General features: G+C 40.7%; 2 protein-coding genes across 2 annotated transcripts; both read right to left on the bottom strand.

Annotated features, from left to right (window-relative positions):
* Positions 1-11,611: 11,611 nt before the first annotated feature.
* Positions 11,612-39,253, bottom strand: LOC101156309 (sodium/potassium-transporting ATPase subunit alpha-1). Its single transcript, XM_004066525.5, has 23 exons — positions 38,981-39,253; positions 24,623-24,736; positions 24,250-24,309; positions 22,708-22,809; positions 22,501-22,602; positions 22,307-22,420; positions 22,030-22,164; positions 20,385-20,502; positions 20,038-20,306; positions 19,657-19,965; positions 18,422-18,556; positions 17,543-17,738; positions 17,284-17,459; positions 16,627-16,763; positions 16,338-16,488; positions 15,604-15,772; positions 15,358-15,512; positions 14,006-14,129; positions 13,525-13,670; positions 12,420-12,550; positions 12,239-12,340; positions 12,060-12,151; positions 11,612-11,979 (listed from the first exon to the last, which is right to left on the bottom strand). Exons 1-23 carry the CDS (start codon positions 38,990-38,992, stop codon positions 11,951-11,953), a joined length of 3,078 nt encoding a protein of 1,025 aa, XP_004066573.1. The 5' UTR covers positions 38,993-39,253; the 3' UTR covers positions 11,612-11,950.
* A 3,731-nt stretch (positions 39,254-42,984) lies between these two features.
* Positions 42,985-56,910, bottom strand: LOC100049445 (sodium/potassium-transporting ATPase subunit alpha-1). Its single transcript, XM_004066527.4, has 23 exons — positions 56,281-56,910; positions 55,835-55,942; positions 52,512-52,571; positions 51,806-51,907; positions 51,625-51,726; positions 51,433-51,546; positions 51,200-51,334; positions 50,997-51,114; positions 50,015-50,283; positions 49,603-49,911; positions 49,160-49,294; positions 48,833-49,025; positions 48,576-48,751; positions 48,362-48,498; positions 47,475-47,625; positions 47,230-47,398; positions 46,991-47,145; positions 46,789-46,912; positions 46,559-46,704; positions 46,317-46,447; positions 44,879-44,980; positions 43,957-44,048; positions 42,985-43,160 (listed from the first exon to the last, which is right to left on the bottom strand). The coding sequence occupies exons 1-23, from the start codon at positions 56,290-56,292 to the stop codon at positions 43,132-43,134; spliced, it is 3,069 nt and encodes a 1,022-aa protein (XP_004066575.1). The 5' UTR covers positions 56,293-56,910; the 3' UTR covers positions 42,985-43,131.
* Between the last annotated feature and the right edge of the window lie 10,236 nt (positions 56,911-67,146).

Raw genomic sequence — 67,146 nt, 5'->3', positions numbered from 1 at the left:
CACTACCACCTGTTGCTCACAGCATACCCGTAGTAAAAAATGCTGCATGAACATTTTTGGCTCTACGGGCCAATCGAGTAGCCTACAAGCTTGATATTTCAAGCAGGCCACCAGGTTGCCTGGTTCAGGCTTTTCCAGCTCATATCCACTGTGGTTTAAAAAGATCACTTGAAAATTTAGACGCACCAATATTTAGCATTCCAAAACTGGGAACAAATTACTGTTACAAAATGGTGTTATTTCCACTTCAGAAATTAATGTCTGTCCTGCAACAGACAAGCGACCTGTCCAGGATGTCCCCTGCCTTCGCCCACGAGTGGGCGGGATAGGCTCCAGCAGCCCTGTGACCCCAGAAGGGATGAAACACGTTTAGAAGATGAATGAATGATTGAATAAAATTAAAATCTTTCAAGATAGCAGGTTAAAAATCTATCACTTAACTATTTTTTGTTTATTAGCTCCTATTTCTTAACCTTCGAACAGTAAGCAAATATGTTTCTAAGCTAAAATTACTGATACACCACTGGGTAATAATTAAGTCAATTTTAATTTGTTCCCTCCTACCTGACCAACCTTTATATAGCTTTCAGTTCCTACAAACACTGGTTAACCAAAAGGTAGTTTTAAATTTATTCCTTGTTAGCCAAAACAACGTTTTTACAGTTTAACCATCAACAAAGTAGCTTCTCTTAAAAAGAAAATAGATTATTGTTCACCAGTCTTCTTTCTTTCTCTTTCAGCTTTTCCCATCAGGGGTCACCAAAGCCAAACAACCTCTCATTCGAGGATGAGTTGCATGGTTAACTTGGCAATGTTTTATGCCGGATGCCCTTCTTCTCAATTCCTTCTCGATTCCCTCTTAAGTCATCCGGGCTTGGGACCGGCACAGAAGCAGAGCAGGGAATAGGGAGCAGCCCGGATTCGAACCCTGGTTTCACGGAGGGAAGGAGCCGCAAACCAGCACGAGCTAAACCGGCTCTAGATTATTGTTCACCACTAAGTTGTTAAAAGCTGCAAGAGCTCAAACTTTGGCAAAATGCAAAACGTTAGCTTTAACGCTGCATTATAATGCGATGAAAAGCGACACCTAGTGGTAACGTTGTTAATAGCAACAAACTTTAAAACCTAAAAGGAGAAAAAGAAAAGAGCCACTGATTGTCTGTTGTTTTAAGAGACTAAAATTATTGCTCGAATGCTTACTTGAATAGTTTTTTAGGACACATACTTTAAAAAAGGGATGATAAAAACGCCTCTCCCTTTAGAAACAAGTGAATCTGAATTCTTGCCTGTGGTATAACCAAAACATTGTCATTCACCGTTTCTAATGCATGTTTGTGTTCTTTGATCTGTTCTGTATTTTGGGGCCTTTGCTTAATATCAGCAGGACTCACAAATGTCATTCCGGCCAGGCTCACCCTGTCTTAAATGGCCCACAAATCTCATTTTCGCCAATCCCTGGTTGCTGCTAACAACGTTAATGATCATACTACCAGGAATCAAAAGGGATTTCCAAAACCTTTTGCCACTAAAGTCAGCTGTAGCAAGCAGAGCATTTAGACAATTCTTGATCTTGTTAACTCCTTGCACAATACAAAACATACAGAATACATTAGGTCACTAATAATCACATTGAACGGTTTTACCATAATAGAAAGTTAACTTTGTCTGTTAACAAGCTCAAAAAGCAGTTCCCTGCCTTGACTCGCAGCCCCAGTTAGCTGCTGTTCTTGTCACCATTCTGCTAAGTAATTACTGTGGGAAACCCTAAAGCACAAAGAGAACGGAGCGCAGAGAAAACCAGAGGATAATACCAGCATGACACACAATTTTTCCCCGATACTAAACCCAGTCACCTTTGTAGAAATGCACAACCTAGAATAGACTCTCAGCATAGTTTGATCCAAACTGAAGATACTATATCATTGTTTACATTTAGCGTATTTTTGGACTCTATGGCTACTTTCACACAGCAGGCTGAAACGACCCAATTCCGATTTTTTTGCCCCTATGCGACCTGTATCTGCTCTTTTCATGACAGTCTGAACAACATAGATCCAATCTTTTCAAATGCAACCTAGGCCACTTGGGTATGTGGTCCTGAATCCGATACGTATCCGATCTTTTGAAATGTGACTTCCGTCTGAATGGCCAGGCCACATGAATCCGACCCGTACGTCATAGATATGCTACAAACTTCATAATTCTGCGTTGAAGTAGGCGGGAACTAGAACATAAACATCAACCATGGCGGACGATGCTGCTGAGACCAGTCAGTGGAAGGAAAGCCCGGTCACCGATTTGATTCATATTTGGGGGCACAGCTCTATTCAGGCCAAACTCGAGGGCTCTTATCGCAACCGGAAGGTTTTTGAAAAAAATTCCAGCGAAATGGCCGAGCGTGGGTACAGACGATCCCGGCTCCAAGCCAAATACAAATAGGTTAAAGACTGGAACAAACGAAGTGGCCGTCAACGTATCACCTGTCGATTTTATGAAGAGCTGGACCGCGTTTGGCGGACAAGCCCAGCGTTCAGCCATTAGAACTGTTGGACAGCTACTCCCCACCACTATTGGCTGCGACTCCGCACCCACACGTTTCTCTGTACTGACGTTGCTAACACTGCTCCACAAAACGTCATGGACAAAAAAACCTTGCTATCCTCCTTTTCAATTTTCTTCCTAAAACGAGAGGATTGTAATTGTGCTGGCTCCTTTGTGAAAATAAATTTAATAACGCAAGAAGAGCTTCACTTGTTGACATCCATTGTTAACGTTAGCCACTTCCGCAAACAATGAGTGACGTTGTTCACCGTTGAGTACTCTTCTGCGCATGCGGGTCACTTCTGGGTCATTTCACGGTCACACAGGAGATCATAAAAGTTCGCATTTAATTGGAAATGTGAACGGCATTGCAAATAAAATCGGATTTTTTCAAAAAAATCAAAATTCAGCATTAAGCCCTGCAGTGTGAACGTAGCATAAGTCAGAGCATCAGAGCACCCAAAAGCTGCACAATAAAGAAGAAAAGAAAATTCTATAAAATTTTGCTCAACAAAATAAGTTGCACTTTCGGAAGCAGTGCATTTACCAAAATATGAGAACAAGATGAAACATTTTATCTTGAGAAGCAAATTAAAGTAACGGAAAAACAATTACAGTGTTAGACTTAATATATATGGAAACTTTTCTACTGTAGCATACTGATGCTTTTTTAGCTTCACGAAAAGTAGGCGGAATCTAGTATATTAGCGCAAAATATGAACACTTCGGAGAACTATAGCATAAAGAATATGCTACAACTATTCTTTACACATCTTCATTGTATTCACAGTCTTGGGAAGTAATGTGATTATGCTTTTAAAACTGTTTGTAAAACAACATATTTCATGGCATGAAAAGTTTCTCATTTTTTTGTCGCCCCCTTGAGGCCTGTTTGTTTTACTGCCATTTGAGGTTCTAAACATGCAAACATAGGATAGTTCTAAGGGGTTTAAAAAAATTAAATCAAAAGTTTAAACTTGAAAGACTGACATTTTTGGTAAGCATGTTATTTTTGTTAATATTTAAGTCCAAAAACACTCAGCTTGTGAAAAGGTTCTATTTTGATGATAAAAGGAAATGCTAGGGCGAACAGAATTTGATTAATGGCTAGTTCTGAGTAGCTACTGTGCTGATCTACGTGTTGTGTTTCTATGTCTAGCCTTTGTTCAGAGTCCAATAACAACCACATTGTTTTGTTGCTGCCAGCATTAGCAGTGGCTGAACGCTTGCCCTACTCAGACGACACACTGAACAAAAACAGAGCTTCTTCTAACTGTGGCCACAGTGTGCCCTAAAATGTGTGCACAAAAGTGTGTGTGCATAGCAGTGTGTGTGCAGAAAGAGGGCACCAGGAGTCTTTCATTTTTGGCAGAGGGGGCTAATAAGGCCTTGTGTGCTCCTGTGGACTCTGTTCACTGTGTTTGTGTGTTTCCTTACAGGAGAAGAAGACAGAGAAAGGAACTTGGCTGGGGCAGTGGAAAATGTGCGAGCCAGAGAAGCTGACGTTGGCCGAGCAGAGAAGAACAAACTACTTCCTGAAAACCTATTAAATGTTTTCTCTGACAGAGCTTTCCAGTCCCTTCTTCTCATCTCTGTGACTTTGAGAGGCTACAGCTGGAAATTCATCTATGAAACAAGAACTTTTTTGTTATTATTTTATTTTTTCCTCAGCAGCCTTTTTGTCAAAGTTGTTCTTTTAAAAGTTGATAAATGGACATGTCTTGCCTTTTTCAATAATATAAACTAAAACCAAGATAAAACATCTATTATTATGATTTTCAGTTCACTTCATTTGTGTCGGTGTCCTACAGGACACTTGTGCATCCCCTGCATACACCGTGCATGGGGCATTTGTATTTCACAATTGATTTTATGTGTTGTACAATTAGTGATGCCCGTTGAGACAACTTGGGCTATATAAATAAAACTGAATTGTGTTGAATTTGTGCGCAGTCAGGGGGAAACAAGTGCAAAAAACAGAAGAAAACAGCTCTAAAAGAAAAATTAAACTTTGTTTATCCATCAAAACTGTGAATAGAAAAGGAAATCACAGTTCGTAAAGGGTTTTATTTTATCAATATAATTTACTGTATTAAAAAATAAAGTATTACTAAAAATAAATGTCAAAAAACACTAATAATTTGATCCTTTTGTTTGGCTCCATTTTGGCATTTGGCCCATTAGATGATCGTTATAAAACTTTTGCTGTGAAACTTTATGTATTTATTTATTTATTTATTTGAAAAATGTAAATAAATGCAGAAATTAAATATTTTGGTCGAAATTAAAACAACTTTGTTGGAATGTTTGTGAAATGTTTTGGTTTCATTGATAATTTAGTTCAACTAAATGATTTTCTTTTAAATCAAACATTCTTTTTTCAATTCTTGACAAGCAAATGTTTACTTTTGACCTCTTATTTTATTGGGTTATAAATAGAGCTATATTTTGTTTATTATTCTGGATGGTTTTGAGGTTCAGGGTCCAAATTCAAACCCTCTTTCTGTTCTATATATAAAGAATACTTTCTCAAAATAAATGGATGGGTTCTTCTTTAGGTTTGGGAGAATAACCAGTATACATGTAAAAAAAAAAACACCAACAAAACTTCCAATAACGAGGAACTAACAAGTAAATAAATAAATACCACTTCCTGTCCCTTAATGCTGGGCACAGAGTCCACACTTGTGATGTCCCTTAAGCGAGGCAGAACAAACAGAAATGGAAGTCCAGGATGAAACAAAGAGTTATTTTTAAACACATGAAGTCAAACTGTGAAATAGGTCAGAAGTGTTGCCGTATGTGTGTGTGAGACCGAGCCCTCTGAGCACCATCCGAGCCGGCGACAGAAGCCATGATGGTAACGTCAATCACAGATATGAAAGCTGGCGACTCAGCTGCAAAAGGCTCGCCGTTTACTGGATTGTGTTTATGGCGGCAGCAGGCCAATGCAGCAGCTGTTAGCTGCTCAGCACCTACTGTATGTCAACGGTTTTACATGAATAATGTAAGCAAAGAAAAGGTGCTTTGGATTGAGATGCAACAATTTTTATTGGTAATGACTTGCATTTTGGTTCAATGGATGTGTCAGAATCAGCCGATTTATGTTGATTGCGTAAGCGGTTGAAGAGTCACGATGTGTCAAAGAGTGAGTGTTGTTCTACTACTTTTCCGTCAATGGCTTAATGTCCGCCATTGATGTAATTTAACTGTGATGGAGAATGCAACAGAAGAATCCACAAAATCACATTGTGGGATTTATTTTTTAAGTTTAAGTTTATTTTGTTTTAGCTATTTAGTTATTAATATAGAAAGCAATGGTCTATTACAGTGGTTCCTTGTTTACTGGGGGGGGGGGGGGGTTGCATCTAAAGAAATAGATCGCAATAGGGTAAGATTGGACATCTAGTTGTCGCCTACAATTAGATGAAATAATCTACAGCCAATCAGGACACGATCTACTGTAATAGGAAAAAAAAATCAAGGAAACAGCAGGAGATGCACAAGGTGAACCCAGTTATAGCACTGGACCACTATATTCCCTTCTGCAACATGCCTCAAGTGGTCTTTGAAGGAACTGCAACATTCAGTTCTTCCAGGTTGAGATTTGGGAGCAAAAGCTGAGGAAGAATAAAGTAAAGAGTCAAAGTTCTGGGACATCCAAGCCTTTAAAATTCTTTTTAAAATAAATAAATAAATACTTATACCGTTTTAATTGATATATGATTTCAAGTATGAGATGGATAAACACTTGCTTTGTGATGGAGCCAAAATCCAGCAACAAATATATTTCTAGATCCCTTACAGACTTTTGAAACTTTACTTTTTAGAGATATTTTCTTGAAGGTTAAACGACGATTAAATCAAACACCATCAAACTGCTTCAAGGTTTGAGCGGAAAACAAGACTCCCTAAGACTATAGCAGGCTTTGAAGTTCCTTCTAACGGTATCACAATGCAGTCGATCACTTCTGTCATCAATAAACAGATATTTACATAAAGCATCTGTCATCTGGAACCTCCTCTGTGGAGCATCCGACCACAGAGACGGAGTAGGACTGGAGGCAAATTTGAACTTTGTCCAGCTAGCACGCAAACTTCACACAGCAGAGGAGCCAACACACACACACACACACACATACCCAACACAGATAACTGTCAGCACTGAGAACAGGGTCAGGCAGGAGACGTGCCATATCTTGACAGAGCTGAAGTGTTAGCTGACACAGAGACTCACAGTCTGTCCTTTTGGGTGTTCAGCAGAGGATGAGTGTGGTCAGGCATTTTTACCTTCTCTGCATTTATCTGCAACTTTTGAAAACTACTTTAACACTTTAAAATTCCTACATATTTGTTTTCTTTTTTTTAGGTTTATCTGTTGCTGGAAGCCAATAAAAAAGAAATGTACCCTCTGTCTCCTTGTTAGACTCTTCTCCCAGCAGTTGAGATGCTGCTCCCTCTGACCTGTTCTGCAACGTTAGTAGACTGTTAGCAACTTACAAATATAGAATGGAATACATTCAAATGCAAATACAGCGACCCATTCTGAATCAATGGCTGTGTCCAAATTGGAGGGCTGCGTTCTTCCTGGGTTTGCATTTGTAGGCTGCTTACATCACAAGCGCTCTCCCAAATTCAACCATTCCTTCAAATGCCACGAATACGGCCTTCTTTTTCCCCCCGATTTCAAGGATTGGTCTGGCGTGTCCCCTTCTGTGCTATACATATCCCAAGATGCATTGCAGCCGAACCCAGAGATTTTCTGACAACAACGGCGGACTGTGAGGCGGGACCTGGTGTAGGTACCAAAAACTGTTCGACCTGCAATAAGCATTCAGGAGCCTGACACTAATGACCACATCACACTACGGTAGCCTCACTTGGACAAACTATGTAGTGTCGAGATCTGCTCAAATCTAAAGATTTTCGTTTCACATTTCCTTTTCCCTCGTAAGGTGTGTCTGACATCATTGTTTTTAATGTTTATAGAGAGATTTTGTTAAAAGATCTGTGGCTGTTTGTTACGTCCACACACATACAGGTCTAGCCCTTGTGCTATCCAAGGCACTTTACCATTGGGAGTTGGGTCATCTAGACCCACTAGACAGTGCGCTGAACCCTTTTTCTTCAATGATTTGTGATCTTCACTGGTGTCCATGGATTACTTGAAATCTTTCCACCTTTATCCACCTTTGTCATGGTAGGAAGAACACGTCAATGGAAGGGTGGGGTCATTCTAAGATAGCACAAGGGCTAGGGCTGGAGGGTACGCAACATAAAACACACAATGGATAACTTACAAGGTTTTTAATTGAATAAAAAGGAGAAGGGGAGGAAGGGACTAAGGTTGGGCCAAAGGAAGGAAATATGTAGAACAAAACACGGCCTAGCTATCACAGCTTTAAAACAGAAACAAGTTTCACTGACTTATCTTCAAAAAAGGTATCAAAACATACTAGAAGTGGCACCAACCAACTTACCTAGTGTGCATAACAGAAAGCAAGCTACATGAGCTGTACAGGGTACCCCGTCTTACTTGTCCACAAACCTCCCACACTCTTCAGTATAAAGAGACGTACACATCATCTGCATTATGATCCAGAAAGATCCCTCCTCCCAAGAGATCCACAGGAGCTTATGTGCAGGCCTGGTGGATGGCTCTGGGGCCTGATCGCACAGCCCGTCAGGTCTCCACCAAGTGTCTTCACTCAGGACATGAAGCACATGCAGAGGAAGGAAAAAAGATGATGAAAAACCCCTTCATGTGACACTGTTAGAATGAACCGGCTGCTCTGCTCGGAGACAGGCTTTGCTCGCGTTGGGCAGCTGGTCTCGTAGTTTCTTGTTTGAGTGCAGGGACGGGTGTTTTGTTACGGTGTGCCGTATGGAGGAGGCTTTGGACCGTGATCGAGCTGCCGGACTCAGGAGAACCATGACTCCCAGGAAAAACTGTGTCTCCAAGCAGAGGAGCGGCTGTAGGACGATGTGTGAGCTGGCGGCGGCAGCTTTTGAATGCAGAGGTGCAGTCCTGAGAAACCGCGTAAACAATCTTATGAATTTGTGTTACCAGCCGTGTCCAGACAAAATAAAGGCCGATTGCAGGTCATCCATGTTTCTCACGAAGAACCGTATTAGCGCGTAAACAAAGCTGTTTAATCACTATCTCACACGTCATCGGACCAACGTACAGCCAATCACTTAGTGTGGCATCACTCTGTCAGTCTGCCCCAGGGCAGCTGTGGCTACAACCATAGCTTACCATCACCAAGTATGAATGAGGAGTGAATGAATAATGGACACAATTTAAGCGCTTTGGGTGTCTTGAAAAGCGCAGATAAATCCAATCCATTATTATTATTATTATTATTATTACTCGCAGGCCCCCGAACACTTATTGCAGGCCGAACAGGTTTGGTACCAGCACCGGAGTTGGAGATAATTACACCTTTTCATATTTATACCTCCCCTGATTAAAAGTTGGATCAAATAAGCCAGGAAAATTTTGAGCTTTATGCCATGTTCACTACACCTCACTGTTCGGGACTCTTGGTTGCTAGGCAACAGGACATTCACCGATGTAACAGCTGGAATGAATCTAAAGGCTAGACATCTGGCCTACCTGCTCAACGAACGTCGACCAGGAGGGCCATGAAAGGACGTAGCCCTCGAATTTGGACACACCCAGAAACTTACAATGACCCACTTTAAGAACACTTTGGAAACATGCCCAACTTCTGCATTAAAATATTTTGTTTAATCCATTAAACATTTAGAAAAAAATGATTGGGCAACTTTTTGGTTCATCGCTTGGGAAACTGTGTGTTCCTAACAATAATAATTGTTTTTAATGTTTTCGTGTTGAATTTATGTAGTAAAATTCCGCAATAAATGAATAATATAATCTTTATTGTACGGTGGACCTCAAGCAAATCACATCTGAAAAATCACTAATTGCAAAAACATAGTAAAGGTCATGACAACAATTAAAAAAGTAAAAGCATTTCATTTTAGAAACAACATTCCAGAAACCAAAACTCAATTCCAAAAATATAAAAGGAAAAAAAAAAAAAACAATGCTAGTTTCCATTAAAAAAAAGGAAAAACATAGAAAACCAAAGAAGAAACCATGAGAGATAGGTGTCAGACATCATCCAATCAGCAATGTCTCATACTACCTTCCTTTCTCGGTTCTTATTGTTTTTTAACATTTGATTTTGATTTCTAGACATTCCTTTCATTTTAATTTTTTTTTCATTATTATTTAATTTAATTTTTCGGAATTGTGTTTTGGTTTCTGGAATTCTGTTTTGATTTGATAAATGTTTTTATTATTATTTTCTTTACATTTTTAACTGAAGCAAATTTTAAATAACATCGTTCAATATCCAATTAAACAGAAAATAGGAAGGTAAATACCAGTTTTTGACTCCACAAACTAGCTTGACCGTTTTCTAGAACTTTCCTTACGTTGTTGTTTTACGCCTGATGACGGCCTCCATGGGAAATTGGCGCATTTTGTGACGTCATCGGCATATCAAAGAAGCCGCAAGAGATTTTTTCTCTCTGTATTTTTAAAACTTTATTTGCACATTTTACTGTTAAAATCGAATATTCTTCATTCTTTCACATACACATAGGCCCATACGATCTTATGTTATCAAAGGTCTTAGATAGTTTAAATCTGTCGAATATTTGCAATGGAAAATTCTAAACTTTATACATACATTTTAGAAATAAAAATATAAATATCGTGGAGTTTCATCTCGGGGTGGGAATTAAAATTGTGAATTATTTTATAATTTTCTCTTTGCTTTATTTTAAATTTAATTTAAATGTAAAATTTAAACCAAAACTCTTTTTTTTGTTTTAAAATTATATATTCTATTCAGAAAATATCTTACATTTTTTATTTTATTTTATCACTAAATTGGTATTAAATTCAAGGTATTATTTTTAAAAATATAAAAGTGCACTTTACATAGTGGGTATGTATAGTAAAATTGTTGCCTTCAGATATTCAGGAAAACCCTTCTAAACTCAAAAATGAACCTATTTGACTTTTTTTTTTTAGAGGTTTATTAATATTAATGTTGCAGATGTTTGTAAGAACCAATTCCAGCCACTTAAACAATAATTCATCCTGACAAAATCAAATAGATTTCATGCATCAGAACCGGAAAACACCTACAGGAAGCACCTGAAGCGGTGCTTTTTAACATAAAGATAATTCAAGCTGACATCTCAGTCCAGGTTACAGCGGGGAAACATCCATAGTCATAAAAGGCTCCCAGGCAGGAGATTTGGACTACATTTCATAAACAAGCATAAAGGAAAATAAGGCTTTTCTCATCACATTATTCTTTTTTTTATTTTTACCAATTTTTGAGCAAACAAGATGTTACCCTAAAATCAAGAATAAAATTATATGTTACAAAATAAAAGCAGTGAAGCACATCTTAGATATGTCAAATTCTAAATTTTTCTCTTGCTGTAACCCTTGTGCTATCCTAGGCACTTTACCATTGGGAGTTGGGTCATCTAGACCCACTAGACAGTAGGGTGAACCTTTTTTCTTCAATGATTTGTGATCTTCACTGGTTTCTATGGATTACATGAAATCTTTCCACCTTTATCATGGTAGGGAGAACACGGCAATGGTTATCTTGACCCCATAGCATAGCACAAGGGTTAATATAAATCACCAAAAAAATGATTTAATAAAAATGAGAGAGAAGCTGCTGTTGTGTTACCAAAGAAGAAAATAAAAATAACGGGTATATGCATTTTTTAAATATGGCTGCTCTTCTTAGGTTCTTTTAAACTTTTTTTATTATCCGAAAGAAAATATTTTTATCCCCCATAGTTCTTTGCGGTTAGGATTTTTTTACCTTTAATTTTTTTTTACTGTGTCATTCATGCCGAGAGGAAACAAAAGCAACAACAAACATCTCCTCTCTGGGTTTCCAAGATCTAGCCAAAAATGTAAAAAGGAAAAAACAAAAAATGTAGATGTTTTTATTTGAATAAATACTCACGGAAACACTGGAGAAAGAAAGAGGACAAGAGTCACTTGTGGGACCTGACTCGAGCGCATTTTTATTGAACGTTCATAATTGTTAAAAACATGTATAAAATTGGTCCTGTTTCAGAAACAAGGCACGCATAGTCATGTCAATGTTCAGTGTTCATGTCATTATTAGCATTACCATCTATCATCATCATCATCAGCACGTTCCATCTCAGTATTTGTCTAATAGTAGTATCAAGCATTCCCTAATATAAAAAACACGTTCCAATTTATTTTCACAGAGGTTAACATTTTTTACTCCGAGCTGCAAGACAATTTTCATGCAAATGTGGGAGTGGAGGAGAAGATGCGAGCTGATTGGACTGGCAGGCTGACGGGTCGTTAATAGTAGGTCTCGCGTTCCACCCAGCCTAGAACGAAAGGCAAAGGGGTCAGAATTCTCACACAGACTCGGACAGTTGAATGAGGAAAAAAAAAGTGCTGGGCTCACCTCCTGGGCTGCGTCTGAGGATCAGTTTACGGATTTCATCATAGATGAAGATGAGCAGGGAGTATGGGAAGGCGCAGAACCACCAGTTGGGCCTGGAAAAAGAAACAAAAACGCGGGGAGATGAGATCTGGGTAAACGTTGCGGTGCTGGGATGCAGGGCTGGTTTGGTTTGGGCTCACTTCAGAGGGTACATCCTGAGAGCCACGTCCATGCCTGGACAATAGGAGAGGAAGGCGGCCAGGGCGGTCTCCTCAAACAGCCCAAAGATCAGGATCTTGTTCCTAAGGAAGAAAAAAAAGAAGTGATTTAGCCGTCCCCCGCTAAAACCAGATTTCATCCCAACGAGACGGAAAAACTCACTTCATGCCCTGCTGGAAGACGGAGTTCCTCCTGGTTTTGCAGATGATCAGATCGGCCCACTGGACAATGACGATGCTGGCGAAGAAGGCCGTGTGACAGGTGAACTCTACGATCTTTCTCTGCTCGTACGTCTGCAAAAAACAAACAAAACAAAACAATTCAGACTTTTATAAGCCAACCCTGATTTAACTAAAAGTGAGTACTGAGTGTTTACTTGCAAGTGAACTTTGGTTGAATTCAAACCAAGATAAAAAAGAACAGTTTGAGTTTGTTTCGGGAAATACTGCCCCCAAATGAGCAACTGTTGTAACTACGTCACACTTTTACGCCAACGACTTTAATCTAACAGTACATTTGAATTGTCCCATATAACCGCATCATTCGATGCATAAATAAAAATGTATGAAATGCTTTCAGTTACAAATGTATCAAAATGAACATGTTATCATGAAGCGGACATTCCGTTTTTGAGAAGGAATGATCAGAAACCGAAGAAGCGAACATCACAGCCGCGCAAGCACAATGCTAGCCGAGCGACCCTGCATTTTACGACTGCTCGGTTGCAGGCGCTCGCTCAGTTTGTGTGCAGTGTTCAGGGGTGTGTTTGTCACATGGGGGCGGGAACCTTTCTGGTTGAATCCGATTGGCCGAAATGCACGTCAATTGCGAGGCAGCGGGGCGGTGCTTTCCTTTTTTTTTTTTTTAGAGACTTTAATAGAAAAACAAAAAGAAAAAAACTGCAGATGTAACGCAGATTTAAACGTAACGAACGGCAGAGAACAAGGTAAGAAAGTGCAGCGGGTTTGTTTGCGCTGTAAGTTTTTCTCATGTGAAAATCACTTTATTAGGTAAATGTACATGTAAACTAAGCTAACACAGGCAAAGTACAGGAAGCGTGTGTGTTAGCATGTGGCTAACAAATGGATTGCAGTTGTAAAATGCGGGGGTCGCTCGGTTAGGACTGCGCTTGTGCAGTTTTAAGGTTCCCTCGCTCAGTTTCTGAATACACTCGCTTCGTTATTTTGGCGCTCGTTCAGTTAATGGCAGCAATGAAACCCAACAACAACAACAAAAAAGGGACTTTTCTTCATTCTAGAGGACTGACCCACTGCTGTCCATAGCTGTCCTCCAGGTCGTTGATGTATTTGTTATCCCAAAAAACTCGAATGCCAACCAGGGTGGAGGGCAGGAAGCCGTTTTCAGCCAAAATGACAAAATAGGTGAAGAATCCAGCCAGAGCTTGGATCATTCCTGGGGAAAAAAACCCCCCAAAAAAACAAGGTTAGGTTATTTGTTAGCAAAAAAATAAAAAATAAATAAAATTCTGAACTAAAACTACAACCTGAACTATGATGTTCTAGCTTACACAATACTGTAAGTGTTGCGCTGAACAAAACGTATGAAAGAAATCTCTTATGTAGAGGTTAAAAGGGTCCAATTTGTTCTGGCTACTCTAAAAAAGCAAATAAAAAGATCCAACCATCCAGGAAGCGCATAACACACCAAACTTTCCAGTTCTTCATCATTCATTTTCTAGATCATGTCACCCTCCTTGTTTTATCTCTCATCCCTTTCCTTCCGCTCACCGATTTGTCCGTAAGCGATGCTGATGAGCCTCTCGTTCACCAGTTTGTCCGTTTTGGGGTTTCGGGGCTGCCTCTTCATGATGTCGCTCTCGGCTGCTTCATAGGCCAGGGAGATGGCTGGAACCTGGAGGAATCACATTTAAACTGTGCTCTGACCAACAGAAAGGATGCAGCATTTTGGAACATTCCAAGATTTCTGCCATTCAAAACCATCTTCTGCTTCCGTATATGTTGCCAAACACACTTAAAAAAAAAAAAAAAGATTCTCAGTAATATAAAGGAAATTTTCAAATAAAAATGTTCAGATTTTTAAGCAATCTTTGTTTTTTATCAAGTTTTTTAAAAATCCAAGTTTCTGTGACACAACTTTGCTCACATCAAAGTAACAATACTGGGAAAATCTATTGATGTAGAATTAAATTAAGCTGCTGAATGTCAGAATTGAAGCCATTCAGAAGATCCAAAGGGATCCTCTGCATAGTCAAAGCCACTTTTTAGTGAGGGGGTGAAGTAAAACAACTCAGAAAGTCTTAATCAGTTCTACTACAGGAGAGAGTGATTCAAACCGGATCGGCTCTACAGCCTTGATAAAAATGTTATAATATACCAGAAAGAAACAAGCAGTCACAGGAGAATGACTCAGCAAAACAAAATACATAGATAAGAATTTTTTTTTTTAAAGACCCAATTCCAATAAAAATGGGTGTTTTTGGTGTTTCTAACATGTTCTTGTGGTATTTTCTTCATTTATAAATTAAATTAGGCTCAACCATTGTGAATCCGGAGCAGATGAAAGAATAAAATGTAGATGTCATGGAGGACCTACAACGGCGAGCCACAAGCTCTCCGCTCCATCCCGATGACTTGCATTACGTCTTCGTTCTCTTCTTCCGAGCTGGCATCTGGCTCTAAAACTGTACAGCCCTGATATTGTGCACCGGTAATGTTAGATTGAGGGTGTGAGGGGGCTGTAAGCTACCAGGAGAGCGCGTAAACAGAGAGCTCTCAGTAACGGGAAGGGGAAAGGCGATCGGAGGGGAACAGGGTTTCTCTGCGACAACGGTCCCGCCCACAACACAAATGTGAATTTCTAACGATCTACTGCTGCTCTGCAGAAACGACATCTTTATTTTGGCTTACAAAAACCAGAATCGTGATGAAAAGACCACTGGGAACGCTTTGAAAATAGATCAACTGATGATCAAAGTGGGTCTATTTCAAAAATGCATTTCTTTTGCTGTAAACATTGAGGATGGTTTCTAATATTGTACAAAAGCCTTTTTTAAACCTCTCATTTTGACTGTGATCGTCTATGAATGTCATGCTTTAGCCTAATTGCTTTCTTTGCTTACCATGTCAGTTCCCAGATCGATGCAGAGGATGGTGACGGTTCCCAGAGGCAGAGGGATGTTGGCGATGATGAAGAGGAGGAAGGGGGTGATCTCCGGGATGTTACTGGTCAGAGTGTAAGCGATGGATTTCTTCAAGTTGTCAAAGATCAGACGACCTGATGACGACATCAAGACATTTAGCTTTCCAGGTTCAAAACATTTTTCATAAACAAGACCTGGGGGTCAGCCAGGTATTCGATCAACTACCTTCTTCCACTCCGGTGACGATAGAAGCAAAGTTGTCGTCCAGCAGGATCATGTCGGCGGCTTGCTTGGAGACGTCAGATCCGGCGATCCCCATGGCAACGCCGATGTCGGCTTTCTTTAGGGCGGGAGAGTCGTTTACACCGTCACCTGTCACCGCCACAATGGCTCCCTGCAGAGAGAAAAAAATAGAAATAAAAACTGTGTAAGGCAGTTTTCTGTTTAGAAAAACAGCCAAAAATTGAACATCAGCAAAATAAAGGACTCATATTGCTGGCTAAGGATCTACAGAAACAGCAGTCCAAGAAAAAGGAGCGACGTATGAAATCTAAGACTCCGCTCAAGTTGTCCTGGAGCTCACACCAGTCCATGTAGGCAGAAACTCTATTGGATTTAACTTACTGGGCTCATAAAATGAATTGAGGCCAGTCATCAATGCCAACTCCTCCTCCAGGAAATAAGCGAGGACTACAGAATATATAATGTCAATTAGATGGCCGACCTTCTCCAGAGCTTTAGCTGGATGATGGATTGCCCAGCGTCTTGCGCTGCTCCAGAACTTAAGTGGATTTGGTTTGTTTAAACTATCCTTTCAATTGAGTTTATTGTTATTTCCAAGAGTAAAAAAAAGTTCTCCAGCTATTTTGAATGTAGGAGTGGTTGAACCCTTTTTAAACAGATAAAGACGAAATATGGAATGAAGAAAGTGTCATATAGCTAGAGGTGTGGGAGTCTACCTGTCTCTGACAGCCTTCCACGATGATCAGTTTTTGTTGGGGGGAGGTCCGGGCGAAAACAATCTCGGTGTGGTATTTCAAAATGTCGTCCAGCTGCTCGGGGGCCAGGTCCTTCAAGTCCCCCCCGTGCACTACACAGGCCTTTGCATCTCTAGTTGAGAAAAAACAAACAAAAAAAACATTTAACAATTAAATGGGGCCTAGCATACTACCCTGAAGAGCTCCAAACATGATTTTAGAACTATTGAACTAGCAGTTTTCCTTGCTTTGGTGCTAAAAACAAGCCTACCTTGGATTTACTTCATTGATTGGGATGTTCAGGCGTGCAGCAATGTCTTCAACGGTTTCGTTGCCCTCAGAGATGATGCCCACGCCCTTAGCAATGGCCTTTGCTGTGATTGGATGATCACCTGTAACCATGATTACCTAGAAGAAGAGGAATTAGTCAAAAAACAATTATTTTTTTTTTAATTCTAACATTCGCATTGAGGAGCCTCCATTGATTCTATATGAGAACTGGACCGAGTGACCCCTCCCCCCATGCGTTCCAGACAGGAACAGACAGAAGAACCATTGTGCCCCTCTACCTTTTTGACATGTATGTTCTCGCCAATCCCAATTTTTTATTTCATTCCCATATTATTCAAGTTATAAACTGACCAATCGGATGGCTCAATCAAAACGTCAAACGTTCAAGGTAGGGGTGTGGCCTCCCAACAAGCTCACTTTGACTGGTGAGAGGGGTTGCCATAGAAACGCTGACCCAGACTGACTCAACACCAATGGCTGCCTGTTGATATTGTCCGGTTCCAACATGGCGACCTCCATCTTTTCGTGAAGAAAAGGCAGCTGAGTTGACTTGGTTTCCTCTGGGCGACACCACAGTCACTCAGTCCACTTCTCCTATACCGTCAATGGGAGCCTCGAAGCCACATTTTAAGCCCACCTTGATTCCAGCGCTCCTGCATTTGCCCACGGCGTCTGGTACAGCGGCACGAGGAGGGTCAATCATGGACATGAGGCCAATGAAGCACAGGTTCTCCGTGGGGAAGTTCACCTCCTCAGTGTCAAAAGCAAAGCCCTCTGGGAACTGCTCATCGGGCAGGTTGAAGTGGCAGAAACCTAAAAGGACGCCAGAAGAAAGCGCTCATGGAATCGGTGGTTAATCTCAGGTCATTGAATTCCCGGTCGCCATCCATCCTTACCCAGCACTCTTTCCCCCAGACCTCCCAGCTCCAAGTAGGCGTTTTGGAACGCGTCCTTCATCTCGTCGTCCAGAGGCTGCTCTTTGCCCTGCATCATGATGGTGGAGCAGCGGTCCAAAATCCTCTCTGGGGCTCCCTTCATCACCAAAAGATGCTTGGACTCGGAATCAGACGCCGAGTTCTTATGAATGGAAAGCTGCAAACACAAAGTCATCCGTTTATCTCACGATTGCCATTTTAAAGCTTAGATAGATCCTCTAAGATATGTTTGCTTTACTTAACACGAGTAGTCTGCCATCACTCAAGTATTCCTTAAAATGAAGGTGTTTTTTGATGTTTTGCACTGTGAGTTTGGGATACAGTCTGTGGTTAACAGCCCACAGGCTGATCTTGAAGTATTCAAATCTGATTTAACATTCAGAGTTTAAACATCGTTTCCATTAGTCATCAGCAGCAACTCACAATCTACTTGACAATTTAATTTGGCTCCAACGGCCATCACTCCAATCAATTCTCGTCTTTTTTCGGTTCCCTCTCATGTCCGTTAAGCCGGTAATTATAGAACTGCTGGCATGGGGGTTTGCAATTAGATTTTTCTTATTTTCAAACTCCTACGTGAGTTCTCTTTTCTGCTAAAAAAGCTCCAAACTACATTTTCTAATGCAATAACTGGAAAATGTTTTTGTAAAACTAGAAGAAACCAGTTAATTCAAGTTTATTTTTAACAGTTCCCTAAAGTTTAATATCATAAAAAGGTCACGAAAAGATTGATTCCACTTATCAGGTTATTCTTCCATAACCTTTTCTAAAAGAGTAGTGGATTTTTCTTGAGATAACATGACATTTAAACCCTTTTTGGGCGCCGTGTGGAGATCCTACCTGGTATTTGTTGGTGGAGTTGAACGGGATCTCTGCGATTTTGGGGCTTCTGTCTCTCATTTCCTGGACCGAGCCGCAGCAAAGCTCGATGCACTTCAGCAGAGCGGACTCCGACGCGTCGCCGGCCACATCTCTCTGACAAAAAGCGAGTAGAAAAGCACTTTCATCAACAGACAAAAGGAAGAACGCACTTTGTGCAGTGAAAGGACCGTCCTTCACCATCACCACCTGGATTTAATGAAATAACTCGTATTCACCAGCAAAAAGAGACTGACATTTTTCCATAAATGCCATGTGTTCTATCCGCACAGTCACAATGGTGACCAAAGAGAAGAAGAACGGCTAATTATAATGGCTGCTACAGGCTTATAGGTGATTAACACACTAAGTGTGCATGTGTGCATGCATGTGTTTGTGAGTACAACAGGGTGGAAGCCAGAGGCTGGACCTTGGGGGAGGCTTGACTAATGCAAATGCAAGTATTTAGCTACAGGGGGAATAATAGAACCAAATCACCCATTTTGAGGTAGAAATCCGGTGTTATATTGAACTTTTTTGACATCTGGTTTTGGGCTGCACGGTGGCGCAGTGGTTAGCAACCCCTGCCTCACAGCTGGGACCTTTCTCTGTGGATTTTGCCTGTTATCTCCATGCAGGCGTGGGTTTCTACAGGCACTCCGGCTCCCTCCCACAGAATTATTCATTCAATTTGGGCGTCATGATCGTTACTTTTACAAATTGCATGTGACAAATACGTTAAAAAAAAACTACACTTTTTTTTTCTTCTGTTGGGTTTTATCTCCATAGCAACCATTTTATGTTTTGGTCGTCTGGGGGTGACGAACAGATCGATGTCATTTTTAGAAGAATCAGCAATAGTACATTTTTGGATTTCCTTGGTAACGGAGGTTTTGAGTTGACCACGCCCCCCTCTATGTGTTCAAATTGAAATATCGTTTTGTTCAGCGGATTAAAACTTTCAGGAGTTTAAATTTAACGATGATTCTGAAGAAGAGGGAAAAAAAACTCAATATGGCGGCCTCTTCCCAAGGTCAAAGGTCAACAAAATTTCCGCTTTGGGTGCAGGTGGCATGTGTGTGAAATTTTGTTAAGATCACTTAAATGAGCTTTCTGTCCTATATTCTACGTAAATGTAAAAATTGCCAAATTTCACATTTTGCCAAAATAAACGGCCATCCTATAAGAAGACGCTTTTAGAAAAATAGGACATCTACCTTCAATATGGGAATGTTGCTCTGTTCTGCCAGGAAGACGGCTCGGTTACAGAGTCCGGCGATTCTAGCCAGAGCGGTCCAGGTGGCTGAGCTCCGGTCGAAGGTGGTGCCGCTCTGGTTCTCGGTGGTGTCGGCCTCGTGGATCTGGTTGTCGAACCACATGTGCGCCACGGTCATCCTGTTCTGGGTCAGGGTGCCGGTCTTGTCAGAGCAGATGGTGGAGGTGGAGCCGAGGGTCTCCACCGCTTCCAGGTTCTTCACCAAGCAATTCTTCTTGGCCATTCGCTTGGCGGTCAGGGTCAGACACACCTGAGGAGTGGAGTTTCATTAGTCACATCTCTGCTGAGGAGGTTTTGGAAGCTGACAGAAGCGCGGACTTACGGTCACTGTAGCTAGAAGACCTTCCGGCACGTTGGCGACGATGATACCAATGAGGAAGATGACGGCTTCCAGCCAGGTGTATCCAAGGATGAGGGAGAGGATGAAGAAGGACACACCGAGGAATACGGCCACGCCGGTGATGATGTGGATGAAGTGCTCGATCTCAATGGAGATGGGGGTTCGACCCACTTCCAGTCCGGAGGCCAGCGTGGCGATGCGACCCATGACGGTACGGTCTCCGGTGCTGATCACAATCCCGCGGGCGGTTCCTGCATTGAGGAACGCCTTTAGATATCCTGCCCTACTTCCCTACCTCCCTACCGGCTTTATGCTTCTAGGATTAGTACCTTCAACACAGTTGGTGGAGAAGAAAGCGATGTTCCTGGTCTCCAGCGGGTTTTCGTTAGAGAAGTCCGGAGTGCGAGTCTGAGGCTCAGATTCACCAGTCAGAGAGGAGTTGTCCACCTGGGATAAAACACACCGACTTCAATAAATGGAAAGCGTGAAAGAAGATATACGGCTGCATGTGCTAACAAAGAGCACTAAAAATAGTTAAATAGATGGCAAAGTTCCCTAAAAAAGGATAGAGGTGATGTAAATGTCCATCTTGGTGTGTTCTATCATCAGAACTAGTCATTCTATTCAGTAAAGGAAACAAGTGAAAGGAAAAACTGGAATTTAGGCAAGGGGGAGGGGGGCAAAAACATGGAAGGCCTACATCAGCGGATGTCTGAGGCGGCCCACAGGGCAGCCTATCAGCCCCCCAGAAATTTACAGTAAAAATGGTTCAGTAGGGTCTTACAACAGCATCACAGCAAATAAAATATGGAAGAAGACGGTAGTAGTCGTATGTTCAGCAATATCAACGGTAAATTATAACGTCACACCAACAGGCGCTAAAACAAATTGAGAGAAAATACGGGTCTAATGCTTTGTTCACGTCTAACGAGACTCCAACGTTAAATTCACTGTTTGATGCTTTTCCAAAATTGGCCTCATAAACTCCAGACAAGTGTGGGAGGAGCTACCGTCAAAAGTATTTGGCCTCATCGCTAAATGGAAGCATCGAGTGTGTACATCTCATCACCCAATAATGTCTGCATATCTGGGTTCATGAAATCATTCAGAGACTCTCCCAGTACGGTGAGGTTCACCATCTGCTGCAGGAGCTGCGTATGAATGACGGCGCTACACCCGTCTCTCTGTGACCCACTTTGATGACTTGCTGTCCCAAAAAAAAAAATTCAAATTGGAAGACCTATTTAATAATGTCTAATAATAAGAAAAAAATAAAGTTCAGGAGGAGTACGATCAGATTGGACTCCACCCACTGATCACATCAGAAGTTTAGTTCAGCTAAGTTTCTGATTGGTTGATGCAACATGAATTGTTCAGCAAAGATCAGGTATTTAAAACCCTGACAACATGGTGCTGTAACACCCAGAAGGCGTTGCTGCCACACTGGCGAGCCGTGCCTGACGCTAGACTAAGGAATCGATTTCACACACAAGATGGACATCAACCCATTTCACATTGGAGATTTAGCTCCAGTGTTTCCATTCTTTCCACTACCATAACTCTTCAATATAATTCTGAAGCAGAGAAAAGCAGCCGTGTGCTGATATGCAACCCTCTACAATGGTGAGGGGGGATTACACGATCAACGCAAATCCGCTGATTTTGTGGTGGCAAAAAGCGGCTTTGTGCATCACGCAACACTTTGTTTTTTAATGGATTGCACATCGCCGCGAGGGCGACATGAAAAGCCGAATCATTGAATAAAGAGATGAGTTATTTAGGCATTAGCCTCAACAGCAACTCTTTTACCGTTTTTGCTCATTTCTGTCTTTTTGTGTGTGAAAAATGCTTTATGATAAAATGACTTTTCCAATGTCTGTTTTTTCAGGAAAATGACTTAAGTGACTTAGCGTTTGAGCCACTGAGTGTCACATCAACGTTTCAGGAAAAGTCGTCCCTTTTCAGGCGCTTTACCTTGCAGCCGTTGGCGGAAATGATTCGCAGATCTGCGGGGATTCTGTCTCCGCCCTTCACCTCCACCAGATCGCCGACCACCACTTCCTCAGCGTTGATGCTCTTCTTCTCGCCATCGCGGACGACCAGAGCTTGCTACGAGATGAGAGACACTTTCATGAGACAAAAGGGGAAAAGGTTTGACATGGCGTCTGCTCTTTTAGCTCCTTAGTGCTGCAGAAGCAAACTACATTCAGAGGTGGAGGGAGTGAAGGAAAACAAAACAGCTGAAGGGCACCTGTGGGACCAGGTTTTTGAAGGAGTCCATGATTTTGGAGCTCTTGGCCTCTTGGTAGTAGGAGAAGCATCCAGTGATAATGACAACAGCAGACAGAACGACGCCGAGATACAACTGAAAAGCAGAGAAGAGCAATTAGACTGAAGCGTGGGGTCTTGAGCTCCTCATGGAGGCAAAGACTCCCTTGTGTTTACATTATCGTTTGCTGGCTCCTCCTCCATTGCAGCCTGAATGCCGTAAGCCAGAAAACAGAGGACGGCGCCGGTCCAAAGCAACATGGAGAAACCGCCAAACATCTAGCAGGAAGACAAGTTCTTTTTAGTGTTTCTTATTATTTAAAAAAAAAATTTTTTTAGGGATGAATGCTGCTTATCGAGCGCCACATTGACGGTTGGCGTTACCTGCTTGCAGAATTTAACCCATTCCGGTGTGGTGGGAGGAGGCGTGAGGGCGTTGGGCCCATCGCGAGCCAGAATCTCAGCAGATCTGGCGCCGGTCAAACCCTAAAGGAGAAAGCAGCGATCGTCAGATAGTTAAGGTGTTGACAGTTGCTCCGCTCCCGAGTTTCATCATCACTGTTTGTACATATGGAAGTCCGGAGGGGAACCGCGATGGCTGCCGGTCGCCAAGCAACGCAGCATCAACAGACAAAGCAGGGCTGCTTCCTTCATCAGTACGTGGTCAAAAAGAAAAGAGAAGAAACAATAAAAATAATTTTCAGAAAAAAACAGAGCAGATTGGCTTCTGCAGCTTATAAATGATTCAGGAGGCGTGCGCGTGCAGAGCTTAGAGACCCCAATTAGAGGTGCTGATTAACCATTCTTCTTGATCTTTCCTGCATGACCAGGAACATTTGCATGAGGAGAGAGGACGCCGTGGAGCTTGAGATAGAATTTGCAGCGACTGTTTTTAAAAGGACGACGAACATCCACTGCTGTGAAAACCTTTATTTAAAAAAAAAAAAAAAAGCTACCGACTGAATTTATGATGGTCTGTTTAAGTCAGGTTAGATTTCAGAAGTTGACATTTAAAAACCATTATATTATTCATACTATCTAAAAAAAATTATTGCTTTAACTTTGAATGTTTTAATCAATGTGTCTCAAATCCAAGCACCTGAAAATTGAGAGTTGTAGCATATAATAGAGTATCTAGAGTACAAATATCTAGACATTTGAGGCAGAAATTAGATAATAAAGTTTGTTTACTTATTGAAATTTTGGGAAAGGTTTTTCGAGGTCAATAAAATTACAGCAGCAAATGAATTGCAATTGTTTCACTTCGGGATTGAAGCGCAGTCAAAAACAAAAGCAAAAAAAGCCAGTTGGAGTTTACCAAGTTACCACTTGACAGTCAGTCAGTACCAATTCACTTCAATGTAAAATAACCTAAATTTACAACTGAAAGATGAAAAATTTCTTTCAACCAACCCGACTTACACACTCAAGTGGACTTCATAGTTTTGAGAAATGGACTGAGTGACCCCCCCCCCCCGCACAGCCCAAACAGGAAGTACCTGCTGGCTTCAAGAAGCCACAATCCCATAGACTTCTATGGAGAAATAAACAGCTGTTAGTCACTCTTTTGGTCAAAATAACCAGTCTTTTTTTTTTTACATTCAGGTCTTTGTGGTAAACTGGTAAACTAACCTGCTTTCATTGTTATTTGAATATGAAAAGTACAGTTTATCCGTACTTTTCTCTTTTTTGAAAACAAATAGCTATTTTTGTGAAGCCCCACTCCTCTGGTCACCTGACAGAAGAGGAAAGACCAAGGTTAATAGCAAACATCAGTCAGAGTGCAGCTGATATTTGATCTTGATAAATGGTGACGCTATGTCACAAACACTCTTTTTATAGATCACAGGCTAAACTACAGGTGCAGGGGGGGAAAAACAAAACAAAACAAAAAAAAACCACAAGGACGAGAGTCTCTTCACTCACATTGCTGAGGTCTGTTTCGTATTTGCGACTGAGCTCATCCAGGGTCAGCTTGTGATCTTCCTGCAAGGACACAGAACAGGTGGCATCAGTCCAGAGCTCAGGGGTGGGACACGTGTGCGTGCGTACGGCCAACACACCAAAAGCCAGTGACATTTACAGCCCACTGTCCGCTGACCTTTCATTTCCCCCAATAACCGGCTCTCATAAGGAAGGAGCCGCAACAATAACAGAAATGTTCCGAGTCTGATAAAAGGTAAAAGGGGCGGGAACAAGCATTTCTGTACCATAAAATCTGTCATTTTTGGTGTTTCTCTACAACAGCCTGAAACAGACCGAAAGACAAAAACCCAAAGGGTTCTTTCAGGAAACTCACCATATCCACTTCCTTTTTGAGTTCATCCATATCCTTCTTTTTCTTCTCCCCCTTTGTCTTCTTCTTGCTGCCCTGCTCCGTGGTAGCAGCCAGCTCATACTGCTCTCGTCCATCCTGGAGGAAAAACAGAACCTCATTTATTCTTTTGATTACAGGAGAAATGAAGTTCCTCTATGTCAACCACCATAAGGCATCAGTAAAGCTTTAGGAAGGGATTTTTTTTTTTATGTCTAGTGGAGCATCGGGCAGTACTTTTCCAGTAGGAGCAGGATGACATAACAATACTTATGGTATGATTATAGATATTAGGACAAATAACTCAGCTGCCGTCAAACATTCTGCACTATTGTCCGATAATCCAAGGAACGTCAATCTGAACATGCCGCTCTGATCTCCTGCTGCTTTGCTTCAGATGTGCAACAGCTGGCAGATCTGGTGATAAACAATAATCTGTACAACTCAAAGTTGGGACTTTCATCTTTAGCTTATAGAAAAGGCACAGGAACTGACCTAAATATGAACGATTTGACCTCTTCTTTTATTGCCGTTTGTTCATTGGGAAGGGATTTTATTTTATTAACACATCACACTTGTTTTTGTACAAAAGACCCACTTTGATCACCACTTTTAAAGAGTTTCCAGTGGGCCTTTAAAAGCGATTCTCATTATTAGCCTAAATTTAAAAGCCTGTGTTGTTCTACCCTCCCCATTACTGAGAGCTCTCCGTTTACATGTCATCTTACAGTCCTTAACAGCTACCACACAACATTATCGGTGCAACTAAAGACACAAATTTCCATTTAAAAATTAAATAATATATTAAAAATAATAATACTAAAAATCGGAAAAATAGCGAGCAATATTAAAGTTATCCAAGCGTACAGTTAGGAGCCAGATGAAACCAAAGATGCACGTGGATCTAGTAGTCTACAAGTGAATCCATCAGAATGGGTCGGAGCATTTCTACATCACAAATGAGCTCTTCTTTTTAAACGGCATCTTTTCATCTGCTCTTAATTCACAACTCTTTGAATAAAAAAAATATATATCGCAATTAGTGATCAGTATTGGCTGATACAATTTTATGCTTAATAAATGTCCTCCATCATCCGAAAAATGCCACAAAAACATGTTAAAAAAACACCAAAAAACTATTTTTATTAGAGTGGGTCATAAAAATGAGGCTCCTGTATTTGCTGCTGCTCCAAATTTATATTTGGACAATTAAAAAAATGTAAAATCAGACACACAAAGAAAATATATTAGAGGTGCTTAAATTGAATATTTTTAGAACCCCTTAAAGTGATTTTGTTAATTGTTTTATTTCTATCTTTCCCTCAAAGTTACTACGAAGAAGTTCAAAAGATCTTTAAAATAACATACTTTAAAAAAACAAAACAATTAGTCCTAGGAACATTTGAGTGATAAAAAACAAAAAAAATCAATAACCCAGTAGAATTGAAATCTGCTCATGTTTGTGGCATTAATATTGATCCAACGCGTCATTTCTGTTCTCTGCAATAATCTCACGAGTGTCACCGCTCACAAAATCCGATATATCAGAGTCTAAAAGTGTAAACAAGGTGATTCCCTGTCACGTAGATAAACTTAAGTTAACTTAAACAAACATCCAGAGAAAAACAACCGCTTCCCTGCTCATCAAATTCACTTAAACTCTTATCAAGAGGCCTGTGGGACAAGCCAAGTCCCGGATTGTAGTTTTATGAACACTGCTACCATCTGTTACGGCATTATGTCTCCGTGGAAAATAAGGAAACATAAACAGCTCTGTGGGGGGGTCAAGCACCTTTTTATACATCATTTTTCCATCTGTTTCAGTCCAACTTTCCACTAAAGTTACACTCTGTGCTTAACAGGGAAACTTTTTCCTGCAGGATTTTTTTTCTGCAAACTAAAACACAAACATTTAGCTTTCCAAGTGTCAGAAAGTTTCCTTTTTTCTATTCACAGGAAAGCGACACTTTGTTCCAGCTGCAGCACAAAAATCCTCTTAGAGTCCAGTTGTTTGGCAGATCACGCTTTAGTTTGTTTGCGTGTCGCCTCATACTTGACACCCTCCTATCACGCCATCAGACGGGCCTCTCTTCTGTCCCCATCGCCCCTCTGTCATCTACAGATGCCTCCCATCGCGTTATCAGTGGTCGCTGAGGCACAGAGCGACAAAGCTCGTGCTTTCAAGACTTGTGAAAGCCAGAACAGATAAAAAATGTAAAAAAAAAAAAAAAAAACTCTCGATTGTTCCAGAGATAAATGGAAGAATTGGCATCAAGGCAGGAGTTGAAACAGATTGTTGAACCATTAAGTATGTAGCATCTGTCTTCTATCAGATGATATAATGAGTGGAATGAAAATACAGCAGCAGATGGCCAGCATTGCCCCTCCTGATAAGAGGATATGAACATCCTTCAGGTGGACTTTGCAACTTTATACTGGTAGCGCAAACATTAAATGTCATAAACCTCATTATTTCTGAGGCACTGGGCAGACCTCTCTATGATCTGCATACACATCATGGACCTTAAGGGACAGGATGGGGTTGCTCCCCTTGAGTAGTTCTACTTACAACTCAAAGATGAATTTCTTATGAATGCCTGCCATTCTGCAGAAACTATGTATAGAAAACAACAGAGGTTTTTGGATTTTTGCCTAAAAGGGGCATCATCATGATTAAAAGACCACTGTATAGATGACTGATTAGAAATTAAGAACCAGATGATGACAATTATGTTAGAAAAATGTCAAGTAAAGCATAATGGGGTGGTTTATATAGCTTCGCTCAAGCATAATGGGGTGGTTTATATAGCTTCGCTCAAGCAGTTTGGTTGCTTGAAATAAACCAAATCCAAACTGCCTGGTGGGGAGGTACAAGAACTCTGTTGGAACCAGAAGGTTAGCATAACTCTCCTCATTTCTTCTTCGCTTTTTCTCCATCTTGAGCGAGCAATTTCATTTTCCAAAGAAGTGCTACTTGATTATTTCAGGCAGTTGAGTTTGCTTTAGTCTTTGGTTCGCTTACAAGAACAAAGGGGGTGAAAGCAAACCAGACACCCTGCCAATTTGAACCAACCTGTCTGAATGAAGGCAATCTTAGTGAAGTGGAGTGCCTTTATCGATCGTTTCGATTCCACTAGATCGTTTTTGGTGCCAACTATATCTGGTGACCATGGTGACAAGGAAAGTACCTTGATGTTCTGATGCACAAAAGGCTGTAAACTCTTTGTCAAGCATCTTCGCTTTCTGACCCGAAAAGTCACATATTCAGCGAAATCTTAGTACAGAAATTGGAAAGTCCCATGCATAGTTCATCTGAATCTGGAAATAGATGGTCACTGCGCACTTATTTTTTTGGACATACTTGAGGAAGGGGAGGGAGGGGACACAAACTAAGCACAATATGTATGGCGTTTCATCTCTGCCGTAAAAACTACTGGGCGGGCGTATTCAGGAACTGAGTGGGTGAACCTTACAACCTCGCAGGCGTAGTTCTAACCGAGCGTGGATCCCGCACGGTCAGTTCCTCTTTGCGCCCTCACCAGGAACTACGCTCAGTGTTAAGGCGGCGTTTTTGTCACTTGGGGAGCGGTATTCAGGGGTGTGTTTGTCACTTGGGGGCAGTAACTTCTCTGGTTGATCTGATTGGCCGAAATTTGCATGTCTTATCGGCGAGGCAGCGGGGTGGGTGGGGGGGGATGTGGCTCTTGAGCTGCATGCAGCTCTCTGCCTTTTATCATATTTTCTATATACAGTACTTTCACAACCATAAGGTGAAAGTCTTACATTTTCGCCGAAATGTACAGAGCTGCTCTAATGTTGTTGTGCGACTTCGGTAAAGAGGACCTAGGAGAGAACAACATGAGAACGGTACGGAGAGGGGTGAGGACGTGAAAGAAGATACCCCCCATAGTACAAAGGTGCAGATATGTGCATAATGCAGAATAAAATCGTTTTGGAAACCCTCGAAATGCAAAGAGACACGATTATGAAGCACAGTTTAAACTGCAAGCTATCAGCTACGTGGAGGAACACGGGAATAGAGCAGAAACGCCATAAATATATCATAATGTTCAGAATGAAACGACTGAGGGTAAAAGGTAAAAATTAAAGCAGAAACTTTCGGCTTTTTATTTTCAGGTCTAGATTTACAATGGGAATTCTCTGACAGAATCTGTCAGAGATTTTGTGAAATCCTCAGTACAGAAATGTGTTGCAATTCCTTTTTCTGTAGCAGTTTGTAGACTTTATACCCCTACTAATCTACGACTTCTAGAAGTGGCCCTTGATGGAATGCCCTTGGTTTCCAAAGCAAACTTGTTTAAAAAGCGAATCGACCTGAAACCAGTCCAGTCCATTAAGCAACCATTCAAGCTCCAAAGCCAAGACCTTTGTGATTATTTGATTATTTTACTATAAGTTTTAAAATTGTTATACTGGGCAAAATTCCTACCAAATACAATAACCCTGTACAATAACTCACAATGCAAAAGATAACCTTTGCACTTTTTATCTTTTTTTTCTCTTTTGCACATTTTTTTACCTGAACCGTCTTTAAATAGCTTTTTAAATTCTAACACCTTATTGTTTACTTTTATGTTAAATTTTTTTGTTCTTTTATTTTTATATTATCCTTATTTTTTCTCTCTCTTATGTTTACAATGCTGTCATTGGCTATGGTAACGAACACATTTCCCACGTGTGGGATCAATAAAGTAATTCTGATTCCGATTCAGAAAATTATCGTAATTTCCGGATTACAAGACGCTACTTTTGTCACACGCGTTCAACCCTGCGGCTTATTCAATGATGCGGTTAATATATGCTTGTTTTTCTCGTTTTTAATGCATTTTTCCAATGACCACTAGGGGCGCTCGAGCAGAAAGGGTAAGAGTGAGACAGGGGGAATACGTAGAGGAATATGTCGAGGAAGACGCAAGTTTAATGTAAACTCCCGCTTTGTGAATGAATAGCATGAACAGAGCCTCATCATGGAAAATGCAAGAAGAAATGCATATTACGCAGCTTTCAAGTTAAAAGCAGTCGTTAAAAGCAGTGTGAAAAAATCCACCATCACCAACGGGTTTGGAAAAGCCGGTCTGCTGCGTGACGGAGAGGACAGCGCAAGCTCAGGATGAGAGTGACCCTGACAACTACAATGAAGGAGACACCGAGAGTGTGTAGCAAAGACTATCTGACGCTAATTCAATCAGACACTGAGGAGGAAGACTTCCATGGTTTCAGTGCACAGGAGGAAGATGAAGAAAGCTCTCAGTGACTTTTACCGGTATGTTTTTTTAACCAGCCCTGTTAGTGCTCTTCCTACCATATCGCTGCCGTGCCACAGGCACTGTTTGGAAAGAAAAGCTCAGGTATATTATTAAAGCTTTGAAAACTCTTTCTGTGTACCATCTTTCTTTGTAAATATATCATGTGTTCAACCTTTCCTGCAATGACTTTTTTTCTTTCTGACGGTGGTCGGAAAATGCAGGGGAGATCCTCTCTTCGGGGTTCACTTCCCCGTTTGGACCCTCAGAGCCTCCAGAGTGGGTTAATAAAGAATCATTCACAGCTCTTCTGGGGGAAACCTTCTTTTATTACAGTTCTCCTTCACTCTGTCTATCAAACATGAACGCGCACCCCCAATACACTTACGCTGAGGGCTTTCACTCCCTCTTGCGCTGCATGCGCTCTCCCTCCTCTTTCTTACACACACGCGCGGTTTCAGCACATACACATCCTTATTCTACAACACATGTTTCAATGTGGGCACATGCAGCTTATAGACAGGTGTGGCTTATGTATGTACAAAATGGTTTATCCTTTAAAAATGTAATGGGTGTGGCTTATAATCAGGTGCGCCCTATAGTCCGGAATTTACGGTAAACAACTATTGAAATTTTGTCAATTTTTTATTTTAATTCATTTTAGATACGTCATACCCTTTTAGGAAGGTAAATCATCATTACCAGTCAATGGAACCTAAACACCCAAATGATAAAAACTTAACCAGAATGAAACACGGCATGCTGAAATAAAAGTTGGCCTTGATAGTAGAAGAACAAGAGATGGAAGTAAAAAATAAAGTCACCATCCTATAACAAAATCTATATGAATGGCACTGGTGTTTAGCATAACTGGTAGATCATGACATCAGTTGTATCAGAACAGAAAATACTCATTCTATAGCCAGAAAAATGTCTTTTTTTTTTCTTTTTCGTTTTAATTCAGGAGCGACAACGAGGGACCATCACTGTAAACCAAACTCCAAACAATTCAGCGTTTGGAGCTTGGATGTGAGCTATTGAATCAAAGAATCCCTGTGTTTAATCATCATGACTATTGTTAGGAAAATGTTATCAATCCTCCCTGCTGTTGGCATGTGTTCTTAGCCATCATCTTGGAAGACTTGGAGGGTCCACTGGTAAAAAAAAAAAAACCAAGATTGCAAAGGCACATAGAACCTGAAAACCTATGCGAGTTTCTGGTAGGTAACACAAGACTGTAACACAAGAAGAAAACATCGACTAGTAGTTAAGATTCATCAATAATTTAACAGTCTACAAGGATCAGAGGTGTTAGCCAGTTAGGGGGGAGGAAGGGACACCGAGAGACTACTAATGAGACTGAATGCAACCTGTGCGCTGCAAAAGTCTGTTTACTCAGAAGGCAATATCCTGCACGCAGTCATGGAAATATGTTAAATAAAAATGTTTCTCAATCGCCTTGCAACTTGTAACGTTTCCCACAGCAGAGTGCGATTCCTAGCACATGTTGTTATTGCTCAGCTCCCTGGTCGGCTAAGCTGGGAAAACACTCAGCTTGTTTTGGGTCTACGTGGCCTGATCTTTGCCTGTGGACCCCCCCCAGGGGCCATCTGGCTTCGAGATAATAACACACAAATAGTGTTGGTGACAAAAAAAGGGAACTTTCTACAGTTTTACAAAGGCTACAAAGATTTATCTTGATTTGATTCCAAGTGTTTCTTTTGTGTTTTTGGACGTGAAAAATATTAAAAGTCAACAATAACTTAATTATCTTGAAGTCCAAAAATCCAGTTTGCAACTGAATATGAATCCCAAATTGTTTTATTTACAATAAGAATAAATCAAAATGGAAAGCTTAGACTTAGTAAGCAGAGAAAATGTGAAATTACAGAGCAGATCCAACTTAAACTTACTAAACAGTGGCTCCCACATTAACATCTGCAGATACCAGTCTAATTGGAGCTGCTGCAAAAATTGCCCAGTATTAGTTTTGATATTTTCAGCAGAAGAAACAGAATAGTGGAGATACCAGTTATTTCGATGGGGACCTGGTTGTAGACATCCTGGGGCCCAGATATCATTATCCGGAAACGGAAATTCCACAAGATTTCAGAATTGTAGCACCTTGATGTGAATAAACGTTTTACTGATCTTAAATATCTTTACATGATCTTAAAACGGGGCAAAAAGAGTAATCGTTTTATCCCTTTCAAAAAGGATGTTAATAAAAGTGTTCAGATTAGTTAAACTGTTACACAGTAACTTTAGGTCCAATGTTTACATTCCTTCAACAAAACAAAAAAACAAGTATTTTTCAACCGAAATGGGGAGGGGGAGATGGGACATGAATTTCCAGTTACCGACCTCTGGTTCTGGTGAATAATGTCTGGGCGCCATGGTGTTATCTACAGCCAGGACCCTCTTGGTTGTTTGGAGGTGTCAACGACAACAATTCCTCTGTTTAGCACAATGCTAACAGCTGGTTTCATGTATTATTTTGCATTATTTTTGGAAAGTCGATTAGGAACAATTTGTATACATTTCTTAGGAGGCCAAGAGTTACATTTTCCAACCCTTTTTTTGGTCTGGCTTGGCAGAAATTCAAATATTTTTTTTAAGTATTTGCTTATCTGACCTAAAACAAATCGAAAGTGAACAGAAAAAGCAAAGGAACAGAAACCAAAGAACTCTACTGTAAAACTAACAATGGTTCTTTGTACTACCTTCATAAATTTTCATAAATTAAAGACTGAAGTCTTTTCATGTGACTGCTAAGACCACAGGCATGTGGGTTAGTTCATGAAGCAGAAACTCTCCGTTCTTGTTTTGGTCTTTATGGAGATTTGTGGGATTGTTACATCAAACCATAAGCTGAAATATCTCTTGTTTACAGGCGTTTGTTGGCCAAAAGAGCCAATCAGTCTGAAAGGCAACTGAATGGGTAGGTTTACGAGTCTTGTGATGTTCTTATAGAGATTACGCCCTAAAATCTGCAATTTAGTGACGTCAATGATTGTTGTTTTTAATCAGGATGAAGGGGAGCACCCCTTAAAAGAACAATCAGTGAGCTCAACCAAGATTTTCGTGAAATCCTTTCAGGGGGAGATCAAAAATATTGTGAATGAACAAGAACATCTGACGTGAAAGGATCTCTGTGGCCTCTTTCCTTTCTGTCCTGCCTGGGAAAAAAAACCTAAACAGTAAAAACACTCTAAAGGAAGTGACCAGTCAAGCACTTGCATTTTTTAAAGCGAACGCACTTTTTTTCGTGTGACGGGTCCTTCCCGGTGCCAAGGATCTTTAGCCAGAAACACAAGCTGCTCATTCAACTGTGCCCACACACACACAGCCAGCCCCTGGGACTCACTTTGGTTGCCATCAGCAACTCCTGCCACACCTCTTTAGCTATGTGAATTGGCACAGTCACATGTCCAAACCCCTCCTCCTCTTCCCCCCCATGTCCCCTAGCCTACTCTCCATCCATTCTTTTGATTCCCTTCAGCCACCTCTTTCCATCTGAAGTTAAGTGTGCCATTTGCAGCGTTTGTTACTCCTTTCACGTCCTTCCCAACTTCCACTTTTTCCAAGCAGAACAAAAGCGAACAATTCAATGGCTTTTTTGTTGGAACACTAGTTGGGTGTTGGACGGGAAAAACCCTGATAAAACATCTTCTGATCTTTGCCTGTCTCAAAGGTGGTGAGATGTCTTATTTTAAAAGCAAGTTATTGTTTTTTCATCCAAATGGTGGATTAATAACTTAAGTAGTGTGGGTTAGTTTATTTTGTACCACTAAAATCTTAAAAAAAAAATAAGACTTATGTCTTTTAGCTTTGAACACCTAAAAGACGGACACAATTGTAAACTTGTATTCAAAATTCTACTCTTTTTAAAATATATTAAAATAAAACCATTTTAGTAAATAGTTCAAATAAGGAAAAGATAGAGACTTTGTGATAGGACAAAAACTGATCTGCATTATTCTTCCCCTAGCCCTCCAAACGCAGAGTTATGGAAAAACTGTCTTCTAATTTGGATGTCAATCTCACTCAATGACGTCATCGAAAGTCGCTGGTCATCCATATTAGTGCGTAGCAGCCAGCGCTCAGAAAATGCATTACAAAATTGGTTTTATAACTTTAAAAACTCATTACCTACATGTAAACTTCTGTGCTTCAGAGCATACCTCGCGTGAAGAAATGCGCTTATCCTCTGCGGCACAGCACAATGCACTTTAAAAAAACTATTTCAGACACCCCTATCCCTACCAAATAGCCCTACAATCGGACAATCGGAGGGATAGGGAGAAACTGCAGGGGTATGGGAAGAAATCGGATTCGGCCAAAATCCCACTCCAATCTCTTTCAATCTAATGATAAAAGCGTTCCGAGTGGTCTTAATTATAACTATGCCGTTTTTAGCCAAAATTTTAAAGAATTTGTTGTTTTCTTGTACATAATTTCTACAGAACAGCAGAAGTTATAATTTCGCCTCTGAATTGACTGTTGGCACAGAGCAACCCCGCCCCCACTTCCCCTCCCCATTGCTGAGATCTCCCAAAGAAGGAAATCTCAGAGCTATCCAGCCGTACAGTTCTCGGTCGGATGCCAGCTCAGATGAGGAAAGCAAAGACGTACATGGATCCGGTTGTCTAAAAGTGGAAGCATCAGAATGGAGGGGAGCAAGGAACCTCTGGCCAGCCCAACATATTGTCGACATCACAAATACGCTCTTCTTCAAGCGGATTTTTTTTCGGCTGCTCCTGATTCACAAAGATTTTAATAAAGAAATATTCAGACATGCAATTTTGAGGTATATTTGCCACAAATGCCACAAGAATGCGTTAAAAAACATAATTTTCATGGGAGTAGGCTTTAAAATCTATGTTTTACAGGCTAATTGCACCTATTCCTTTGGGTTTAACTCTATTACTTTCAAATTATTTTGCACAATTCAATAAACATGATGGCTTTCGTTGATGTTATTTGGTCAATAGCGCATCCTTGAGAGTTATAAGCCAGGTTTATGTTTCATTTAATACCACGACATGATTTCCAATTAGCTGTTTATGCTTTTTTGGTCTTTTCTTCAAACTCATGACTAAAGTTGATTCTTGCATCATTTCCTTTTTGTGAAAAGAAAAAAAAAAAAGGAGGAGGAGGGGGGGGGCAAGCAGTTGCTCCCGTGTGTATTCAAACATCCTCAACTTTCATTCTGCGGTTCTTCATGTTCAAAATGACTGATTCAGAGTTCCGGGCTTCAAACATGGAAACTTTTCGAGCTCCTCGTGGTACAGATGAAGCCACAGGAAGTGCTGTTGTTTGAAAATTGCCGACTTTGCTGAGCGACACCGAGGTGGTGGTGGTGGGTTAAACAAAAACTGTTCAAGTTGCTTTGCCAGTGTCAGAGAGACCTGGCAAGTGAAAAGCAGAGAAAGGAGGGGAAAGGAAAACCGAGAAATCAAGGAAGGAAGAAGAAAAAAAAGAGAAGATAGCTAGAGATATAACAGATAGAAGCAAGACAGCAGTTGAGCGTTAGGCGGCAGGACTGCAGATGGAAAAAAAATAGAAAGGAGGGAGTACACTGTGTTCTGAAAGAGACAAGGGGCAGAGTGTGACAAAAGTCCCCGTTAACACGCAATGACTGCCGAGCGGAAAGAATGTTAAATCCTTAGAAAGGGAAACAGGTACTGGGAGCACAAAGGGGGGAGACAGACTGTAATGAATGGATGTGAAGGTGCGGCTTGGTGCCCCTTCGGCTGAGATTAAAACTAACTGAAAGGGATGCCAGCATTTGGTCACCATACACTAGGTTTAGGTTTTATGTTCTATATTTTATGAGACAACTAAATGTCTCGATAAGAAAGAATTTGCATAAACTCACCAAAAATTGAAGTTGTTTTTTTCAAATGAACCTGAGATTCTTTTTTACTTGGTTTGGTTTACTTTAACCGGAACTTCAACTCTAATGTTTACATTTTTTTGACTACCCTAAGTCTTCAACTGTTTACTCAACGCAATTCAAGCAGATTCTAGAGTATAAAATAGCAGTCTTGCGCTGATGTGCACCACTTTACAGTAGTGAAATGCTCACGGAACCAATGTAAAGCAGCTATTTTTGTCCCGTTGATCATATAAATGGCCAAAAAGTTAGAGCACGTCAAGGAGGGTGTGTTATTTCTATTTCACCGGCAAGCTTTACGATGTTAAAGGGTTAATGGAACAAGCCATCTGGAAATACTACACAGTGACAACCCCCCCCCCCCCCCCCCCCAATTAAAGGTGGTACAGCCCAAGATAAGTTCTGACTAACAAGGAAATAAAGTTTGAATAAGATCCGCTCTTCAGTCACACCAAAAACATAGGAGGATCATCACTTTCAATGGACAAACAGAACGTTTGCATTCACACTGTACTGAATCACACTAGGATTTGCTTGCAAGCAAAGATAAAAACGCTGGTTTTCAAGAAAGTTAGAGTTTGCTTGTTTGGTCTGCACCAATGATCAAGAGATTTTTAACAACTGCTGTAAGACTGTGAATGGAAAGTTTGAGATCAAACTGTTCTAGACAAAGGGATCAATATTGAGAGAGGGGGAAAACAAACTTAAATATTGTAAACAAAGTGAAAGGCAATCATTGGATAGCTTAAATCTTCCGACTTTGATTATTTTAATGCAGTAAAACCTAAAAGACTTCCTTGAAAATTGACAGCTGCAATGTTTGGAGGGAATCACCGTCCAAAAACATGTTTCATAGGTGAATTGGTTACTCTAAATTGCGACAGACTGGCGACATGGCCAGAATGTCCCCTGCCTTCGCCCACAAGTGGCCAGGATAGGCTCCGGCAGTCCCGTGAAGGAACAAAACAGGTTTGAAAGATGAATGATTGAACAAAATTTTTTCTCTGAAAATGAAAAATAAAAGTAGATCATATGAATCTCTTGAAATTCCAACAGATGTGAGGAAATAAAACAAGGAAAGCATGGTCTGAATCAAGAACTATCATAGGAAAATAATGCTCAAATTCACTAACATTCAGACACCAATCCTGAAAAAAGTTGACAACAAAATTCTGTTTTCAATTTGTTACATTCAAGAGATTCCAATAACAAAAGCCCAAAACTCTGTAAGATTATGAAATATTAAGTTTGCGGAGAGCTCCTCGCCGTACTGCAGCCTCGAAAACCAGAGAGAAGTGATGGGGTGTTGGGGTGGGGTTATGTCACTATGCCCTAATTTGTCTCGAATCTCATCACTGCAATTCTTCCTGTCAATTTTAAACAAATATAGAGAAACGATCAAGAAATGCGTCCAAAAAGTGTATATACCGTTATAAATCCCCCAAAACAAGTTTTTGCTTTGTTTCTAATAACGACGCAGAAATGGCTGCAGCTAAGTTGTTCAATGGGGGCAATGCGGCAACTGGTGCCTCTGCGCTCGCCGCCGCCCTCCCTCCCCCACCTTGAAAGAAATACACCCCTAGAGGCTCCATCTCAGCTTACTCGCTTTTGTGTTTTTTTATCACGCAAGAAAAGCACCAAAAGGGCAGCGAATGTGTAATCTCATATTTGCACGTGTGAAACATACAGGGGCAGGGAGGTGGAGCGTGTGTGGGGGGGGAGAGGGGGAGGTAAATCTTCACAGCAAGCCTTTCATACCTTTGCGCCAAGTTCTTCTCAATTACAACTAAACAAGTTCTCATCCTTCCTCTCCTCACACCAGGAAGGATCTGTGGTGGAGACGACTTCTTCCATATTTGCCAGTAACGGAGGAGAGAGAGCGTGGGGGGGGGGCACAGTGGGGAAGAAGAGGGAGGTTGGATGGGGGCAGGGCAGAGGGCTTTTATCGCATACAGGAGGAAGAGCAAGGGGGAGAAAAAAAGAAGAGCACAGCGGCCAAGAAGCCGAGAGATTTTCAGGCTCATAATTTGAGAGCTGTGGAAGTGAGAAGAGGATGAATGAGACGCATCTCCCGCCAGATCCATCTTTCTCCCCCCTCCAAACCTCCTTCCCCATCACTCTCCGGCTGAATTGGTAATGGGTCTTCGCTGCACAGAATGGCAGGGTGTGGCTACGATTGATGTTTTGCCCCTAAAAGTGTGCAGTTTCAGCTAAATGGGAGCTAAATAAATGGGGCAAAAGACTGACAACAACATAAAGTGAAGGTAAAATAACTCAACTTTAAGCTAAATAAAACTATTGGGAAAGGATTTCAACATAAAACACAAATTCAGCATGGGGCAATGTACATTAAAAGAATGAAAACTACTACAAGTCACTATATTATTGATGCAAAATTACAAAAAAATCGGATCTTTTATGTTCCCCAAAGTTAAAAAAATACTCCAGTCACTATTTTTTTTTAGTTTGACGGCTTCAAAAACACAAAAAGAGAGGATCAGATGTGATGATTTTTTCCCAAAGCACCTAAAAGTCCCAGAAGAGACAAATGGGATGGACTACAAATAAGCCCCTCCCACAGACGAACCGTTACCCCTTGAAATATACTAGCTAAATGTTTAAAAATCACAAAAATTAAGCAAAACTTGTAGCCTTTAAACGCGTTTTCTTTGTGTTTGACCTCACTTGAGGCATATCCCTAAACCCCAAATCCACTATTTGGCTCGAAATTCAACGAAAAGTACAAGAAAATGTCGGTCCCGTTATTTTTTTTCCTCCTAATTTTCTTGCTTAGTTTTAATATGATAAACTTTGCTACGTCATCAGTCGTAGGAAAACTTTACCGAAAAGCCCTGTTTTGTGTTACGGGATAGTTTATGAGCGACCTTTGGGCCGTTTTTAACCACACAAAAAAAGAAAAACCTCCCGAGTTAAAAAAAAAAACGGTTTCCTGAGTAGTTAAGGAGCCGAAACACGGAAGTGCCGAAAAGTGTGCTTCTTTTTTAAGAGCAGTGTGCCTCGTTTTCAACACGTGAACCTCCTTCGCGTAAAAAAAATAAAACTCCACAAAATCAATTTAGCGAACCACTTGTTTGAATGAACAAGCTACACGTCTTGCATTGAACTCAAAATTAAATAAAAAAGAGACGGTCATTGAAGGAATACAAAATTCATACTTACTCCTCTTCCCATGGTTGCCAAAATGTGGAAATAGTTGTTTCCTAGTTCAAGTAAAATTGGAGATAATTAACTCCACCCTTAGAATATGTACAAATAAAATAATTAAAATAAAACAAAAAAGTACTAGATGTGCTCGCTAATGTTATAAGCTTTTATTTTTTGTCGAAGTTTTTGTTTTGTTTATTTATTTTTGCTCCTCCCGAGCACACATCTGAGCTTGCGAGCAGCCGCGGCAAAGGCTCCTCTACTTATAGACAGCGTTCCTTCCATTGTGACGTCGTCGAGGTTCGCCATGGCAACCCCACGGAGGGGGCGGGGCATCCCCATTGGATTTTTTTTCTCTCCTATTTTTTACTTTTTTGCTTTTTGTTTTAACTTTTTTTACACAACGTGAACTAAATCTAAGCTAAATGACCGATATTTATTAAATGCTTTATGAAAGCAATATAAAAGGTAAAATAACAGTAGATATTGGAAATGTCCCAGTAATATTTTCTAACCACATTAACAGTAAGATTGAATATTTTTATATTTCAAACAATCATTTTTTTAAATTAAATTATTATAATTTTAAAAGCCAATCTACTATTATTTTGCATGAAAGGAACTAATTTGACTCTGAAAGATCTAGTCAAACACCTGACTAAAGCTATTCTAAAACTGCAGCCGCAAATTCAATTTTAGCAATATTTTCATAATTTATTTTAGAACAAGGAAAATGTAAAAAAAAAAAAAATCTCTAAATGTTAGGTGACTGAGTTAGGTGAGTTAAAAAAAAAACAACAACAACATGCTGATTGTTCAAAATGAGCTTGTGAAAGCAAAGTGAATAACTGTCTCTTTAAACCTGGACCCCACCAGCCACTCTTGTGCTGGTCTGAAACACACATGCACACAGCCCCGATTCATCTACACCTCTCCCGACTAAACAGCTGGTTTCGCAGACACCTCCTTTCCCCTGCTGCTTTGACAAGGTTGTTGTGTGCTGAGAACGGGCAGCCAAGTCCTGAAGTTAAATCCAGAGCTGCTAAAGCAGACTTACTTGCAATAGCAGACTCACCCCTTGTGGTGAGCATGCTCATCAGCGCAAATCATGTCTGCAAAAGCAATAAATACTATTTAAAAAAAAGCAGTTGGCTCAAATTTCTACTGAACTTTGAACAGATCTCTTTGTCTGTATTACAAATAGTCTAAGATCTGACCCACAGCTCTTGGATGTTTCCTGCTCTGCGCGCCCCACCGCCTCCTGCAGTGATGAAAAGACACATCGATTATCACAGCGCAGTCTTACTTGCAAGTTTGGACGTGCAACACCGCCTATTCTGCAACACCCTTGTGGCAATTTGCATCTGCTCCTGAAGCTCCTAAACCCTTACATCCCACAATACAAAGGAGAGATTCAGTCCTTCAACCCTGGATCTACAATAAGCCCGACTTCACGAGAACCAATTGTTCGGATGAGCCAAGAAGCTCCTACAATATGTACATCATTTGAAGCCCTATAAAACAACTTTTTAAAAATCACCTTAGCACATTTTAGTAATATTTAGATATCAAATGTAGCTTTTAGTAAAAAGTATGAAAGGAATTGGATTCCTGTTTTCTGACAGGTTGGGTGTCGCTCTCAGACTTTATCAGCTGCTCTGAAGCCCTCTCTGTCGCAGCTGACAAGATAAACCTGGGACAGAACAAACAGAGGCGGGGAGTTTCACTAATGGACACCTTTTCTGCATTTCTATGCAGAAATTGGAGGAAACAAACAAACTCATAGGTGGACGTATCACAGATGGATGCACAGCAGCAATTCCCTGAGAGCCCGGTGTGTGCACGAGCTCATGCATCCACACAGTACAAGAAACGCATGCTTGTGGCACACACACACCCTTGCATGTGCAATAAGTGTAGCTAACATGTCGCCTGCAACGCTCTATAAATAGCCCCGATTTTATTTAGATGTTGGAGAGAGACGGAGGGAAGAAAAAAAAGAGCGAGGGCTCTCAAATGAGTTGCCATAGCAACAGGCAGGGGGCCCTGCTTGTGAAGGAGGGCAGGAATGAAGGCTTGATAGTGCTAAGTCTGCAGAAGAGCAGCCAAGACGAAACCCTGATCGTTGGCTTTCGAATTTCAATTAAAGAATCAGATCCGAACTGACTTCTACAGTCAGCCCGGCGCACCAGTCCTGTTTTCCTGCATCCTTCTCCACCCTTTCGCTCACATATTCTTGCTGCTAGTTTTATTTGGGTTGTAAAAACACTTGAGCGTTTTCAAAGTGTGTGTGAAGATGCCCATCTGTGATCAGGCTGGCGTGATGATGGGATAACCACGCATGGGAGCTATCATTACAACCCATGTAAACACCAAGAAGATAGCACTGGAGGATTGTGGGTTCATTTTCACCAAGGGCCTCTTCACCGTAGCAGTCAACAGAGCAATCCACCACCAACACTACAATGGTATCTTGATATAATGGACACAAACCACAACTCCAAGATCCTATCTATTTCTCTATACTGTTATAAACTGGACGAGACAATGAATGAAATATTGACTGACTTTTTATCCAAGAAGAACCAAGACAGTTTAGGTAGTTCGGACTTAATGTCAGTACTCCTTTATCCACTGCTCTGACGTTTGGGAGCTGATTAGGTGGCATACCTTTATAGACTAAATGAAACAATAAATACAAGTATTGACTACCTTTTTATGGTAGGGTAACAAAGATAGTTTAGACAGTTCGAACATAACGTCTGAACTTGTTGTATTCATCCAACACTCTGAAGTTTGGGAGCTGTCAAAGTCGTAGACAGTTATAGATTAAATAAGGCATTAAATGCTAGTTTTGACTGACTTATTATCATAAAAGAATAAAATATAGCTTTGGTAGTTTGGACATAATGCCTGTCCTCATCTGAACTTGTCATGTACATCCACTGCTCTGAAGTTTGGGGTGCTGTCAAAGGCGTAGACCGTTATTGTCTAATTGAGACAATCGATGCAAGCATTGACTGACTTTTTATCATAGAAGAAGAAGGATAGTTTAAGTAGTTTGGACATAATGTCTGAACTTTTCATATTCATCCATCACTCTAAAGTTTGGGAGCTGTCGAAGTGGTAGACCGTTAAAGACTAAAGGCCATGAAACACAGCTACTATGGACACTTTGAGCATATTGCATAGATTAAAATTGGTCATAATTGCATGTGGAAAAGGTGAGAAAAGTTGGGATCTTTATGTAAAATGTTCACAGATTTATCACAATTAAACCACGTTAAAACCATGGAAAAGTACGAATAAACTATCAAAGAACTCGTACATTAATGCAAAACATAAACCGATTGTTGCGCTGTTTGTATGCAATTCTTTAGTTATTCATGTGTCAATTACGTAATATGAAACTTGATATGTATGTCACATGCGCAATATAGAAGTTATACATTGGTGGTACAGGTGTGAAAAGTCCGTTAGACATACATGGACATACATGGAACGGTCGTGGAAAGCCACGAATTTGCATATGCATCTCGCAAGAATCACACAATTGCATAAAATTTTCGCAATAATTGTGTATAAACCACGTAAAATATGCGAAAACTGAGCATTTCTCAACCGACCATTAATCTTGAACACCTCAAAACCGAATTTACGTAAAGAACCGTCGACCCTCAATGGACATCTGTGCACATCAACAAATGACCCCAACCAATTTATTATACACGAATTGCGAAAGACAGACATTTTATATGTTGAAAATTCAAGGTGGTTGTGTGACAAGGCCTTAAATGAGCGCGTGAACTTTTTATCCAAGAGGAGCAAAGATAGTTTGGATTTAACGGCTGTGCTCCTCTGAACTCGTCGTGTTCATCTACAACTCTGAAGTTTTGAAGCTATTGATGTGGATAATATCCCCCTTATGGGTCGCTGGACATGACTCACTCATGCAAATCTAGCAAACCTCACATGAGTGTGGTCAAAAGAAAAAACAAAACAAAACATGGGGTCAGGAGTAAAATGGTTTGGACATGTTTTATTGTGACTGACACATAAATTAAGGTATGCTTGACTTCTCCATCCTGTGTTTCACGGAGATGCAGCATCTCAAAGAAATGTGTAACATGGCAGCAAATGTTGGTAAATGCTCCTTCTGTACTGACTCAGTAGTAGGTTTCCATTTCCACCCAACCTGAAAAACAAAGGAAAGAGGGTTTTAGTTCATGAGTGTAGAAAGAATGACAGGTCAGAGGCTTTGTATTCAGGCAGAGGAATGATGTCATCGCTCAAACTGACAGCATTGCCGTCTCAGGCTTACTCATGAAATTATTGTATAAAATAACAAAGGCTTCAATCATTCTGACCTAAAAAAAGCAGCTACTAATTTTTTTCCTAATGTGCTTTTTTCAAAAGTGCAGTTTTTCTTTGACGATTATGTATTTACAAGTGGTTTTTTTTTGTGCAAACATGCTCCAAAATGATTATTTTTGGCTTTCAGTTGAGTCATTTTTTTCTGCCTGACGATAACACGTTGTTCACCATGGACATGGGCGTGTTAACCGATCTGTGCTACGAGCCTCAGATGCGGCCCGCTCTGTCACGCAGCTGCACCAGGGCCGTCCCTGAGGCATCCGCCCGCCTCCATAGGCAATGTTAACAACGGCAAGGGTTTAGGGTTCAACTCCCACTAGACGCTGCCATCTGCCACAGTCGCCTGGCCTGAAAGGGGGCCGCAGTTGTGTCAGAGCAAACAGGCGCTCATCCAAAAATAGCCATCACCTCTGCTGCTGGGATTTTCCTCACGACTTTTTTCTTTCTTTTACAATTTCTTTCAAGTATAAATAAATTTCAGGGTTAATAAAAACATTTTTATTCCAAGTCATCTAATATTTTTGGGTCAAATTCCAATTATTTCTTTAGTTTGTGCTTTGTATGAGTAAACTCAGATGCTCCAGATAAAAATTCCATAAAAGGACAGGATTTCTTACCTCCTGGGTTGCGTCTGAGGAGATATCTCCTGACTTCATCATAAACGAAGATGATGATGGCGTATGGGAAGGCACAGAACCACCAAGTGGGCCTTAAATAACAGAAACATGCATTGTGATAAAAGTGAAATGAGACTTAAAAGGGGAAACAACCCTGCCTGTTAGCAGGATTGGGTGATGCCAGAAGAGTTTTTTATGCTATTATGGCTGCCTAATGTGTCCCTAAAAGCACATTAAAGCTTTCAGAGCTTTTTTTTGGGGCAAAACAACGCCAAACACCAGATTGTACAAAAGAAAAAGTTTCACATACGCGGTGAAAGTAGGGTTATCACCAGACGTAACAACACAAGAGAGAGATAACAAACAGGAGACAGAAATAGGCACAGGAAGTCTGGAGGGAGACAGGCACCCAGACACATAGAAGAAGAAAGCTGGGTTAGTTAAACATCAGCTGACACCCACAGAGAAAGGTGAGAAGAGAAAGAAGAGGAAAAAAGGACAGGGAGCAGATGAAAAGGAGGCAGAGACAAAAAAAATGGAGGCAAAGAAGTAGAGGTAGAAGCAACATGAGAAGGAGTTCAACTCCTGAGCTAATGAGGTTGATGTGTCTGTGTGGCTTTTCTGTTTTTTGCCGAAGAGTCTCATTATTCTGGAAGGTTTTGCCTCTGAAATGGAAATTTCAGAGGAACATTAAAAAATTGCTTTCCTTTATTAATTAAGAACCAAAAAACAAAAAGGACTTAAAATGCATTGAGGAAAATAAAGGTAATTGTTGCACCACAAAAGGAAAGCCAGTAAGCAGAAAAAAGTGGATTAAGGCGTTAATAGGGACCCCTCTAGTTCATGTGAAATAAAACAAGGAAAGCCAGCTTCATATATTGTTTTTCATCCAGAAAAACATCCCATAGCTTTTAGCACTTACTTGAGGGGGTACATTCTGAGGGCGGCGTCCATTCCTGGGCAGTATGACAGGAAAGCAGCCAGAGCGGTTTCCTCAATGAGTCCAAAGATGAGGATGCGGTTCCTTTTTAAGGGAGGAAATACAAGTCTGTTAGATTTGACCATTTAAAGGGCAAAGAAAATAGCAACATAAAATGTCGCTACATCATTTGTTTTAATGTTAAATGTCCATTGAACCTGGTGGCAAAAGGAAAATTGAAGCCTTTTGTTTGACAATTTGAATTTGTAGAAAAACAAATATGTTGCTAGATGATATTCAAAACTTGAGCTTAAAAAAATTAATAGAAAAACTCCTTTAAAAATAATGTAGAGTTACTAATCATGCAAAAATATTATTCAAAAGGCAATTGAGCTAAATATAGCCTGTTGTTATAGGTCAAAATTATTCAACATTATAAGGAATAAATGCGAAAGGCCACAAAAAGTGACCTTATTTTGGAATATTTAAGAAATAATAAATGGTTAAAGGGACAAAAAAGTATTTTTCAATATTGAAGACCCACTCCGATCCGTTTTCCCAGTGTACTTTTAATTTTGGTTATGGCGTTTTTAGCCATAATTAAAAAAAAGCATGTTGTTTTCAAGGACACAAGGACTCATTAGTGTGAACTCACTGTTTACTAGAGGGAAGATCTTAAGCCAGAGTCAGAACCCCACCCGACCCGAATTTCGGGCATTTTTTTAGGCCCGATTTTACCTCTACTGTTTACACGCCCTCTCGCTAGCTAAAAGCCCCTTCACACCCCCAACTTAACATTAGCAGCAAAAATGGCAAGCACTCTTGGAGCTATCCAGCCGTCCAGTTTGGAGCAAGATGCTAGGTCGGAGGAGCAAAACGAAGACGTACAATCAGAATGGAGCGGAGCAGGGAGCTTGTGGCAATCTTTTTTCCAACTGTATTTTTTCGTCTGCTCCTAATTCACAATGATTTAAATATGGAAATACTCATAAATACATTTCTAAGCTTAATTTTCTCAATATGTGTCATCAATCAACCAAAAATTGTCGACCAGAACATGCTTTTCTATCGGAGTGGGTCTTTGAATGAAAATTCTCGAGGGCTAAAGATGACCAAACTGGACATTTTTTTAATGTTGATACATAAATGCTATTCTAGTTATTAGTTATCAATAGAGTTAGAGTCCTAAAAAGTTGAAAACTTGGACAATGCTAACGCTAAATTAGCTAGGGTGTTAAATAGGCCCAAAACAAAAGCTGAATTAGCTAAAGAACATTATAAAACTGAAATGTCATTTCTGAAGACATGTCAAGTGGAAAAATAGAGCAGAGTAAGAAATGTTATTTTGATAACCAAGACAGGACTCAAAAAGATCGTGACGGGACTATTTGAAATGTACTACAACAGTGCACACAGGTTTTGTTTAGCCTAGTGTGCGTACTTCATTCCTTGCTGCACAATGGAGTTCCTCCTGGTCTTGCAGATGATCAGATCAGCCCACTGGACGATCACAATACTGGTGAAGAAAGCTGTGTGGCACGTATACTCGATGATCTTTCTGCGCTCGTATGTCTGTAAGGCAAAACTTGAGGTTAGCTCTGAAGCTCTGTTTTTTTGTTTTGTTTTGTTTTTTTGCTCTGGGGATTTAAGGTAAGAATGCCAAGAATTGTTAGAGGGACTGACCCACTGCTGTCCGTAGCTGTCTTCCAGGTCTTGTACAGATTTGTCGTCCCATCGAAGCCTGATGCCCAGCAGGTCCATGGGTAAGAAGCCGTTTTCAGCCAGGATCACAAAGTAAGTGAAGAATCCAGCTACGGCCTGGATCATACCTGGGTACAGAAAGCCAAAGTAAAACTAGAGAAAATCTAGTTAAATAAGAAATATTTTTTCAAGTAGTCGAAAATGTAAGCTACCAATTTGTCCATAGGCGATGCTGATAAGCCTTTCATTTACAAGTTTGTCTGTTTTGGGGTTTCGGGGCTGTCTCTTCATGATGTCGCTCTCAGCTTCTTCATAGGCCAGGGAGATGGCGGGCACCTGTCGCAAAAATAAGAAAAGACTAAGCAAATTAAGTTGTAGTAGAATGTTTTTGTATCCTTTTGCAAGCATCATCACCATGTCAGTCCCCAGATCAATACAGAGGATGGTGACGGTTCCCAGAGGCAGAGGGATGCTGGCGAGGATGAAGAGCAGGAAGGGGGAGATTTCAGGGATGTTACTGGTCAGAGTGTAAGCAATGGACTTCTTCAGATTGTCAAAGATTAGACGGCCTGAAAAGTAACACATCAGGTAACTTTTGAGGATTTCTTCAGCTGAATACTTGGGGATTTTTTCAAAATGTCTCTTTGTGGTACCTTCTTCCACTCCGGTGACGATAGAAGCAAAGTTGTCATCCAACAGGATCATGTCAGCAGCTTGCTTGGACACGTCAGATCCAGCGATCCCCATGGCAACACCGATGTCAGCTTTCTTCAAGGCAGGAGAGTCGTTCACACCGTCACCTGTCACGGCCACAATGGCTCCCTGCAGAGGCCAGAGAAGAATGTCAGGAAAATGTCAGGCAGCACTTCTGATGCCTGTCAGTTTGGGGGACACTCACCTGTCTCTGACAGCCTTCCACAATAATCAGCTTCTGTTGGGGGGAGGTTCTGGCAAACACAATTTCCGAGTGGTACTTCAAGATGTCGTCAAGCTGCTCTGAGTTCATTTCTTTCAGCTCACCGCCGTGCACGACACAGGCCTTGGCATCTCTACAGATGAAGGGGGGAAAAAGCATTTTTAGCTACAGTAACAGAAAGCAAGTCTCTGTAAAACCACAAGCCAAACCCGCTGATGAAGATTCACTACGCACATTTTTAAGATCATTTTTGGGCTCCACTTACAGGAAGAGCATAGAACACAGGTTGAACTTTGACCAATGAATTGGTAGTTACAAAGGTGTTTGAAAATTGTTAATGGAGGAGAAATGAATGGGTGCGGTTTGTGCCCGGACGGATTTATATGAAACCAAGTCTTATTATATTTCAGAATAGAGCTGTGAATGGAAAAGCCTGGAGCAAGATTCACGAGATCTGCACCACTTCAACATTTCACACCAAACCTTTTCCATCTGCAAGTACATGCACAAGTATTGTGTTGTGACAGACCTGTAAGAACACCATAAGCTAAAAGTTCAAGAACTCACGTTTGGCACGTTCAAGAAAGAGCTGTATGCACTGACTGCTTCCAACTGTATGTGGTGGACATGTGGTAGTATACAATAGAAAAAGAAGAAGAAGCTCTTCCCTGCTTATCCAGTGTGAACACCGTGGGCTTAAGGCACATTCAAGGATGTGTATTTAGCACGCATCACATGCGAGGTGTGTATTTAGCTTGAAAGGCAGCTTTCCCCGGCCGGTGTTACTCGGCGGGGAAAGTTAATTAGTGTAGAACCGCCACTGTTCAAAGCCACAGGTAAGTCAGAACTCTACTGGAAGACCAACTAACCTAGGGTTGACCTCTGAAACTGGAATGTTCAAACGGGCAGCAATGTCTTCAACTGTCTCATTGCCTTCAGAGATGATCCCCACACCTTTAGCAATGGCCTTAGCTGTGATCGGGTGGTCACCTGTGACCATGATGACCTGCAAACAAATAAAAATTGTAACAATTTGGCTATTTCGTTGGAAATTTCATTGGGTTTCATCAGTTTCCTCCACACCTTAATTCCAGCGCTCCTGCATTTGCCCACAGCGTCGGGCACAGCGGCACGAGGAGGGTCAATCATGGCCATGAGGCCAACAAAGCACAGGTTCTCCGTGGGGAAGTTCACCTCGTCTGCGTCAAAAGCAAAACCCACGGGAAACTGATCGTCGGGCAAGTTATAATGACAGAAACCTGGAGAGGATAAAGAAGGCTTATTGGGGGACTGCACACCAACGTGTGAAACACTAAGTTGGCTTCAGAGTTTTGTTCTACCAAGAACTCTCTCTCCAAGCCCTCCAAGCTCAACGTAGGCATTCTGAAAAGCGTCTTTCATCTCGTCATCCAGAGGCTGCTCTTTTCCCTGGAGAACGATGGTGGAGCAGCGGTCCAAAATCCTCTCCGGGGCTCCTTTCATTACCAATAGGTGCTTGGTTTCTTCAGGGGTCGAGTTCTTGTGAATAGAAAGCTGCCATGGAAGAGAAGATATGGTTCTAAAAACTAGTCTTGGTGCGGTTAAATTCAGTAAAAATGTGGTAGTAAACCATCCAAACACTAGAGGGCAGCAGCAAGTACGCATTGCCAAGAGTAGAAATGTTTCACCTGGTATTTGTTGGTGGAATTGAATGGGATCTCAGCAATCTTAGGGTATTTTTCTCTAAAGGCGTTGACAGATCCACAGGTCAGCTCGATACACTTAAGCAAGGCAGCTTCAGAGGCATCTCCAGCCACATCTCTCTAGATGTAAATGTTAGATCCAAAGGTTACAAAGTTAATCTTTATATGACAGATGAAGCAAAGACGTATGCAACCGTTTACTATTTTGGATTTGAAAGGAGACTTGGCTATGCGAGAAAGCTTCTTGATCAATATAAGGGTCTCAGCAAAACTGATAGTTTTTCATCAGGCTAAGTGGGTTGGTGCCTATTTTGGCTGCTTTTGCAGGTTCTTGTCTTCAGAAAAAATATTTGCAAAGTACTATGAAACATCTGAGTCACTGCGTCAGGCCGAAAAATGAAAAAACGTACAAAAAGAAGGATCTTTACCTTTAGGATGGGGACTTTGTCTTGTTCTGCCAGGAAGACAGCCCGGTTACAGAGTCCAGCAATTCTTGACAGAGCCGCCCAGGTGGCTGAGCTCCTGTCGAAGCCGGCTCCACTCTGGTTCTCGGTGGTGTCTGCCTCGTGGATCTGGTTGTCGAACCACATGTGGGCTACGGTCATCCTGTTCTGGGTCAGGGTGCCGGTCTTGTCAGAGCAGATGGTGGAGGTGGAGCCGAGGGTCTCCACAGCTTCCAGGTTCTTCACCAGGCAATTCTTCTTGGCCATTCGCTTGGCAGTAAGGGTCAGACACACCTGGAAACAAGCAAAACTTTAAGTGAGTAGACAGTATCACTAGTTTACAAGGGAATATGGACTTGGAGCAAGAAAAACAAGCTGTGGAGATACTCAAACCTACAGTCACAGTAGCTAGAAGACCTTCTGGCACGTTGGCGACGATGATACCAATAAGGAAGATGACGGCTTCCAGCCACCCATACCCAAGGACAAGAGACAGGATGAAGAAGGAGACACCGAGGAAAACAGCCACACCAGTGATGATGTGGATGAAGTGCTCAATCTCAATGGCGATGGGGGTTTTTCCGCTCTCAAGTCCGGAGGCCAGAGTGGCGATTCGACCCATGACAGTACGGTCTCCAGTGTTGATGACCACTCCTTGGGCCGTGCCTGAACAGACAGTTGTAGATTTGTTCAGAACCTACCCTGTCTTACAGGTTTTTTATGGACTCAAATTGGTATGTCTAATGCTACGTTCACATCACCATGTTGGTTTGGAAATGCGCATTCAAGTAACCAGTTCCAATGAAAAGTCTGCTTAAACGTGCGTACATGTGTGTTTGGGGGATCTGATCGTTGTCCTCCTGAACTTATTCTTATTTGTAGCGAGTCAATGATACAAAGATTTTACTGTTTTCTTCCCTACTTGGACTAATGCGGGACAGCAAGATGTCAAACTGGGTCACACAGAGAAGGAAGTACCGCTGAAAGCGCCATCTCTCAGATGCATCTGAGGTAGTAGATGGTGAAGGTAACCGTACTGGGACAGTCTCTAAATGATCTTATTAACCCAGACATGAAGACATGTTTATCGATGCTTATGTAGAGCTCTTCAAATTAAATAAACCTAAACTCTTAATGCATGTCTTCCATGCATTGGCTCTATCAGAAATATACTGTCAATGCTTCCAAGTAGCAATGAGGCTAAAAACTTTGGACAGTAGCTCCACCCACACATGTGTCTGGTGTGAACATATTTGTGGACAAGCGTCGGGCAGCGTCAAAAAAAGATGGCGGATGCAAATTTGGTGCGCAATCCTCATTCGGTGTGAGTGTAGCATCACAACAAGAGTATGGCAGTCCTAGAGTCATTCATTTCGTACCCTCAACACAGTTGGTTGAGAAGAAAGCAATGTTCCTGGTTTCCAGCGGGTTCTCGTTGGAGAACTCTGGGGAACGAGTCTGGGGTTCGGATTCACCAGTCAGAGAGGAGTTGTCCACCTGAAAGAGAAAAAGGGGAATCGCTGAACAGACTGAAGAAGACAAGATATATAGACAAATATGCGTAGGAGTTTGAGGGGCACACCTTGCAGCCGTGAGAGGAGACAATTCGCAGATCAGCAGGGACCCTGTCTCCTCCCTTGACCTCCACCAGATCTCCGGCAACAACCTCCTCTGCGTTGATGCTCTTCTTTTCACCGTCACGGATAACCAGGGCTTGCTAAATCCACCAAGCATAATACGGACGTTAAGTATACACTTCCATGTTCTCAGCAGCGAAACCTCTCCAGAAACAAGTGCAGGAGGTTAAACTCTAACCTGTGGAACAAGATTCTTGAAGGACTCCATGATCTTTGAGCTCTTGGCCTCTTGGTAGTAAGAAAAGCAGCCGGTAATGATGACGACAGCAGACAGCACAATCCCCAAATACAGCTGCATAAAAAAAGCATCACTGTTGTTTTGTTGACAGTTCCGTTGGTTTTTAATGAAACAACACAGAAAGCATTTTACATTATCATTGGTTGGCTCGTCTTCTGAAGCAGCCTGGATGCCGTAAGCAAGGAAGCAGAGGATTGCACCGATCCACAGCAGCATGGAGAAACCACCGAAAAGCTGTGAAATAAGAGATATTAAAGCTCATATTCCACCTTTGACTGTCTGTTTTAGTTGCTGTTGAACAGGATTTTTTCACCTGTTTACAGAACTTGACCCATTCGGGTGTCGTGGGAGGGGGAGTGAGGGCGTTGGGGCCATCCCGGGCCAGGATCTCCTTTGCTCTGGAGGAGGACAGACCCTATTGTAGCAGGAAGGAGACTGTTCAGCGGAGGGCAGTTTTATTTGGTTCCCTGCTATTAGTTTATGAAACAGCGGCTGTTTTTTTGATTCCGTAATGGAAAGTCACAGCTGGTGTCATTGAATCAACGCAAACGTGAGATTATCGGTGTATACCTTAGGTAAGATGAGGTCACGTTTGCTTATGTAAATTACACCTTTTTTAAGAACAAAAGGACACATTGAATTGAATCAGCTCAAGCAGATCCGATTTATCAACAGTTTTTGCATCAACCTTTTCTATGCAAGCTGACATTTTAAATGTCCAATTTTTATTTCTATGATCCAAAGGTAATGGTAATCTTCCAGTGATCGTGGGGCATTAAAAAATGCATCTTTTGGCTAAAATTGTCTCTTAATCCTCTATATTAATTTGAACATTTCAGCTTTTTTTTTTAAAAAGAAAACACTAGTTTAACTGATTATAAAGAACATAATCTTACAATTATAGAAAAAAATTGGCAAAATAATCAAACTTTATCGAAGAAAATTAAAAGGTGCAAAAATTGCTTTATTTTCTGAATAAACCAGTAGGCTAACTGCAAAAAACCATTTAAAGTGCTCACTCTGTTTCCGTCGGTCCCATATTTTCTGAAAAGTTCTTCCAAAGTCAACTTGTGATCATCCTGTGGAGAGAAGGAGGAAAACATAAATAAATAAATTAAAATAAAAGGAGAATGGGATTGAGAGACATTGTGTCAAACGAGCTGAAATCCCCATCGTTTTGAAAAGCGCAGACAATATCTCCTGCCAGGACTAAAGAACGTGGTGGCTTGTCCTTTCAGGAAACAGATAGATGATAGAACCAAATCGCTCCTCTGATCGGGATTATGGGATGTGTGCGGGTCAATACAGTACAGTGCGGCTTTAAGATTAGTCAAAGTAGACGTTTGGGTAAAAATAGAGTGGCGATGATTGAAAACTTGCAGCCGAACCGTCAGGCTGGTGCGAGCAAACACTGGGATGACACACAGATGACAAACTGATGTTTGCTCCCACAGAGAATTACTCATGTGTGGAGGTATGTTTTTTTTTTTTGCTAAAGTTCATTTTCAAGTCAACTGAGTTCATTCTCAGATTTCTATCTGGCGTCCACGTTCGGATAAGCTTCTATCTCAGCACTTTTGTTGTTTTGTTTGGTTTTCTTTCCAAATGACTCGACGAGCAGGGAAGCTGCCAACACAAGTGTTACTTTCCCCGCGTGAACAGCCATTCACTGTTTTTCTGATTCCCGCCCACAAGCCCTGAATGAGAAAAGAGTCCCCCACAGCGACTTTCGACAAACTTATTACAAAACCATAAACGTGCCTACAACTGACTTCTTTTTTTTTTAAATAAGAAACTAAAAGTAAAAGTATGTCAAATTAGTGGCAAAACCTTTCATAAAAAATATTAAAATACACTAAGAAAATTTGTGTTTTAGGCTAAAAATAGTAATCGTCTAATAAATACTAATGAAAAAACCTATTGACTAAACCGCTTTGTGATTTTCTGAAAAACTTTGATCACACAGGCTGACTGGCATCTACTATAAGACAGTTTTGCCCATCAATCTTTAACCAAAGCCCCATCAATAAAAAGGGAAAAGACCCTGAAAGTTCTAAAAAAAATAAGGTATCCAGTAATCCATTATTCATTACCACTCAGGCAAATCCATTTTTTGACTAATAGCAGCAAAATTTTGGTAAATTTTTTATCAGCTAATGTAAAATTAAACCTGCTTAAAGGTGGGTTTTCTCTTGGACTCTTCATCATTTGGCAATAATTCAAGATCTTGTTAGAGGGAGATAGCGTTGCACTTATGTAAGATGATAAAGAAACTTATAGTTTAAAAAGCAAAATTAAAAGCCCATATTTCATTTTGATCATGAGTGGCTGATTGTTTTTTTTTTGTACTGTTTATGTTTCACAATTCTTGAACGAGGAAATGTCATAAAACCTTAAAAGTCGTCTTCGGTGCCTGCCTGATTCTGGTCTCATCACAGCAAAAAACGGGTCTAACGGCATGGTTCTGCCCAACCAGACGTGTTCTAACCCGTCCCAAACCACTGTTCATTACTTTATTTGTCTTTCAGCACTTCTAAAAAATTTTGAGGATGCATCATCTTGAACTTATGACCAAATCAGCTTTATGTTGCCATGGGAATTGAACCTCTTGTCGTTGGTTGGACTTTAACACCTCGCTTAATAGTGTGATAGAGTAACAATCATTAACAAATGCATTTGCCTCAAAGAGACCAACTTTTACTGCTGCAGCTCTGGTTGCTAAGACGTCTTTGCCCAGTTCAAAGAAACAAATGGTGGATTATCAGTTGGTATCCAAAATCGCCCACTGGGCTTTCCTTTTACTTTCAGTTTGACCTTTAACTTTGCTTCTCAGTCTAAGGTCAGACTGTCCTTTAAAGAAACTCCTCCATAAGTTTTTTGTTGTGAAAATGTTCTAAAAAAAAGTTATCAGACTCTAAATCATTTTCTTTTTCTTTTCCTTTTTGAAATCTTGTTTTTGCAAAGGCTATAAATGTCCTTGAATATATGCAATTATCCGTTTTTGAAAAAATGTAAGTCTTTTGATGCAAATGGATCTTTATTAGCAAAATATGATATTAGTGAATAGGACTTAAAAAATGACGTGGTTATTGAAACTACTCAATAGTCAAGCGAAACTAGATTTGAGATTGAAACTTGAAAAAGAAAAAAGAATGACTTCTTGAATAAGTTTGGATGTAATTCTTTTGTATTTTTGTTTTATTTATTTGTTATTATTATTATTTTTTGTATGTTCTGTCTGTCATCTTTAATGGACCACATCTGAGTCTGAAATAAAGTGAATTATTATGTCGAATTATTGCAGTAAAGGAGAAGTCAGCCTGGGAAGTTCATGGCAGTCTGAGGTTGCAGTGGCATTGAGATGCCCTTCTGCAAGGGCCGGACTTTGACATCCAGCCAAGACGTCCAGAAGACAATAATCATTAATATATTACCAAGATGGGAGTTTCATTACCCAACGACCTGTACGGCTGCAGGCTCTGAACTGTTTGCTGATTTCTTAGAAGAGCTTTCGTTTAAATACGAGATTACTACTAGATTTGTTTTTATTCTTTTGGTTGCCAAACAAATCAAAAGAATAAAGTATAATGTTAACACTGCTCTCAACTGGGGGAAATTTTAAGTCATTTATAAACACATTATCTTAATTTTGGTACATTTTTACCAGTTTTTTTCCAACAAAAATCATTGTTTTTCCATTGTGTTGTTGCTTTGGAATGAAAGAGGACCTGACTTTGCTTCTTGGGACGTGACCTTGTAAAGGGCACTACCACGGCCAGTCAAGGCGCTTTGTTTTACAAACAACCTGCCTTGTGGAATGAAGTTTTGAAAAATACATTTCAAGCTTTTGACTTCCTTTCATTTTAGAAGTCTTACTCCTTGAAAGCTGACTTTGCAGATTTGGGGTTTTGGAATCATGTCGCAAACGTCAAGTTCCTCTTTGACCTTGAGGAAATGACTCGCGCGAGCTCCACGTTAAGGAGAAAGCCGACACGGGGAGATATGGACCGGCCATTTCTGCTGCTCCGCCATCTCCGCTCATCCAAACTTTTGTCGCATTTGTGCATTTGGAGCAGGGTGATCCATCTGCTCATACTCCTAGTTATCCTCGCATACATGACATAGACGTTAATTATAGCTAGGAAGTGCTTAATAACATGAAGCTTGCAGAGTAAACAGTGATCTTGGTGAAATATGGGGAAGACGACCTCATGTGACAGTCCATGAGCTGAGACTCAGCTGTGACTGTATCATTACTGCAACAAATTACTCATAGCTCGAGTGCGAAGCTGAATGGGAATTAGAGTATTTTGAGAGTTCACTAGTTAAAACTTTAACTTACCAAATCGACCTCCTTTTTCAGGTCGTCCATGTCCGTTTTTTTATCCTTCTTGCTTTTCTTGCCATGGTGCTCGGAGGTTGGCGCCGGCTTGTAATCATCCTTCCCTTTCTAGATTGAGAAGAAAATGAGTCTCTGAGTGGTGAAACCAAGTGGGATCAACTTCCCGACCGAACACAGAAAATAAATGTCCCCTTTACTGTTCAAACCATTTGAAAAGCATGCGTTAATCATTGTCAGATGGGTCAAGAATGACCAGGAGGAACTTTTTTCAAGAGTAGAAAAAGGTTGAGGAAAAAAACTACAATGGATTTCAAACGCTGGTATCAGAGTGTGACAGGACAGCCCTGCAACTGTCAAGCTTAACCGGTCATTGGTGTCTAACCCCCGAGCAAACAAATACGCTTCAAAAGTCATGCCGAAACATGTGACAAAAGTCCAGTACTCACTCCAAGCCCCATGGTTGCAGTTCAAGTCTGGAAAGGCTCAATCCAATATTTTGAATTCAAACTACCCTACTCCGCCTCTCTCTTGCTCTCTCACGCTCTTTCTCTCAGCCTTGTTGTCTTCCTCACTCCCAGAGCAGAGAAGGTATTCAGGTTGGTATTTGCATAGCTTTATACCCTTGAGCTGGAGTAATACCTGCCTCTGAGTGGGAGGAGCTGGGCGGTAGTGGCGGTGGGGGAGGGATGGTAACCCAACAGGTGAGTGGGAACGTTTGTGAGAGGAGGAAGGGTTGAGGAAGTGTGGGAGAAAGTGGAAAGGGTCGAACTTCCCTAATTTGCTCCGAATCCTCTCATCATCCTGCGACTTGTTTTTGTTTTTTTTTCTTTAAATGAAACGGTATTTTCCTAAATTTGATTAGCAACCTCCCGCCCTCCGATCTCTCTTAGTGTTAATGTGGACTGTGCATACTATCTAAACCCGCTTTGTTTACAGTGTCAACAAGGACAATCGGAGAGAATAAAAAAAACAAGATAGCAGAGTGGTGAATGTCACAAACTTAAGATAGAGCTGGAAAACGTGTAAAGTCCACCTCGATGAGGTGAGCAGGAGCTCCCCTTTTTGAGAGGTGAGGTACAACAACAAAGAGGGTTTGAGCTTAAACCCCACCTTCCCGCGCGTCAGAGAAGGCAAAAAAAAGAAGGCTGGACAAACTGTTGCTCAAAGCAGAGATAACATGTGGAATGCAACAGGGAGTAATCCACTGACTGAGCCTTTAACTTTGCTTCTCAGTCTAAGGTCAGAATGTCCTTAAAATAAACTCTTCCATCATTTGTTTTATTGTGAAAATGTCCTAAAAAAAGTTTTCAGACACTAAATCGTTTTTTTTTTCTTTTTTAACCTTTTTGAATTCTTTTTTAAGTTTTTGCCAAGGCTATTAATGTCCTTGAACAGGTGCAATTATCAGCTTTTGGAAAAATGTAGGTCTTTTGATCCAAATCGATCTTTATTAGCAAAATAGGATATTTGTGAATAGAACTTCTAAAATAACTTTGTTTAATTCAAAGCAGCAGTTTTTTCTTTAATGAAAACTGTACTCAATAGCTAAGCAAAAATAGATTTGGGATTCAAACTAAAAAAAAAAGGGATTTATTGAATAAGTTTGAATGGCATTGGGTCAAACCATGACTTTGCGAGTAGAATCAGTCAAATCATCATCTTAACTTATTTGAGTGTAGTGACAGATACGCCGCTGCACAAATTTCACGTTTAGTTTTATGGCTCCCGGTTCAATGTCATGACACATGAATGATTACAATAGAGCACATCGGTGACCCTTGAGTCCAAGTAGTGCTCTTCCTGTTCGGCGAAATGCGTAAAGAGAAGGGAGGATTACCTTTAATGGCAGCCTGGTTTGGTGGGGGCCCTCGGATGTGTTAGTAGTAAACCTCTGACTGTTTGCGGTTGCTCAGCTATGCAGGGAGGAAGGGGGAGGGAGGTGATGCAAAAGAAAAAAAAAATGCAGAGGGAGACAGAATGAATGGGAGGGAGGTTGTAAAACAGAAAAAAAGGAGGTGGAATTGGGAAAGATGGAAATGTAGAGAATTGGAAACGGGAAGGAAGCAGATTGAGTGCAGTCTGTGTCATGGTACAAAGACAATGTAGGATGGTCGTGAATCATACGACCACACAAACCATTAAATCAAACACAAGAAACAAAATATTTGTGTGCAAGAAAAAAAAGGACAGTTCAATCCCAAAAAGACAAGACTTGATTGATGCATTTGTTAAAAATCCACTGAATAATAGAAGCAGCTTTCCAAAAGAAGCAGAAAAAGACAGAAACGTGATTTGAAATGATCAGATTTAGCTAATCTCATGGATGTACAAACCAACCTTCGACCATATCTTAAAAACTACTGCTCACACTTTCATTTGCAAAGTCCTTGGGAAGTTGACCCCCCACACTGAGATAATCAAAACAGCTAATTATGATTGAGCTCATGAGGCTCCCTGAGAAGTTGGAGGTTTAGTCTGTAATTACGGCGGTGTAGGCGCCTGTTTTGCCCAAAACAGTGCACTGCCGTACATAAACAGCGTGGGAGTTGCGAACCTATAACTTGGCCTTTACAAAGTCATCGCAGTAGTGAGCGCAACGGGCAATAGTGATGTTATTAGGAGAAACACCTCGAGTAAGGGACACGTGCAGATCCCTTTCTTGGTTTGAGTCTGTCTGGGGGTTTATGTGGTTCTGATATGGTGTTTATTGGGTTGAGTTTGGCCGTGTGATCCGTACCCCGTCACTCTCACACCAGGTCTGATTTAGCAAAGACTCTTTCCAATTCAATAACTGTATTTGCTGATTCTTGTTACGTCAAGTTTCCTGTTTTGTCATGTTTAAGTTGCATTCTTGTTGTTTTTAAGTCACGCCTGCGTTTATTTATTAAACAAGTTAAGCTTCCACCAATTCCGTCTCCGATTTTCATGAGTTCCTAAGGTGAAACCAACTGACCCCAAAGAATCTGAAAGAGCCATTCCATCCTGGCTATTCCATCCAATTTTAAAGCTCCGGTAATCAGCAAAAGGCTCTGAGAATTTTGCTAATCCGCCCCTTTACTTCTGTTGAAATATAAATTGACAAAATAAAAGTTACTATGAATTGTATTGTTGTTAATCACTCCTTATTTCATGAACTGCAAAGTCTATTCAAAAGCAAACTCCCTATAATTCCATTGGTTGTTAAATACGAATACACAAAAGCACAATGTCAATGCATGCCTTGACTGCAATATCGCCCTTGCACTGACCAAACGGTCGTGAACTTTGCACCGTCTGTGACGCTAAGACATTTAATATGTTTAATAGTCAAACCAAACGTTCTCTGCCTTCATAAATGTTACTGTTTGATGGAGCTTCAACACTGATTGACCGCAGAAGAGTAGAAAAAAGGCAGCTGGCGTGTATCCAAAAAAAGGGTTGGAACAACACCAACTCAGATTACATTTAAACTCTGACCCTGATTTGGCTCTCTGAGCAATAACTGAGTATGCCTTCATTATGCAAATACAAAATGTTGTTCTCCTCTTTATTTGGTGCAAATAAAGTACATACAAAAACAATGATAATGATATGATCAATTTGATTTCACGCTTTATCCTTTTTTTCCCTTATTGTTTTATTTGACTAAATAATCCCAGTTCTGGTTTGGTGGGAGTTTTAATCCTGGAAACAGGTCTTGTAAAGTCAGGCTGCTGTTTCCACCCCTTTTTTTTTTGAAAAGTCTCAAAAGACAAAGATTCACTGTTTACCTCTGGCTGCAGTTACTGAATTTCAACCTAAACTGCCCCCCCCCCCCCCCCCCCCCCCCCCCCCCCCAAACTGGGAGGTTCTAAATTATGAATGTGTGACTGTCTGATTTAGAGCAGGGTGTCCTTGCAAAACAGAGTTCACTTATAACTGACCTCACCTGTAGAAATAAAGGTGCAAAAAAATATATAACGTGCAGTGCGTAGTCACGTTTTTAAAAAAAAAGTTGGTTTTATTGAAATGTTGTGTTAGCAACATCTTTTAAATCCAAATTAGAGATTTTTTAGGATTTATATTTGTTTCCATTCTAAAACACGGAGGAGGAGGATTCATGATGAGGGTAGGTCTTCAAAAACTTTTATTTTGGAATTTTTCTTAGTGTATCAATGCTTCCTAAAAAATAATAACTATCCCCTAAAAGGAAAAGAGAACAATTAGTCAAACACATGAATTAAATCTCCTTCAAGCAATAAAAAAAAATTTATTCACATGTGTATCTGACTGGCGAAATGCTAAAATCGCATATTAAAACTGTTCATGTAATAATAATAATAATAATAATAATGCATTTTATTTAAAGCGCCTTTGTGCCACTCAAGGACACTGTAAATTACAGAAAATACAATAAATAAATAAAATCAACAAAAAATCAGCTAACCGATGGATGGGCAATCATAGAAGAAAGGCAGCTTTAGAGAAGTGAGTTTTCCATCTGGATTTAAAGATAGGCAGTGAGTCAACGATACGGTGGGAGACAGTTCCATAGTTGAAGGGCCGAGTAGCTGAAGGCTCTGCTCCCCATAGTGACCGGTCTAATGGGGGCTACAGAGAGCTGCAAGGATGAGGAAGACCGGAGAGAGCGGGAGGGAGTGTAGATATGGAGAAGATCGGAAAAATAAAGTGGAGCCAGATTAAGGAGAGATTTAAAAATCAAAAGAAGAAGTTTAGATTGTATTCTGAATATGATTGGGAGCCAGTGGAGTTGCTGAACATCTTTTTTGGTAGTACAGAATGTTCATCTCCTGGTGCAGGAGACACCAAAAAGCAAAAGTAAACACACGTATGCAGTTGGACCAAAAAAAAAGAAAAAGGAGTGTATTGCGCAGCCATTGAACGCACATTGCAAGTTAAACCAGGTCGAACCATACCAATCAGGGTGTTGAATTTGGTAGTGACGTATGGATGGTGTCCCTTCTAATTCATGGAAGTGCCAATCGTTTGAAAATGGATCACGGAGGAGAAATGAACCATTGCGGTTTTTGCCCGTCCGTTATTATATAAAACCAGGTCTTTATATATCGGAATTGAGCTGTGAAAGAAAAAGACTGGAGCAAGATTTGCTCCTCTTTGACATTTTAAACCAAACCTCTTCCCTCTGCAGGTGGTGGACATGCGCTTGTATTGGGTAGTGGTAGTCCATTGTGAACACCTTACACGCTTAGCTTTAAGAATTACACCAAAACGAGCAGCTTTTTGTAACAAATTCATGTTTCCATGAGGCTTTGTCCCCCCTTACAAAGACGTGTCAAAGAAAACAATGAAAGGTATGACATTTGGTAACCCTTATCTTACAAAGCGACTCCACACCACTATCCTAATTAAAAGCACCCTAAATATGATGTTAACATTTTAAGAACTAAATTTGAATAACTACAACAACTCTACTGAAAACCACAGGTGGAGCCTCAATGAATAATAAAGTTATGGTTACCATTTTTTTCCACAACTACACTGAAAATGTATTTTTCTTGGCAGAGAGAGCCAATCTAAGCACTTCTGTCACTGTAAGGTTGTGCTTTATATTGAGGTATAAATCATCTGGAATGAGCTGTCATCTCCTTTTCCTCTTTGCCTAGAGTCAAGACAGAAACCAGTTTGGAGAAGAAAAAAAGAACATACAGAAACTGAAAGCGTCAGCTGTCCTCGGGCTTCTCGAAGAGGAATAATTTCAAAAACATTTGGACAACATGAAGCCAAGTTGGCGTGTTAGGTTAAACCCATTTTATTTCAATCGTTTGTTTGTGTGCTAATTTCAAAAGCATAAAGCAGATTTTTTTTTTAAACTCCTTACAAGCGTCTCTGCAGAACTGTTGGTTCAAAAATGAAAACATTGTGTAGTAAACTTTCCGCTTCCCATGAGAGAATTCGTCAGACACACTTTGCTAGTTTCAACCTGCCTGGATACGTTGATGGTATTAACCGGGAAAGACAGCAGACTAGAAAACAAAAAGAGTGCAAATATTTGTGTTCATCAAGAAAAAGAAAAAAAAAAGGTTCCTCGCAACTGTTTAAAATAAATTTCACAGAGATCGTTCAAATTCCCAACTTAGGTGTCTCACTCATATTTTCAATACCTGTTGGAGGAAACAGAAAGGCATTCGTTGGGGATGAAAACATACTTAAGACCTGTATGCAAAGAGGCCCCAATGGGCCCATGAAATCACACTAGGAGTTCATATCCTTACCTGGTGTTAAGACATCCCACACGGTTCATAGACCTAAGCAGATTGGGGTTGTATTTTGATTCCAGCTGCATTGTTTCACATTGTGTGGCTGAAATAGGAGCTGTTCTTTCACTGGTTGTGTCATTTTACAGATTTACAGATTATTTGCAAGAAGCTGTAACCATAAGAAAAAAGATGTAAACTGTAGATAAAGTTTATTGGAGAAATATATGTATATGTATTTTTTATAAAGAACTAACAAAATTAAACAATACTAAGTACCAAAATAAAAAAAAAATTAAACAGTGAGGAAGAAGAGTGGCAGGATAATAACCAAGAGTTGGAACCTGCCCTAAATTTCTTTCCTCCTTTATATTTTACTCATTAAGCTCTTTATAAATTGTTCTTGTAAGTCTGAATATAAACATCAGGCAATCGTGGAGTTAAAAACTTAAAAGACAGAATGGCCATGGGATTCTGTGGAGCGGAGCTGGCATTTTCAAAACAGGTATTAAACTCTATGGTTGCAGTGTAAAGGTTTGTAGTGTAAAGGTTTGTAACCCTTGTGCTATCTTAAGCACTTTAACATTGGGAGTTGGGTCATCTAGACCCACTAGACAGTGGGTTGAACCTTTTTTCTTTAATAATTTGTGATCTTCACTGGTGTCCATGGATTCCATGAAATATTTCCACCTTTATCCACCTTTGTCATGGTTGGAATTACACGTCAAAGTAAGGGTGGGGTCAAGGGTTAAGCTTGATGCTATACGTTCCCACTGAATGCATTTCGCATGTCAAATTCATATCGGACGCCTCCCTTTTGACACTTGTCAAATTTGCTGCATGACGTTTGTCCAAAAATGTGTTCATAAACTTGGGTTTCCCAATTAGTTGTTTAGTGGGAAGAGGTCCTGTCAAAAGTTTTTAGCCCCCATCACAACATGGGGGCATTGACTCTATATCTCATATACAGTCATGGCATTTCTTTTGAAGAGCCACACAAAAGTATCGGTTGAGAAAAACCATCTGGGTTCATGAGATCATTCAGAGACCGTCATTAAAAATGACTTCTGTCTCTCTGTGACCCGGTTTGACAACTTGCTAACATAACAAATAAAATTACAAAGACACTACAACACAAATAAAAAAAAAATGTTAAAAAGTTCAGGAGGAGAACGATCACCTTCTCCTCCATCTTGGTGTTGGATTCCACCTGCCGATCCCGTCTTTAAGACGTCACGGACCAAAGCTGACTTCCTTGATTCGTTGACGTGACCCGTCTTCTTCATCAAATTCCAGATATTTGATCATGGATGCGCCACAATGTCCAAAACAGGCCACAACATTTGAAATGCGGTACTTGCCCGATGCTCAAAACACGCCGCAGTACCTCTGATCGCATCCGTGCATTGACTTAACATTCAAATTGGATGCCCCTGACAAGCGAATCGTGTTCGTCAGCTAAAAAGTCTCTCAAATGTAGGATGACTGAGTTTTTGTGTTTGTCTCAATTGCACCGAAAAAGCATGTGGAAAATGTTTTCATGGGTATAGTAACCATGCAATAAATTTTCAAAACTCAACCTACAAGTTCGTGCTTGGCAACTTTTAAAAGCCCAATATTTGTATTTGCTCAAAAATACAAACACGAGGCAGACCAAGAAGCTTTTCTAAAAAGGTATGTCGTAACTCTGGCATGGAAAAGTTTAGTGCTTTTACTCTCTTAGAGAAAAAGCAGCAGTTGGTGCCATAAATAACACACTGCTCATTTTCATCCCTAACACAATCACAATACAGACTGTTAAGGATCTAGATGTTTAGATGACTTGATTTAGAATAAAAATTACATTATTGGCACTATGACCATACAGCCTGCAGATTCTAAATTTAGTGGGAATTCAAATGTACAGTATAGATGACGAGTTCTTGTTCAATTTAAATGACGAGTATTTGTACTGTCATGTATACAATGAAATTCATAATTCTCGTGTACACAACAAAATTGATCATTTTTATGCATACAAAATAACATTTAATGTTCAGCTTTTGAAAAAAGCTGACCATTTTTGCATTTTTGCAGAGACGATTTGGAATTAGTAGATCAAATGTTCAAAGCTCTTTTATGGTAATTTGTTAAGAAGATTTGTAATGGGGCCTATGTTCCACCGTTTTGCTTTCATAAAAGACATTATTAAAACAAAAGCATTGTTTTGGTCCAATAACAAGCCACAAAGACAAAAGAACACTGAAATGAAGCCCTATGATGACATTCGCCAAAATGCGTGCATGGTTGATGGAGACAAGCTTAAGTACATTTGTAACAGAACAAACTATAAATGTACCGTAACTGTTGTTTACCTATTTCAGGTCTGAACATTTACAGTAAGCACACAAATGCAGGTAGTCCTAAACTCAAAAAGTATGAATCATGTCTGAAATGCTCGATTTAAATCAGTATCTCGTACTGTTTTGGTAACTAAGACTACGGCCGACACTTCAGCGCTTCTCATTGAAAAGCTTCAATAGCTGCAAAAATCACCTTTCTTAGACATGCAGATGTCAGCTAGAAGTCAACTGGATTTGGATTTTTCTCTGCTAATTTTACCTCATGAGTTGATGACGGTGACAGTGTAATCTCTAAGTGATCTCCGCTTTGTTCGTGCAGACCACACCGACATCCAAGCCTCAAACATCCCTGTAATCTGATTTAGGATTAAGCGCACAATTAGATGAATGAGAACCGCAAATGGAGGACAACACAGACAAGGGGTATCCTTCTTTATTTATTTTTGAATCCTTGATGTCATCATCTCTATTGTATTGACCAATCCCGCTTAACCCATAAGCCCCACTCTGTCCTGTACATGCTTGATTCATTGCATTTACATTCCATGCTGTAGTTTTAAAATCCCTGCATTGGCTCCCCATATGCTTCAGGATTGATTTTAAGATACATTTAACAGTTTTAAATGTCTTAACGGTCTTGCGCCTTCTTATTTATTAGATCATTTAGTAAAGTATGAACCCTCGCGGACCCTGAGATCCTCTGGCACTGGTATGTTAACCATTCCAGCTGTAAAGACCAAAACCTACGGAGAAGCATCTATTCAGCACTATGGACCCCACTTTTGGAACAGTCTGCCAGAGGACCTGAGAGCCGTAGAGAGCATTAATGCTTTTAAGAAAAGGCTCTCAAGACTCGTCTTTTTAACCTGGCTTTTAACTAATTTTTTTTACTACTTGTATTAATTTTTTATTTATTTATTTACCATTTTATCTTGTTTTATGACCTTACACTAGATTTTTATTGCGTTATTTTAATTTACCTTATTACAATGTTTTATTGTTTATTGCTTTTATCAACATGTTTCCTTTTTATTCTCCTTTTTAATTTTAATTTTAATTTCCGTTTTCACATGGGTACTGGCTTCCTGGGCCCAGCAGGCCTCTCTCCACGCAGGGAGAGGGATCCCTGAGTCTACTGGCAAGACCGGGAGCCGGGGATCATCTGATGTCCCTGTGGTGTGGGTTCTGGTCCTGGCCCCTGACAAGGCCTCGCCAAATTTCTAACTGTGGGCGAGCCTGGTCGGGCCATGTTTGCAACACTTCTTGTGGACCCCCTTTCCCCTGGGTGTCCTCATCCTGGGCGGAGACAGCTGGCCCCTGCCTTGCTCCTTCCTGGACCAACCATGGGCCGGGTTGGTGGCTGCCTGGAGCGTGAGATGGGTCTCCCTTGGGGGGTCATGGCTCGTACCTGGGGTTGGGGCGGGGGGATGCCCAGAACTCCTGGCTGGTGGTGATGTGCTCGTCTGGGGCTGTGGGCGCTCTTCTGGGGCGGGACCCTGCGTTGGGCCATCCCGGCGCGGCGGGGGGGTTGCTCTCCTGGTTGAGCTGGAGCTGCACTCTCTTTACCCCCATTCTTCCCTGCTCTCTGGCTCTAGTTGGTTTGGATGCATAAGTATGCGGGTGTGAACAGTATTTGTGTTGTGTACATGTTGACATGTGAACACTTTTGGAGCCAACAGATATGTTTATAACATTTGAGTGTGTGTGTGGACAGGCCCCGCCCTTGTAGACTTGTAGTACATCTGAACCTTTTCTTTTCCTTCTGGTCCAACACAAAAGATTTTCAAATATAATTAAAATGAATAAAGTTTGGCCTCAATTACAAAAGGGGTTTATTCAGACATACCTCTGGTTTGTCAGAAGATTCATAAACCCTGTTGTTAAAAGTAAAATATCTCCAACACCCATCTGTTTGTCCAGCTGTAGGACTGGACAAGTTAAAAAAATAATAATTTTTATTACCGGTGCTTCCTCAGTTGGGACCTCTCCCTCTGGGTCGGCTGCTGTTCAGCTCTAGATGGGAACCTGCATCACCGCTTAGCTGTGGTGGAGCGGTCCCCGTCTGTGATGCTGCATTTGGCTGGTTATGCGGCTGTTCACAGAGAGGGAGGTTCCAATTAGTGTTTCCAACATCTTGTTTTCGTGCTTAGCCTATTTCTCTTTGTCTTTCCCCATCAGTTAGGGGGAGGGAGGTGTAAAAGGAGTGGGGGGTTGTGTGTAGGTACGGGGAGGGGGGGGCTATTTTTATTTTATTTTTGTGCTTGTTTTTATAGTATATATTTTGTTTTGTTTTAATGTAAAGCACTTTGTGTTATACTTTTATATGAAAAGTGCTTTATAAATAAAATTTAATTTTAATTTGATTGTGATTTAGTGCACTGTACAACTGTGATGAATAGGGGTGGATTGTTATGTGACCAACCATAGATGAGGCCTGAGAATGTCATCACAAAAGTGTCTGTTTATTGTCAGTAGAACCAATTTTCCCTCTAAATCAAAAGGAAATAGAGCTGCCAAGAGCCTTTTTAAGCTTTAGTCACATGCATCTGTATGGGGGGTTGAAACATGCAGGTGCTGCACGTTTTAGGGTTGTTCGGGTCCATTCTGGGTTGTAGACAGCAGCGGCCACATCTAAAGGAGAACGCACCTGTGTCTTGCAGTTCCTTTGAGGCTTGTTTAGCCACCTTAAGGTTTGTTTGTAAGTTACACTCATAATGTACGGGGGGATTGCTGTCATACGGTTTCCATGCACCACACTCTAGTCATTAGTAAGGTG

This window comes from Oryzias latipes, chromosome 2, assembly GCF_053564925.1.
Source record: "Oryzias latipes strain Hd-rR chromosome 2, Olatipes_Hd-rR_3.1".
Lineage (NCBI taxonomy): Eukaryota > Metazoa > Chordata > Actinopteri > Beloniformes > Adrianichthyidae > Oryzias > Oryzias latipes.
Note: the sequence above shows the minus strand (reverse complement) of the source record. Positions and strands in the feature narration are given on the sequence as shown.

Coding starts and splice junctions, on each gene's coding strand:
- LOC101156309 (XM_004066525.5), bottom strand. Junction 16,764..17,283: donor GCAGGAGCGCTGGAATCAAG/GTGGGCTTAAAA, acceptor CTCTTCTTCTAG/GTAATCATGGTTACAGGTGA. Junction 15,773..16,337: donor TGGAAGGCTGTCAGAGACAG/GTAGACTCCCAC, acceptor TTCTCTCTGCAG/GGAGCCATTGTGGCGGTGAC.
- LOC100049445 (XM_004066527.4), bottom strand. Junction 49,295..49,602: donor ACAAAGTCCCCATCCTAAAG/GTAAAGATCCTT, acceptor ATTTACATCTAG/AGAGATGTGGCTGGAGATGC. Junction 47,399..47,474: donor TGGAAGGCTGTCAGAGACAG/GTGAGTGTCCCC, acceptor TGGCCTCTGCAG/GGAGCCATTGTGGCCGTGAC.